The sequence below is a fragment of the Loxodonta africana genome, chromosome 4 (assembly GCF_030014295.1).
Source record: "Loxodonta africana isolate mLoxAfr1 chromosome 4, mLoxAfr1.hap2, whole genome shotgun sequence".
NCBI lineage: Eukaryota > Metazoa > Chordata > Mammalia > Proboscidea > Elephantidae > Loxodonta > Loxodonta africana.
Window position 1 is genome coordinate 85332976 of NC_087345.1, and position 72089 is coordinate 85405064.

At 37.6% G+C, this 72089-nt stretch overlaps 2 protein-coding genes across 2 annotated transcripts; one reads left to right on the forward strand and one right to left on the reverse strand.

Annotated features, from left to right (window-relative positions):
- Positions 1-27256: 27256 nt before the first annotated feature.
- On the reverse strand, positions 27257-28329 carry LOC100658736 (olfactory receptor 6C6-like). Its single transcript, XM_010597541.3, has one exon. The coding sequence runs from the start codon at positions 28205-28207 to the stop codon at positions 27257-27259; it is 951 nt and encodes a 316-aa protein (XP_010595843.3). The 5' UTR covers positions 28208-28329.
- Positions 28330-53496: 25167 nt separating this feature from the next.
- LOC100658456 (olfactory receptor 6C74-like) lies at positions 53497-54501 on the forward strand. The gene has a single exon (XM_010600952.3). The coding sequence runs from the start codon at positions 53506-53508 to the stop codon at positions 54499-54501; it is 996 nt and encodes a 331-aa protein (XP_010599254.2). The 5' UTR covers positions 53497-53505.
- Positions 54502-72089: the final 17588 nt, after the last annotated feature.

Sequence of the window (72089 nt, forward strand, 5' to 3'; positions counted from 1 at the left end):
TCCATATGAAGTTGGTGATTTGTTTCTCCATCACATTAAAAAATGACATTGGAATTTGGATCGAAAGTACTTTGTATATAGAGATGGCTTTTGGTAGAATAGACATTTTTACAATGTTAAGTCTTCCTATCCATGAGCAAGGTATGTTTTTCCACTTATGTAGGCCCCTTTTAGTTTCTTGCATTAGTACCTTGTAGTTTTCTTTGTATAGGTGTTTTACATCTTTGGTAAGATTTATTCTTAAGTATTTTATCTTCTTGGGGCTACTGTGAATGGTATTGATTTGGTGATTTCCTCTTCAGTGTTCTTTTTGTTGATGTAGAGGAATCCAAATGATTTTTGTATGTTTATCGTGTAACCTGAAACTCTGCTGAACTCTTCTATTAAGTTTCCAAAGTTTTCCTGAGGATTCCTTAGGGTTTTCTGTATGTAAGATCAGGTCATCTGCAAATAGATACTTTTACTTTTTCCTTGCCAATCTGGATGCCCTTTATTTCTTTATCTAGCCTAATTGCCTTGGTAGGACTTCCAGCACAATGTTGAATAACAGTGGTGATAAAGGGCATCCTTTTCTGGTTCCTGATCTCAGTGGAAAAGTTTTCAGACTCTCTCCATTTACGGTGATGTTGGCTGTTGGCTTTGTATAAATGCCTTTTATTATGTTGAGGAATTTTCCTTCTATTCCTATTTTGCTGAGAGTTTTTATTGTGAATAAGTGTTGAGCTTTGTCAAATGCCTTTTCTGCAACCATTGATAACATCATGTGATTCTTGTCTTTTGTTTTATTTATGTGGTGGATAACATTAATTGTTTTTCTAATGTTGAGCCATCCCTGCATACCTGGTATGAACCCCACTTGGTCATGGTGAATTATTTTTTGATTTGTTGTTGAATTCTATTGGCTAGAATTTTGTTGAGGTTTTTTGCATCTATGTTCATGAGGGATATAGGTCTATAATTTTCTTTTTTTGTAGTGTCTTTACCTGGTTTTGGTAGCAGATCCCTGCTACCAAAAACAGGTTTTTTTACCTGGTTTTGGTAGCAGGGATATGCTAGCTTCATAGAATGAGTTTGGTAGTATTCCATCCTTTTTTCTATGCTTTGAAATACCTTTAGTAGTAGTTGTATTAACTCTTCTCTGAATGTTTTGGTAGAACTCTGCAGTGAAGCCGTCTGGGCCATGGCTTGTTTTCGATGGGAGTTTTTTGATTACCTTTTCAATCTCTTTTTTTGTTATGGGTCTATTTAGTTGTTCTACTTCTGATTGTGTATGTTTAGGTAGGTAGTGTGTTTCTAGGAATTAATTTCTTCCAGGTTTTCAAATTTGTTAGAGTATAATTTTTCATAATAATCTGATATGATTCTTTTAATTTCAGTTGGGTCTGTTGTGATACGGCCCATCTCATTTCTTATTCAGGTTATTTGTTGCCTTTCCTGTATTTCTTTAGTCAGTGTGGACAATGGTTTATGAATTTTGTTTCTTTTTTCAAAGAACCAGCTTTTGCCTTTGTTAATTCGTTCAATTGTTTTTCTGTTCTCTAATTCATTTAGTTCAGCTCTAATTTTTATTATTTGTTTTCTTCTGGTGCCTGAAGGATTCTTTTGTTGCTTGCTTTCTATTTGTTCAAGTTGTGGGGACAGTTCTCTGATTTTGGCCCTTTCTTCTTTTTGGATGTGTGCATGTATTAATATAAAATGACCTCCAAGTACTGCTTTCACTGTGTCCCAAAGGCTCTGATAGGAAGTGTTTTCAGTCTCATTGCATTCTATGAATTTCTTTATTCCCTCCTTAATGTCTTCTATAACCCAGTCTTTTTTGAGCAGGGTATTGTTCAGTTTCTAGGTATTTGATTTCTTTTCCCTGATTTTTCTGTTATTGATTTCTGCTTGTATTGCCTTATGGTCTGAGAAGATGCTCTGTAATATTTCAACGTTTTGGGTTCTGCAAAGGTTTGTTTTATGACCTAAAATGTAATCTATTCTAGAGAGTCTTCCTTGTGCACTAGAAAAAAAGGTATACTTTCCATCTGTTGGGTGGAGTGTCCTGTATAAGTCTATGAGGTCAAGTTGGTTGATTGTAGCAATTAGATCTTCCATGTCCCTATTGAGCTTCTTATTGGAAGGCCTATCCTTCACAGAAAGGGGCGTGTTGAAGTCTCATACTATAATTGTGGAGGTGTCTATCTCACTTTTCAGTTCTGTTAAAGTTTGTTTTATGTATCTTGCAGCCCTGTCATTGGGTGCATAAATATTTAATATAGTTATATCTTCCTGGTCAATTGTCCCTTCAATCATTATGTAGTGTCCTTCTTTATCCTTTGTGGTGGATTTAACTTTAAAGTCTATTTTGTCAGAAATTAATATTGCCACCCCTCCTCTTTTTTGATTGTTGTTTGCTCGATACATTTTTTTCCATCCTTTGAGTTTTAGTTTATTTGTGTCTCTAAGTCTAAGGTGTGTCTCTTGTAGGCAGCATATAGACAGAACCTGTTTTTTTCATCCAGTCTGAGACCCTGTTTCTTTATTGGTGCATTCAGTCCATTTACATTCAGCATAATTATAGATAAGGATGAGTTTAGTGCTGTCATTTTGACGCCTTTTTTTGTGTGTTGTTCACAGTTTCATTTTTCTACTTACTTTTTGGAGCTGAGAAGTTTTTCTTTGTAAATTGTGTGTTCCTCGTTTTCATAGTAGTTGAATTTATTTTTATTGAATCATTATGTTTATCTTGGTTTTTATTTTGCAGTATGGAATCGTTAGACCTCTTTGTGGTTGCCTTAATATTTACCCCTATTTCTCTAAGTAAAAACTTGACTTCTGTCATCCTATATCTCCTTGTTTTCCTCTCCGTATGGAACATCTATGTATCCTGTATTTAGTCCCTCTTTTTTGATTATCGTAATCTTTTACATAATGACTTCAATGATTCCCTGTTTTGAGCATTTTTTTTCTTTTTTAAATTAATCTTATTTGGTTTTTGTGATTTCCTTATTTGAGTTGATATCAGGATGTTCTGTTCTGTGACCTTGTATTGTGTTCGTATCTGATATTATTGATTTTCTGACCAAAGAATTTCCTTTAGTAATTTTTGTAGCTTTGGTTTGGTTTTTGCAAATTCTCTAAGCTTGTGTTTATCTGTAAATGTTTTAATTTCACCTTCATATTTGAGAGAGAGTTTTGCTGGATAGATGATTCTTGGCTGGCAGTTTTTCTCTTTCAGTGTTCCATATATGTCATCCCATTGCCTTCTTGCCTGCATGGTTTCTGCCAAGTAGTCTGAAGTTCTTATTGATTCTCCTTTGTAGGCAACTTTTCATTTATCCCTGGCTGCTTTTAATATTTTCTCTTTGTCTTTGGTTTTGGAAAATTTGATGATAATATGCCTTGGTGATTTTCTTTTGGGATCTATCTTATATGGGGTTCGATGAGCATTTTGGACATCTATCCTTTCATCTTTCATGATGCCAGGGAAGTTTTCTGCCAACAGATCTTCAACTATTCTCTCTGTATTTTCTGTTAGCCCTCCCTGTTCTGAAAACTGCAAGCACACGGAAGTTATTCTTCTTGATACGGTCCCACATGATTCTTAGGGTTTCTTCATTTTTTTAGATTATTTTATCTGATTTTTCTTCAACTGTATTGGTGTCAATTGCCTTTTCCTCCACCTCCTCCACTGTGCATTCCAATTCCTTGATTCTGCTCCTCTGACTTCCTACTGAGTTGTTTAATTCTGTAATTTTATTGTTAATGTTTTGGATTTCTGAATGTTGTCTATGGATTCTTGCAGCTTATTAATTTTTCACTATGTCCTTGAATAATCTTTTTGATTTCTTCAACTGCTTTATTAGTGTGTTCCTTGGCTTTTTCTGTAGATTGCCTTATTTCATTTCTGAGGTCATCCCCAAATGTCTTGAAGCATTCTTTATATTAGTTTTTTATATCCTACATCTGGCAATTCCAGAAATGTATCTTCATTTGGGAAAGATTTTGATTCTTTAATTTGAGGATTCGTAGAGGAAATCATGGTCTGCTTCTTTATGTGATTTGATATCGACTGCTGTCTCCAAGCCATCTATAAGATATTGTAGTGATTTATTCTATATTTGCTCACTGAGTCTTATCTTCTTGTTTAGTTTTGTTTCAATATACCCAGATGGGCTAGTAGATTTTTGCAGCCTTTGAATCACTTATGACCTATTACCAGCTGATTTGAGCTGTTACCAGATATATGAGCCTATGAGTCCACTCACTATTCTTGAATAGAATCAGCTTAGGTGTCCTTATTGTGGGTCACCTAGTGTGTGGTGTAGGCTGTCACCTAATAACTTGGAGGAGTAGTGGTGATGGTTGTACGAACCAGATTCTAGTAGCGGCAGGGGGTCACACTCTGAGGAGGGCAGGATGCTGACAGCCTTCTCCCACGTGCCAGTGAGGTAGGTGTGCCTCTATTCCTAGAGCACTTTGGTGGGTGGGCTCTGCAGCTGTACCTTAGGCACCCAATGCTTGTATCTTTAAAGATTGGTAGGTGTCACTATCATCAGATCCCTTTAGCAGTTGGCTAGGTGGTTTGGGTGGGGCTTCAGCCCTCAGTTCCCTCCTGTGGATCAGTGAGGGCTCTGTTTAATAGGTAGAGAGGTATCAGACCTCCAAAACTTGTCTTCCCACTGCTTTGCTAAAACAATCACAGTCAGATCTCTATCAGAATTGCCTTTGCATTATAATAGCCATCTAGTTCCCTGTAGGGACGAAAGTAAAGACTGTGGATCTCTTTTGCTTGGCTGGAGCTGGTTCTGTATTATTATTCCAGTTCAGGGAAGTCAGGGAAGTATTTTTTCCCCCAGGATTGTTTATTGCTGCTTCTCTCAGGCCAGGAGAATGGGTTAGAAAAAAAAAAAAAAAACACCCTGCAGAGCACTTCAGTCCCTGGCCCAGGAAATTCCAATGTTAATGAAACAGCCTGGGACAGGGAGGGGAGGAATCAGATATATAGGAAAGAGCAGCTCAGCAATATAGACAACGTTACTGTCTTGTTTGGTGAAGACTGTTTTATGTGAGATTCCAGAGGGACCTGTAGCCTGTGTGTGCTGGCTGGGTCAAGATTGCCCCGAGGGTCAGACCTGCACCCCATGCTTGCACCGTCTCAGGAAGCCGTGGTCAGCTCCTCTGCTCCTAGTCCAAACCCCAGTGCCAAGGTTTTCTGGCTGGGACACTGCTCTCTAGGCTCCAAAACCAGCCTCTGTTTCCCCATGGTTTCTCCTTCTCCTGTCAGCTGCGTCAGTGTGCAGTCTGCATGTGCTGGCTGGGTTTCTACTGAGGTTACTCCAGGCGGTTATGTCTGTGTCCCGTGCTTCCACCATCTCAGGAAGCCTCAATAAGCTCCTCTGCGCTTAGTCCAAAGCCCGGCACCAAGGTTTTCTGACTGGGACGCTGGTTCCAGGTTGCGAAAACAGTCGCTGCTTCCCCATGGTTTCTCATTCTCCTGTCATTCGCGTCGGTGTGCAGCTTGCTTGTGCTGGCTGGGTCTCTGCCGAGGTTACTTCAAGGGATTAGGGGTTAGGGCTGCTTCCTGTGCTTGCCCTGTCTCTGTAAGCCGCGATCAGCCCCACCACTCTGGCACCAGGGAACCGCGAGGGTTCAAGGCTGTGGCACAGGACGTCAGTTCCAGAAGTGGTCACTGCTTCAGCGTGCAGCTTTTCACGCCCCTGTCACTCAGGTTAACTCCTTAGTTCTGTGTTTGATGGACAGCGTTCATAGATTGTCACGTATGTGATTGATTCACTTGTTTTTCCGAGTCTTTGTTGCAAGAGGGATCTGCGGTAGCTTCTACCTAGTCAGCCATCTTGGCCCCGCTTCCCTTTCCATCTACTTTTGATGCTTCCTATGTCTTTTAATATTTGCCCGTACAATTCTTCAATATTGCAAGTCAAAGCTTGAATTTTCTCTTCAGTTCTTCTAGCTTGAGAACTACCAAGCATGCTCTTCCCTTTTGGTTTTCTACCTCCAGGTCTTTGCACATGTCATTATAATACTTTGTCTTCTGGAGCCACTCTTTTCGAAATCTTCTGTTCAGCTCTTTTACTTCATAATTTCTTCCTTTTGCTTTAGCTGCTTATGTTCAGGAGCAACTTTCAGTCTCTTCTGACATCCATTTGATCTTTTCTGTCTTTCCTCTCTTTTTAATGACTTTTTGCTTTCTTCATGCATGGTGTCCTTGATGCCATTCCACAACTTGTCTGGTCTTAGGCCATTAGTGTCCAGCTAGCCAAATCTATTCTTGAAATGGTCTCTAAATTCAGGTGGGACATACTCTTGGTCATGCTTTGGCACTTGTCGACTTTGTTCTAATTTTCTTCAGCTTCAACTTACACCTGCATATGAGATGGTCTGTTCTGCAGTCCACCCTCCGGCCTTGTTCTGACTGATGATATTCAGCTTTTTCCATAATCTCTTTCCACAGATGTAGTTGATTTGATTCCTCTGTATTGCATCTGCTGAGGTCTATGTATATAGTCATCATTCATGTTATTGAAAAAATTATTTGCAATGAAGTCATTGCTCTTACAAAATTCTCTCATGTGACCTCTGAAATCGTTTCTACCACCAAAGCCATATTTTCCAACTACTGATCCTTCTTCTTTGTTTCCATCTTTTGCATTCCAATCACCAGTAATTATCCTGATTGCATGTTCAATCAATTTCAGACTGAAGAAGTTGGTATCAACCTTCAATGTCCTCATCTTCGGCCTTAGTGGTTGGTGTTTAAATGTGAATAACGATCATACTAACTCATCTTCCTTGTAGGCTTATGGACATTATCCTATCACTGACAAAATTGTACTTCAGGATAGATCTTGAAATGTTCTTTTTGACGATGAATGCAATGCCATTCTTCTTCAAGTTGTCATTCCTACCATAGTAGACTATATGATTTTCCCATTCAAAATGACCAATACTAGGCCATTTCCACTTACTAATGCCTAGGATATTGACATTCATGTGTTCCATTTCATTTTTGACTATTTCCAATTTTCCTTGATTCATACTTCGTACCCTCCACATTCTGATTATAAATTGATGTTTTCAGCTGTTTTTTTCTCATTTAGAGTTCTGTCACATCAGCAAATGAAGGTTCTGGAAGATTCACTCTATCCACATCATTAGGGTAGACTGTACTTTGAGGAGCCAGCTCTTCTCAAGTCATATTTTAAGTGCCTTCCAACCTGAGTGGCTCATCTTCCTGTACTATATCAGACAAGGTTCCACTGCTATTCACGAAGTTTTTACTGGATAATCCTTCTTCCTACTCTGTCTTAGTCTGGAAGTGCAGTTGACACCTGTCCAACTTGGGTGACCCTGCAGGTATTTGAATACCAGTGTCATAGCTTCCAGCATCACAGTAACACACAAACCCCTACAGTACGACAAAGAGTCAGGCATGTGGGGGTTTAGTAAAATAGTATTTTTAATATTTTCTACTGAATCACTTGCTTACCAAAACTTGTCCAAAAATAAAGTTATTCTTGATTGTTAAATATTTGAATTAATCTGAGTCAACCATAATATTTAATACAATTTTATTTTGAGAAAAAATAAGTTGACATTCATGATGGTTTATATATTTATGATATGTTCTCATCATAATATGTGAATAATAATGCACACAATTCAGTTTAATCAGTACATTAAAAGAGTTATTCTAGAAGATATCCTAATTTATTTTCTACTGCAGAGAATTTTTGTTATTTTCAGGGAGTAAAATGTTCTTAAAAATATATTCTGCTCAATATGTAAGTGCCTATCACATTGCAAGAATATCTATGGGAAGCAATGTACTGTAATGATAAAAAAATTAAATGTCAGTTTCAAGAGAAATAGACTTTTACTCAAGACTTCATTTATTTGTGTTGTAACCTTGGAAATGTTGGTAAAGCCTTGCTTTCCTCATTTCTAAAATAGGATTAAAAAGCAATTTGAAAAGTGTTGAATTATGTAAAATATAATTATGTGAAGCCTTCTGTTTCTGTATGATGGAGTAGCTTGAGAGATGTTATGTTGTTATATTGATGGAGGTTATGCATGGGCTCAACAACATGGATTTTCATTCACCAAGACCAACTTGGCTACAGCCACTGCTGAGTGCCCAATCTAACAGAAGCAGAGACTAACACTGAGTCCCCAGTATGGCATTAGTCCTCAAGGTGATCAGCTAGCAACCTGGTGGCAGATTGATTATATTGAACCTTTTCCATCATGGAAAGGGTAGCATTTTATTCTTACTGGAATAAACACCCTGAATATGGATTTGTACACAACACTTCTGCCAAAGCTACCATCTGTGGACTTATAGAATGTCTTATCCACTATCATGGTATCCCATGCAGTATCGCATTGGATCAAGGGACTCACTTCACAGGAAACGAAGTGCGACAATGGCCCCATGCTCATGAAATTCACTGGTCTTACCATGTTTCCCATCATCCTGACGCAGCTGGTGTGATAAAACTTTGAAATGACCTTCTAAAGACACAATTACAGTGCCAGCTAGGTGGCAATACCTTGCAGGGGTGGGACGATGTTCTCAAGGAGGGTGTATATGTTCTAAGCCATTCTCCAATATATGGTGCTCTTTCCCCCATAGCCAGGGTTCATGGGTCCAGTAATCAAGGGGAAGAAGTGGGAGTGGTATCACTCACTATTATCCTGAGTGACTCACTCACAAAATTTTTGCTTCCTGTCCCCTCAACCCCATGCTTTTCAGGTCTAGAGGTCTTAGTTCCAAAGGGAGGAACCTGGGAACACATCATGGATTTCATTGAACTAGAAGTTAAGAATGCCACGTGGCCAGTTTGGACTCCTTATGCTTTAGATCAACAGGCAAAGAAGGGACTTACCATACTGGCTGTTATAATTGTTGCTGATTAAAGAGAGGAAATTGAAATGATATTACATAATGAAGGCAAAGAAGAGTATGTCTGGAATACAGGGAATCTCTTAGGGTATCTCTTAGCACTACCACACCCTGTGATTAAAGTCAATGAAAAACTACAACAACCCAATTCGGACATGATTATCAATGGCTCGGACCCTTCAGGAATGACGTTTGGGTCACTCCACCAGGCAAAGATCCATGACCAGCTGAGGTACTTGCTGAGGGCAAAGAGAATACAGAATGGGTGGTAGAGGAAGGTAGTTCTAAATACAAGTTGAGGTCACATGACCAGCTGTAGAAATGAGGACGTAATTGTTAAGAGTATTTCTTTCTTGTATGTGTGCATCAAATATTTTTGTTTTCTTCACTTACAAAGGAGCCCTGGTGACACTGTGGTTAAGGAGCTTGGCTGCTAACCAAAATCTTTGCAGTTCGAATCTGCTGGCCTCTCCTTGGACACCGTATAGGGCAGTTCTACTCTGTCCCACGGGGTCCCTACAAGTTGCAGTTGACTTAATGGCAACAGGTTTGGGTTTTTCATTTCACTTATAAAATATAAGATGTAAACAGAGTTAGCGTGTTTTTGGTTGTACATGTGCTATATCATGTTAGTTGCAAGTATGAATTTATAATTGCCTTTATTCAGAGATTATGTATGGTTTAAGGAGATCTGTACAGGTGCCAAGATGACAAACTACAGACTGTGATTATTATGGTTCTGTGTCAGTTTGGCTGGGCCATGATTCTCAGTGGTTTGGCAGTTTTGATGTAGTTTGGCAGTCATATAATGATGTAGTCACCTCCATGATGAGATCTCAGATAACGTGACCACCTACATTATGGGATCTCCTGTGAGTAATCAATCAGTTGAAAAACAGTTTCCTGGGGAGTGCAGCCTGCATCTAATTTGATGGATTTTCTGGCAAGGTTTGTGGGCTTTTGCTCACTCTGGATCCCTCAGTTGGCTCTTGTTCACCTGATCTTCGGACATGAGCTAGCAACTGACCTGCCGTCATGCCTATTTCTCTTGTATTCATCAGTCTCCACAACCTGTGAGCCAGAGACCTATTGTCTGACCTGCCGATATTGGGTTCACCAGCCCCTGTAGCTATGTGAGTCAGGAGAAACCTCCAGCCTGGCCCACAGATTTGGGATTTTCAACACTCTACTACAGTGTGAGCCATTTCTTTCCCTCTATATGTTTATACACTTTATTGGTTTTGTTTCTCTAGAGAAAACATCACAAGTCATAGGTATTTACCCTTGGAATCTAATGAAAGTGACACAAATAAACATATAGACACCTACGTTCATTGCAGCACTATTGACAGAGCAAAAAGATGGAAACAACGTAAGTGCCAATTAACAGGTGAATGGACAAATAGCAAGCGGAATTAAATATAATGGAATTCTACTCAACCATAAAGAAAAATGAGTTCCTAAATCATTTTGTACCATGAATGAACCTGGAGGACATTATGCTAAGAGAAATAAGTCAATCACAAAAAGATAAATGTATGATTTCACTTTTATGAACTGACAAGAATAGATAAATATCAGAGACCAATGTTCATTGCTGCTTAATGGGGTAGTGTGGGGAAATCATTATCTAGGTAGTATTGTTGCTATGTTAGGTGCCATCAAGTTGGTTCTGACTCATAGCAATACTATATACAACAAAACACTTGATTGGGTCATGATTCTCAGTGGCTTGGCAGTTATGATATAGTTTGGCAGTCATACAATGATGTGATCACTTCCACAATGTCGTTTGATATAATGTAATAACCTTCATGATGGGATGGTGTGAGTAGCTAATCAGTTGAAAGGGAGGTTTCTGGGGGTGTGTGGCCTGCATACAATATAGGTGGACACTCTCACAAGGCTCACTGGCTTTTGCTCACTCTGGATATTGCAGCTGACTCCTGTTCATCTGACTTCTGGTTTTTGGGACTTTAGCTAGCAGCTTACCTGCCATCTTGGCTGCCGATCTTGTGATTCCTTGGTCTTTGCAACCTGTGAGCCAAGGCCCTGCTGTCTGACCTGCTGATCTTGGGCTCACCAGCCTCTATGACTACGTGAAGCATCCAGCCTCATCCAAGGACTTGGGATGTTCCAGCCTCTACAACTGTGTTAGCCATTTATGTAAATCTCTCTGTATAGATATTTACATGGTCTACTGGCTTTCCCTCTCTAGAAAATCTAGCCTAAGACGATAGTTCTTTTTTTTTTTTTTTTCCTTATACCACAGGATTTATTCTAGGCCTCTGAAACCACCCCCCATTCTTTTTTTTTCTATTTTTTTTGTTATTGTATTTTAGATGGAGGTTTATAGAACAAACTGGCTTCTCATTAAACAATTAGTATACATATTGTTTTGTAACATTGGTTATCAACCTCATGATGTGTCAACACTCTCCCACCTCAACCTTGAGTTCCACATTACCTGCTTTTTTGTCCCGTCCTTCCTTCTAGGCCTTGCCCTGGGCTGGTGTGCTCCTTTAGTCTTATTGTGGCTGAAAGGTGAACCTCAGAAAAGACTTCATTACTGCTAAAATTGTGTCTGGGGGCCACACTCTTAGGGTTTCTCCAGTCTCTGGCAGACCAGTAAGTCTGATCTTTCTTTGTGAGTTAGAATTTTGTTCTACATTTTTCTCCAGCTCTGTCCAGGATGCTCTATTGTGATTCCTGTCAGAACAGTCAAGAGTGGTAGCCAGGCACCATCTAGTTGTGCTGGACTCAGTCTGGTGGAGGCTGTGGTAGTTGTGGTCCATTAGTCCTTTGGACCAATTTTTCCCTTGCGTATTTGGTGTTCTTCATTCTCTCTTAATCCCAACAAGGTGAGACCAGTGGAGTACCTTAGATGGCCAGTCATAAGATTTTAAGACTCCACACTCCACTCTCCAAAGCAGAATGTAGAACATTTTCTTTATAAACTATGTTATGCCAATTGAGCTAGATGTTCCCTGAGTCCCCACAGTCCTCAACCAGTATTTCGGTCCCTAGGGAGTTTGGATTTGTTTACTGAGCTTCCATGACCTTGTCTTGTGCAAATTTTGCTGGCTTCCCCAGTATTGTGTAGTCTTATCCTTCACCAATGTTAACACTTACCTTTTGTCTATTTAGTGTTTTTCCATCCCCACCCTTCCCTCCCTCATAACCATCAAAGATTGTTTCTTTTTGTCACACTGGTCTATTACATTGATGACATTTGCTGATTGGACCTAGTAAGGAAGAAGTGTCAATGATCCTGAACTTATTTGTAAAACATTTGTGTGCTAGAGGGTGGAAAATTAATCCCACAAAAATTCAGGCATCTTCCACCTCAGCAAAATTTCGTGAAGGATAAGTTACTGCATCTGGTTGCTCCCACAACTAAAAGGGAGGCACAGGGCCTAGTGGGCTTCTTCGGATTTTGGAGGCAACATATTCCTCATTTTGGTGTGTTACTCCAGTTTATTTATCAAATGACTTGAAAAGCTGCTAGTTTTGAGTGTGGCCCAGAACAATAGAAGGCTCTGCAACAGGTTCAGGCTACCGTGCAAGCGGATATGATGACGCGTTCTGTGGAAACCAGCCATCCTCTTTCCCCCACTACTCCTGTCACTGCTCAATGAGCTCATGAACAAAGTGGCCATGGTGGCAGGGATGGAGGTTATACATGGGCCCAGGAACATGGACTTCCACTCACCAAGGCCAACTTGGCTACAGCCACTGCTGAGTGCCCAATCTGCCAGCAGCAGAGATCAACACTGAGTCCCCAATATAGCACCCTCCTTCAAGGTGATCAGCTAGTAACCTGGTGGCAAGTTGATTACATTGGACCACTTCCATCATGGAAAAGGAAGCATTTTCTCATTACTGGAATAGACACTTACTCTAGATACTATTCACCTTCCTTGTGTGCAGTGCTTCTGCCTAAACTACCATCCTTGGACTTACAGAATGTCTTATCCACCTTCATGGTATCCCACACAGCATAGCCTCCGATGAAGGGACTCACTTCACAGCAAATGAAGTGTGGCAGTGGGCTCATCTGCTTGGAATTCACTGGTCTTACTATGTTCCCCATCATCCAGAAGCAGCTGGCTTGATAGAATGATGGAATGGCCTCCTAAAGACTCAATTGCAGAGCCAGCTAGGCGGCAATACCTTGCAAGGTTGGGGCAATATTTTCCAGGAGGCTGTGTATGCTCTAAACCAGTGTCCAATATATGGTGCTGTTTCTCCCATAGCCAGAATTCATGGATCCAGGAATCAGGGGCAGAAATGGGAGTGGTACCACTCACTATTACCCTTAGTGACCTATGTGCAAGATTTTTGCTTCTTATCCCTGAGACCTTATGCTCTGAAGGTCTGTAGGTCTCAGTTCCAAAAACAGGAATGCTCCCATGCAGAGAAACATCACTGATTCTATTGAACCAGAAGCTAAGAATGCCACCTGGCCACTTTAGGCTCCTTATGCCTCTGGATCAAAAGACACAGAAGGGAGTTGCCATACTGGCTGGTGTGATTGATCTTGATTAACAAGAGCAAATCAGATTGATATTATATAATGCAGGCAAAGAAGGGTATGTCTGAAATGCAGGAGATTCCTTGGGGCATCTCTTAGTACTACCATGCCCTGTGATTAAAGTCAATAGAAAACTACAACAACTCAATTCCAACATGACTACTAATGGTCCAAACCCTTCAGGAATGAGGGTTTGTGTCACCCTACCAGGCAAAGAACTACAACCAGCTGAAGTGCTTGCTGAGGGAAAAGGGAATACAGAATGGGTGATAGAAGAAGGTAGTTCTAAATATCAGTTATGGCCATGTGACCAGTTGCAGAAAGAGAGCTGTAATTGTTATGAGTATTTCTGCTTTGTATGCATGCGTGAAATATTTGTGTTTTATTCACTTATAAAATATAAGATGTAAATGGGCCTAGTGTGTTTTCAGTTGTACTTGTGTTAGTTGTATCATGTTAGGCACAAGAATGAATTTGTAATTTTGTTTATTCAGAGATTATGTATGCTTTGGGGAGGTGTGTACCGGTGCCAAGTTGACAAGGGGTGAACCATAAAGATGGTGTGCCAACTTGACTGGGCCATGATTCTTGTCAGCCAGGTAGTGCGAGTCCTCCTACTTATTTCTTCTTCTTCAGTACTACTTTACTTATGCAGGGCCTCTTTCATTTCTGTGTAAAGTTAATGATTAGTTTTTCCATATCTTTAAAAGAATGCTGTTGGTATTTGGATCAGAATTGCTTTGTGTTTGTAGATTGCCTTGGGTAGAATTGATACTTTCACAATGTTGAGTCTACCTATCCATGAGCATGGTATTTTTTCATTTATATAAATATCTTTTGGTTTTGTAGTTTTCTTAGCATAGGATTTTTACATCCCTGACTAGATTTATTCCTAGGTATTTTATTTTTTTAGGGGGTATTATAAATGGTATTGTTTTCCTGATTTAATTTTCATCATTCTCTTTATTGGTGTATAGAAATGCAACTGATTTTTGTATGTTTATCATCTGTCCAGCTAATCTGCTGGATATTTTCATTAATTCCAGTAGTTTCCTTGTGGAATCATTAGACTTTTCTGTATATATATATATTATGATTTTGTCAACAAATAGGGCAGTTTTACTTCTTCCTTACCAATTTGGATGCCCTTTATTTCTTTTTCTTGCCTTATTGCTCTAGCCAGGACTTCCAGCACAATGTTAAATAAGAGTGGTGATAAAAGGCATCCTTGTCTTGTTCCTCTTCTCAAGGGGAACATTTTCAGCCTCTATCCATTAGGAATGATGTTGGCTATTGGTTTTGTATGGATACCCTTTATTATGTTGAGGAATATCCCTTCAGTATCTATTGCATTGAGAGTTTTTATCAGGGATGGGAGTCGGATTTTGTTGAATGCCTTCTCTGCATTGATTGGGATGATCAAGTGATTCTTTTATTTTATTATGTGGTGAATTACATGGATTGATTTTATGATGTTGAATCATACTTGCATACCTGGTATGAATCCTACTTGGTTGGGGTATATTAGTTTTTCATGTGATGCTAAAGTATATTTGCTAGAATTTTGCTAAGAATTTTTGCATCTATATTCATGAGAGATATTGGTCTGTAATTTTCTTTTTTTTGAGATGTCTTTATCTGGTTTTGGTATCAGGGTTATGCTGGCTTCATAGAATGAATTCAGAAGTATCCCATCCTTTCCAATACTCTGAAACAGTTTGAGTGGCACAAACTCTTCTCTGAATGTTTGGTAGAATTCTCCAGTGAAGTAATCTGGGCCAGGGTTTTTTTTTGTTGGAAGTTCTTTTTATTACCTTTTCCATCTCTTCTCTTGTTATGGGTCTGTGTTCAGATTTTCGACCTCAGTTAGTGTTAGGTAGGTAGTGTGTTTCCGGAAATTTGTCCATTTCCGGTAGGTTTTCAAATTTGTTGGAGTATAGATTTCATAGTACTCTGTTATAATCCTTTTTATTTCACTTGGATCAGTTGTATTGTCCCCCATTTCACTTCTTATTTGAGTTATTTTCATCCTCTCCTTTTGTCAGTTTGACCAGTGGTTTGCAGATTTTGTTGACCTTTTCAAAGAACTTATACTTGGTTTTGTTGAATTCTTTCTACTGTGTTTCTATTTTCTATTTCATATATTTCTGCTCTGATCTTTACTGTTTCATTTCTTCTTGTAGCTGTGGGCATCTTTTGCTGTTCTCTTTCTATTTGCTCAAGTTATATAGCTAATGTTTTCATTTTGTCTCTCCCTCTTTTTTTTTTTTTAATATGTGCATCTATTGCTATAAATTGACCTCTGAGCACTGCCTTGCTGTGTCCCAAAAGTTTTGGTATGGTGTGTTTCTGTTCTCATTTGAGTCTAGGAATTTTTTGGTTCCATCTTTGATTTCTTCTACTACCCAGTGGTTTTTAAGCAAGGTGCTATTTAGATTCCATGTATTTAATTTTTTTTTTTCTTCCTGCTCTTCCATTTATCAATTTTTTACCTTTATGGTGTTGTGATCAGAGAAGATGTTTTGTATTATATCAAAGTTTTGAACTTTGTTGAGTGTTGCTTTGTGGCCTAAAATGTGGTCTGTAGAGGGGAATGTTCCATGTGCATTGGAAAAGATATGTACTTTGCTGCTGTTGAGTGATATATATATGTCTATGTCTATATGATATATATATGTCTATGAGGCCAAGTTGGTTGATTATGGCCTTTAGATCTTCTATATCTTTGCTGAGTTTCTTTCTAAATGTTCTATCCTTTTACTATCATTATTGTAGAACTTTCAATATCTCTTACTATTATTGTAGAACTGTCAATTTCTCTTTTCAGTGCTGTTAGAATTTGTTTTATGTATTTTGTAGCCCTGTCATTGGGTGCATAGATATTTATTATGGTTATGTCCTCATGGTGGATTATCCCTTTAGTCATTATACAATGTCCTTCTCTGTCTTTTATGGTGCACTGGTGGCACAGTGGTTAAGAACTCAGCTGATAACCAAAAGGTCAGCAGTTTGAATCCACCAGCCCTCCTTAGAAACCCTATGGGGCAGTTCTACACCATCCTATAGGGTCGCTATGAATAAGAATCAACTAGACAGCAATGGGTATTTTGTCTTTTATGGTGAATTTTGTTTTAAAATCTGCTTTACCTGAGATTAATTTTGCCACTCCTCTTTTTTTTTTTTTCCTCTTTTATGGTTGCTGTTTACTCGACATCTTCTTTTCATCCTTTGATTTTTAATATATTTGTGTCTTTGTTTTTAACGTGTGTCTTTCGTAAACATCACATAGATGGGTCCTGTTTATTCTGTCACTGTCTGTCTCTTTATGTGTATATTCAAGCCATTTATGTTCAGTGTGATTATTGAAAGGTGTGAGTTTATTGCTGTCATTTTGTAGTGCTTTTTGTCTTTTTTTTTGTGGTGCTGGCTTTTTTTTTGTTCTACTTACTCTCCTGTGCTGAATTTCTTTTGTTTGTGGATTTGTTTTTATTTCTTTTATTTTTGAGATTTTGTGTTTACTGAGACTTTATGTATTTCTTCTTTATTTTGATGAGTAGTTTTGCTAACTTTATTTGTGGTTTCCTTGAAATTTACTCCTATCTCAGTAAGTTTAAACCAGTCTTTTATTACTCGATATTGCCTTGAGTTCCTCTCTATTTGAAAGTTCTATACCTACACCATTTATTCCCTCTTTTACCATTCTGACATTATCATCTACAGATTTTCCTCTCTGGTTTCCTGCTGTAAATCTTTTAATTTTGTTTTTTCTTTGAGAATTCATTACCTAAGTTGGTATTTGGCTGATGCTATATTATTCTGTGCTTGATTGAGTTCTTTATCCCTTCATTTGACACTTAGGCTACAAGGATTGCCATTTGTATCTGTTTTACTTAGTTTTTTGGACCTTTGCTGTGAAGGGATAGCATGGTGCTTCTGTCTATAGAACCATGTTCCCTCCACCTCCCATTCGTGTGTGTGTTTTTAATTGAAATTTACAATTATTATACAGATTTTTTTTTTTTTTTTACTATATTTACATTTTGGTCTTAAACTTGCCTGAGGACAAAAAGTAACTCATAAATGAGCATTTTAATGCCAAATCATCTCATTGTCTCCTTCTTAAATGACATAATGATTACAGGAAATAAAATTTTCTTTAGAATTTACTGTAGAGAAAGCAAAAATTGCTAAAAGTTAAGCTCAATGACTTTTATCTGTTTTGGTCTCTGTTCTGTCCTTATTGATTGCCCAACAGAACTGTATCTGTATACAAGTTTTCAGCAACACCTATTGTATTATTCTCTTTTTTTTTTTTAAAGCATAAAGTGGTGATATCGCATGGATGAAGGGAACATGAAGAAAATTGTCCACATTTGGCTGTCCTCAGCAATGATTCTTACTGATAATGATTAATATAAAAGATGATAACACTTTTTTTACTGTTTTCAATTTTTTTTTCCTGTCAATCATTCTCTTTCTTGTGGAGTATAAACATTTTATCATATCAGCAAAATTGGCAGAACGAAGGGGACTATATTTCTGTTTTGAACAATGACTGAAACATATTACAACATATAGTTAATAATACTGAATATGTTAAAGTGACAATTTGGGTTTCTCTGGAATTTATTGCAAGTAAATTTTTTTAAATCAAATGATGGACATGAAAAAGACAAAAATAATTTTATTAACTACAGGGAACATACTTTCACAGATGTTTGATGTCTCCAGTCAGAAATATAACCCTGGATTTTTGTTAATTTATTTAAAATATGAGATGTAATTCATTCATAATATATTTCGGGACACTGTCGTTTAGCCCACCTTCGCCTTTATCAGAGGACTACTCTTGCATCAAGAAAAAGGGGGCTGAATTGTGTATAAGTTTCTTAGAATCCTCTCTTATAAATAAAAATAAATTTCTTTTATCTTTCCACGTAGGAGCCCTGGTGATGCAGTGGTTAAGAACTATGGCCACTAACCAAAAAGTTGGCTATTTGAATCCTCTGTCTCCTCCTTGGAAACCCTTTGGGGCAATTCTACCCTGTTCTATAGGGTTGTTATGAGCCCATATGGACTCGATGGCAATGTGTATCTTTTCACATAAACACATTGTTCCAATAAGAAGTTACTTATTGTATTTCTAAGAGTTCTTTAAGTAAATTTTAAGGAAATACTGCTTTAAGAGACAGGAAAAGAAAACATTCAAAAGCTCCCTGGATAAAATGAAGATTTAATAGTACTCGATAATAAAATACTTTTACCTTCTTTGGTTATCAAATAAATCCCTCAGAGAATAGCATGAAAAAAGGGAAGGTACAAGGAGAAATAAATTCAAAAGATATAAATGATGTCATGACATATACTTTTCTGAAAGCTGAGCAATACAAGGAAATAAAAGTAAAAGCATACCAATCAGCTTATACCTTCAAACTAAAAAAAGAAAAAAATCTAAACTCCCTTTTATTTATTTTTTGTTATGGTTTAAGTGAAAATTTACAAATCAAGTCAGTCTCTCCTACAAAAATTTATGTACAACTTTCTATGTACTTCTAGTTGCTCTCCCCTAATGAGACAACACACTCCTTCTCTTTACCCTGTATTCCTGTGTCCATTCAGCCAGATTTTGTCCCCCTCTGCCTTCTTATCCCCCCCCCACCCCAGACAGGAGCTGCCTATACAATCTTATGTGTCTACTTGAGCCAAGCAGCTCACTCCTCACCAGTGTCATTTTCTATCTTATACTCCAGTCCAATCCTTGCCTGAAGAGTTGACTTTGGGAATGGTTACAGTCTTAGGCTAACAGAAGGTCTGGGGACCATGACCCCCAGTGTTCTTCTAGTCTCAGTCAGACCATTAAGTCTGGTCTCTTTACAAGAAAGTGAGTTCTGCATCCCACTGTTCACCTGCTCTATCAGGGATTCTCTGTTGTGTTACCTGTCAGGGCAGTTATCAGTTGTAAATGGGCAGCATCTAGTTCTTCTGGTCTCAGACTGATGTAGTCTCTGATTTATGTGGCCCTTTCTGTCTATTGGACTCATAATTACCTTGTGTCTTTGGTGTTCTTCATTCTCCTTTGATCCAGGTGGGTTGAGACCAAGTGATACATCTTAGATGGCTGCTTGCTAGCATTTAAGACCCAAGATACCACCCACCAAAGTGGATGCAGAATGTGTTCTTAGTAGATTTTATTATGCTAATTGACCTAGATGTCCCCTGAAACCATGGTCCCCAGACCCCTGCCCCAGCTACTCTGGCTGTCAAAACATTTGGTTTATTCAGGAAACTTCTTTGTTTCTGGCTAAACTCCCTTTTACTATGCAAAATTTTCCTAATATGCACATGGCACTCAGGCTACATTTAAGAAATAATTTATTCTTACCTCATTTGGGACAGGTTAAATCCAGAGCCAAACTACACCATATACCTGTTGCCATCAAGTCAATTCTGACCCATAGCAACCCTATAGGACAGAGTAGAACTGCCCCATAGGGTTTCCAAGGAGTCACTGGTAAATTTAAGTTTCTGACCTTTTGGTTAGCAGCCAATCTCTTAACCACAGCACCACAAGGGCTTCAAACTACAGCATAGTGGACTTAATTTTGAGAGTGATATCTATGTTTTATTCATTTGTATATCTCCATCAGCATGATACAGAATGAACACATATAAAAGAAGGCATTTTAATAGCTTTGAGTGTCAGAAGAGTACTTGAGTTTAATTTTTTTTTTTAATTTTAAATGTAATACATGCTTAATGTTATAAGGATGAAGTGTCACAGCAGTATAGAGTGGTGTGAGGAATGGCCCACATTTCCTAACAAATCCTCCACTTCTACTCCAGTCTTCTAATTAGGCAGTATTGAGCATTTATAGTTTGTTTTCCAGATTTATTTCTATATTTTCTCATTGAAACACACTCACATTCACACACTTGAAAGTATTTTTTTCTTTAGACGCGAATGCAATTATACTACGCAAAATATTCTTCTATTTTCTTTTCATTTCAGTTAACAGTATATAACGGATATCATTCCTTGTCAAGTTATTTAGATAGAAATATTCTTTTATAACCATTGCATAGAATACAACAGATGAAGTGTATATAATTTAATAATTACTTTTTTGATTATGATTGAGAGATTAGGTTACTACCAATTTCCCACCCTTATTTACCATAGGACAATACATCCTTATGCATCATTTGCATATGCAAAAAAACTTACTTAGGTGTGAGTTTTAAATTTTAGTACTCACATCAAATTTTGCTCCTACAAATAAGAATGAGCCCTTGTCTTCACATCTAAGTCAACACTGGGTATTATCAGTCATTTAAAAATTTTACAATCAGAGAGAAAAAATAATATCCCAATTTATTTAATGGTATAGCTTCGCGATCACAGTGCCTGGATTTTGAAGTTAAAGAGATCCAATTTCTTTGCAAATTCGCAAAATTTACTGAACCTTTATGAGCGTTAGTCTCTTCACCCGTAAAATGAGAAGATTAACAGTCCTACCTTAATGTTTATTGTAACTATTAAAGGAGATTGTGTATAAAACAGATTGGTGTATTAGTTTGAATATAACAAGTGATTAATGTATAAATATTACCTTTTTTAAATTTTCATATTCTCTGATATAGAGGTAAAGCATATTTTTAATATTTTCATTTCTCATCCCTGAATTGCTTATTCAGAAATTTTATTCACTTTCCATTGAGTTTATTTTCTTATTTATTACTAGGGTATATTTATATATTATATTGTGAATGTAAACCCGTGGTGTGTCTTGTCTGTTGCATATCCTCATTTTTTAACTTTTCTGTTATGTGATTCTACAAAAAAGGATTGTACAGACTAACATGAATTCTTAGTGACATATTCTATTTAGAAAGGTCTTCCCCACATACTTCAAAATTATATAAATATTCCTCTATATTTAATACTTCCATGATTTTGCTTTTTACATTGACTTCTTTAATCCATCTAGAATTCATTCTTGTTTATGTAAAATATGGCTCTAAGTTTGTTATTTTCTCAACAGGTAACCAACTGCCATAACACCATTAGGCTAGAGACAATATGAGTACCTTTGTCATGTTATCTTCTATTAGACATGGTTCTAGTCCAGAGTTCAATAAAGCCCACACGCAATATTTCAGCTGGAGATAGAGACAAGTTTATTGAAACACAACATTGGTCTAAGAAGTTATCTAATAGCTCAGGGATTATCTTTATTTCCATGAGAAAACAAAAGTATATCACCCTTAAAAATCACCTTTCCTAATCTTAGCTTTATAACTCACACTGAAAACCAGAATGAAGCATATAACTTGTAAATATCATCTCACTTTTCAGGTAAAAACACACAAACTGGGTTCTTAGTGCCCTTTTTCAATAGCTATCATTCAAAACACAAAACAAAATTCTTATTATGACACCTTCAAGGCCTTATAAGATTTGAATCTTTAAGACTCATTGCATTCCATGTCCCTCACTTTTGCCATTCTGAGGTACTCATGTGATGTTTGTTTTTTCATTTTTTTTTTAACAACCTGACACTTTCTTTTCTCCTTCAGGACTTTCACATGTGTTCTTCTGCCTGCTAGAGGTGGTTTCTCTGGCACTTCAGTTCTTTTGTACTTTAACTGTACTCTCTTGGAGAAGTCTTCTCTGATTCTCTCAAACTCTTATGTGTTTTCAGAATGCCCTGTGCTTCATCTTTAAAGCGGTAATAATATTTGAATTTGAATTACTAACCAAGTATCAGCCTTGTTCAGGACTAAGTTACTTTTGTGGTTATTTAAATTTAAGTATGAACGAAATAAAATAGAAGTTCAGCTCCTCAGTCACACTAGCTGTATTTCAAAAGCTAAGTAGCCACATGTGGCTAGTGGCTAATGTATCAGGCAGCACAGATTATAGGATATTTGCATTATTGTAGAAAATTATTTTGGACAAGTGCTGGGGGATCAGTTATTTCTCCTTTTTATTGTTCTTAAACCAGTCCTGTGCAACCCAGAACCTAGGCCCTGTGCAACATTTGCTCTATCATCATCAAGTCTTTCATTAATTCCTGTAAATACTAGGCATTTTCAGACGCGTACACATACACACAAATACACACACACATACTTTCCTTTAAGGTTTGGTCTAAATTTAATTAAATTCTTGAAAGCTTCCTTTTCTGTAAAGCCAAGATTAGGTACTATCTCCTCTCAGCTCTTCTAAAACTTTACCCTTTTATCTTCGTCTACTGAAATTATTTGTTCATAAATCTGTTTCTATTAAATAACTACCTAACCAGGAGAGGTGACCTAATTTATACTCAATAAATATTTTTTAATCAAAGATTTGAAACTCTTATACTGTCCTCTCATTAGTGAACCCTTTGGTTTTACCAAAAAAAAAAAAAATATATATATATATAGTTATTAAATCAAATATTTATATCTATATCAATATGAACACCTACATCTATAATTTTACAGGCAACAATGAATCTACAATTAGTTTCATTTACTAGAATTTTATATAAACAAAATCATATAATATATACTCTTTTTTTTGTTTTTTTGTTTTGTTTTGTGTCATTTTACTCTTCTTATTTCCAAAGGTGAAACATCTATTGATTTGAAATCTGTCTTCCTTTTTAACACAGGCACTTGCAGCTATGAATTTCTCCATAAACAATTCCAAAGCTGCAATCTGTATGGTTTAGTACGCTGTTTTTCACTTCCTTTTATCTAAAAACATTATTTTTAAATCCCCCTTGTGATTTATTCTCTTTCTTATTGATTATTCAGGAGTGTATTGTTTAATTTCCATGTATTTGTGATTTTCTTACACTTTTTTCTATTGTTGGTTTCTAATTTAATTATATTTTGGTCAAAGAACATGTTTTGTATTTCAATTATTTTGTATTTATTTAGGCTTGTTTTATAGTCTGGTAAATAGTCACTCTGAAGAATCTCCCATGTATACTGCCTAGTTTTATATCCATTATCGAACATGAGTTAAACATGAGTGAACACATGTTTATAATTGTTTATTCTGTCCAGTAGATTGACACTTTTATAATTATAAAATATTATTTGTATGTTGTAACCTTTTTGTCTTAAGTCTAATATGCCAAATATTATTATAGACAACCCAGCTCTTTTTTTGGTTACTGGTTGCATGGTGTGTTAGTTTCCTAGTGCTGCCATAACAAAATACCACAAAGTAAATGGCTTTGAAGAACAGAATTTATTGTCTCAGTTCTGAAGACTAGAGGTCCAAACTCACTGATGGGTCTATGAGCACTCTCTCTGTTGGTTCTAGGGAAAGGTTCTCCCTGTCTCTTTCAGCTTCTTGCAGCAACAACTACAACAAAACCTGTTGCCATTGAGTCAATTCCAACTAGTAGCAACCCTATAGGCTAGAGTAGAACTTCTTCATAGGGTTTGCAAAGATTGGCTGATGATGTTTTGGTTAGCAGCTGAGCTCTTAACTACTGTGATATCAGGGCTCCCTGTAGCTTCCTGTAGTCCCTTGCAATTCTTGGCATACTTATGGATGCTTACAGATGTGTCTGCCTCCATTATCACCTGACATTTGTCTTACTCTGTGTTTTTTCCATCTCCCTGTCTGTTATGTCCTTTTAAGATACCACTCAGAATGGAATAAGACTTATCCTACTCTGGTATGACTTCAGTGATAATATCACCAGCTGCTCTTTGGAAACTCTATGGGGTGGTTCTACTCTGTCCTATATGGTCACTATGAGTTATAATCAAAACGATGGCAGTGATTTTTCTTTTATCTTCAAAGAATAGCACTGTTTTCCTAAACAAGGTCACATTTCCCAGGTACAATTTTTAGCACTTCAACATATATTTTTCAGAGACACTTTCAATCCAGAATACATGGCATATCTTTTACCAACCTTTGTTTTCAATCTATTAGTGTCTTTTAATCTAAAGAGTGTCTATAATAGACAGACGTATATTTGGGTCATGTTCTCTTTTTAAACTATGTTTCCAATATCTGCCTTTCAATTCGGTTGTTTCACTGTTTAAATTTAATTACTGATAAAGTAAGACTTATGTCTTACTTTTTTAAAAATAATTTTTATGTCTTTTTTGTTAGTCTTTTCCTTGATTGCTGGCTTCTTTTTTTGGCACTGTACCTTTACATTTATTTGTTGTATATTTTACAACGTATGTTTCAAGTTGTTTTCTTAATGGTTTCTTGTGGATTACAGTTAGCATCTTAATGTAAAACCAACTAATTCAGATGAGTAATGTCTTAATTTCAATAATATTCAGTGTATCTTGATCCTGCTCATTTTTTGTAAAAATATTTTCATGCAAATTACATGTTTGTATGTTAAAAGCAAGTATTTTCTTTCCTCCATTTCATGAAAGATTTGTGTGCATTAAAGGACACTACCAAGAAAATGAAAATTGATAGTATGGAGAAAATATTTGACCACCATTTACCTGATTAGGTTCAAGTAATTTTTAAAAAGTATTTTGAAAAAATAAACTGTGTAGATGAAATTTCTCAGCGCTTAAATATAATCACATGAACTAACACCCTTCTTTCTGTCAAGGAAAAGTAGATGACTAAAAATTGTTGCTTTGAAAGATTGTAAAACAAATTTGAACAGAAATCAAAGCTAAATGATTTCTATTCAAAACCACATAGATAATAGATATGCCATTGTCTTATTATCTAGTACTACTGTAACAGAAATACCTCATGTGGATGGGTTTAACAAAGAGAAATTTATTCTCTCACAGACTAGTGGTCTAGAAGTTCTAATTCAGGGTGCTAGATCCAGAGGAAGGCTTTCTTTCTCTGTTGGGTCTGCAGGAAGTTCCTTGTCATCAGCCTTCCCCTGGTCAAGGAGCTTCTCAGCTTAGGGTCCCCAGGCCCAAAGGGTATGCTATGCTCCTGGTGTTTTTTCTTGGTGGTATGAGGTCCCCCGTCTCTCTACATGTTTCTCTCTTTTGTATCTCAAAAGAGACTGACTCAACATAAAATCTAATCCTGTAGATTGAGCCCACCTCATTTGTGTAATAGTTTCTAATCCAGCCTCATTACCATTATAGAGGTAGGATTTACAACGCATAGGAAAATCACATCAGATGACAAAAAGGTGGACAATCACACAATACTGGTAGTCATGGCCTAGCTAAATTGACCCACATTGTAGGGGGGCACAATTTAATCCATAACGGCCAACGATCACCCCAGAGAATCCTTCACTTATATGTCTCTGATGAAAAATTTTATCTAATGTAGAACCCTATGTCTTGTAGGTTTTTTTTTTTTTTTTTTTTTAACCTGACAGATATTAAGAAACCTTTTTTTTTAAAGGCATTAAATATTTGGGTGCTTGTGCTCAGAGTGGACAGCAGGGAGAGCCCAAGAAGAATCTTTTTTTTTTTTTTTAATAACTTTCCTTCACTTACCCTAGACATGCAAATGTTGAACAGTTTAACCTCAGTTCTTTCTCCTAAACCTCTCTGAAGTACACTCCCTGAGCTTGCAATCCAGCACCACTATTGTGTTTTTAACCTTTAAAATATCTAATTTAACTTGAAGTGTTGATCCTCTACCTTGTCTTCCTAACTCCAAACATCTAAAAGACCATTCTCAGCGCATTTAACAGACCAATCTTTATAAAATAAAAATCTGATCATGTTAATGCTTCAATTATAAAAGAAAACCCTCATATGAAAAATCAGACTCAGAATCATCTACAGTTTATGTTTCTAGACTATTCCATGTAATTTAAAAAGTTATTTTAGGCATAAGACAAATAGAATTTTTATCTCAGAAGCCTATTCACACTAAATTTTCAGGTCTATACACATTTCAGGTAATAAAAGCTTTTAATGATTTGAAGCTGCCACTTTTTCTTCCGTTGTTACATACTATCCCAAGTAAGGCAAAGTTTCATCCAAGGGAAGCTAACACTTGTTGACAACTCACTGTGGGTCAGGTGCTGATCTAGAATTGCTTTATACATACTGCTTCATTTCATTCTCAAAATAATCTTATCACATAAGAACTATTATTGTATCTATTTCATAAATGGAGAAACTTAGCAACAGAGTTTTAGAATTTGACCAGGCTTACATGTTATCCTGGATTTATACCTGGCTGACTGGCTCAAAAGCCTACATTCCCATTATCGAGCTAGTGACACTTGAACTCTGTCCTAGTGGTTCAAACATTGTGCATGTTGCTGTACACATGCCTATAACATCATTTTATTCTTTTTTCCTATATATCACAACTGTAATAAGAATTACCTGTTTTTTGAACTGCATTTCTGATACACTGAAATAATTAAACCTTCATTACTATGAGAACACAGGTTTATGTAGAGTTTACCATAAAAGAAATCACACTCTTTGATAACTATTTCTTTGTCTCTCCCATACTAAGCTGCATCATCCTATTGAAGACAAAAATTATAACTAGCATAGCATATAAGATGAAATATACCTATAATAAATGCATATAAACTAATTACATTTATCCAGGCAAATTCGTACAGGATAAGATAACATATAATTTTTTTTTTTTCAGGACATGGAAGTTCCATGTCTTTGGAATTAAAAGAAAGTTAAAATTTGTTAAAATGTGAAGACAGAACTCTTACTATAACACTGCAAGAAGTATTAACAATAAAGAATACTGGGAAAGTGTATCGTACTGACAGATTTGTTTAAATGTTATAAGAAATTTAACTCAGTGGAAGGATAAATTAAGCAAACATGAAAATAGGAACAAAAAATATATTGCTTCTGTCAAGATTTTAATTTTTTTCCTTATTTTTCAAGAAAATGAAAACTTTTTTAAGTGTATCCTTGAAAGCTTGTTTCACTTGCTGGTTCCTAAGACTGTAAATGAAGGGATTGAGTAAAGGGGCAACTGAGGTATAGATAACAGCTACACCTTTGGATAAAGTCACCCTTTCTTTTGCTGATGGCTTCATGTAAATGAAGATACAGCTACCATAAGTAAGGGAGACTACAGCCATGTGGGAAGAACAAGTGGAAAAAGCTTTTGTTCTTTTCTGAGCAGAGGGGATTTTTAGAATGGTCTTGACTATATATGTATAGGAAAGAATTACTAAGAGTAGTGTGACCACAAGGGTTACAACTACTGAAACAAATGAAATCATTTCTAAGAAGTGAGTGTCTGTGCAAGAAATCTGCAAGATAGGAGAAGTGTCACACATGAAATGATCAATTACTTTGGAAGCACAGAATTCCAGTTTTAGTCCCATGACCAATGGTGGAAAAGTAATCAGAAAGCCAGCTGTCCATGAACTGAGTACAAGTTCGTAGCTCACTTTGCTTCTCATAATGAAGGGGTAATGAAGGGGTTTGCAGATGGCTACATAACGGTCATACGACATGGCAGCCAGAAGGTAAAACTCTGTAACTCCTAAGAAAAGAAAAAAGAATAATTGAGATACACAATCATTGTAGGAAATGATTTTGTTTTTAGTCACAATGGTTGTTAGGAATCTAGGAATACAGATTGTTATCAATAAGATTTCCAAGAAGGAGAAATTTCGTAGGAAGAAATACATGGGAGTCTTCAGGCGAGGATCAAGTAGGGTAAGGAGAATGATGGATAAGTTCCCCATCACACTCAAAATGTAGTTGAGAAAGAGAAAAATAAACATCACAATTTGCAACTGTGGGTCATCTGTGAGTCCCAGGGGAATGAACTGTATCTCTCTTGACTGGTTCTTCATTTCAGTTTTGAGTCCTATTAACTTGATGTTGAGAAACTACTCCAAAATCATAAATAACAAGACTTCTTTAAAGTTGCCATGAGGAAAAACCTGATATCCAGAAATGCAAACAAGTGTGAATATTTTTTGCACTTTAACAAGGCAGATGATACCTAAAATTATAGCACAGGTCAACCAAAGCATCCTCTTTGTACCTTCTGTGTATGTTTAATAAACTACTGCAAAAAATTCTTATAAAATCTATACAATTTTTCCAGTGTCAATTTACAATGTATGTTCAACTATTTGTATTTTATAATTCTTTTTAAATTTATGAAAAATATAGAAATATTGGCAGTTACATGTTTTCCTTAACTGTGATTGAAATTCTCCAACATATGCCATTAATTGTTTAGCGCCAATGCAGTACTGCTCCATTGTTCTTTTGACTTATTTTCTTTAATTACTATTTTTTTCAGGTTCCAAATCACCAGTCTTCTCATAATCATTTAAACTTATCATTCTGAAGTATCTTCAAGACAGCTATTAAGTTCAAAATTCTAAACAAATTCGGAGAAAAATTGTAGCTTCAGGAAAAACAAAACAAAATCAATTATTTTCTGACTTGATCTTTGCCTTGGATTCAGATAATTTATAAATTCTTCAGTGATATTTTTTCCCTGTTTGAACAGACCACTATAAATAATTTTGTCTTCTTGGTATAAATATGAGGATGATTTAATAACTAGGTGATTTAGTAACTAGAAGTAATTTAATAAAATCATTTTGTTATTCAAAGACTCATATAGAAGTGTTAGTCAATAGTCACTTATATCCTAACTATATTGTTCTGGGCACTCAATGTCATTGTTCTTAAATCCATAAGTAAGACTTTTCTCTAAAGATGAATACCCCAATGTTTGCTAAATTGCTGGTTGAATACATTATGTTCAGTAGATGATGGCCTTCTATAGATGTCTAGGATGGAAAAGAGCACCTTTCCCTTTATTTGAAGGAAGATATTGAAATGCTGTCCAAGTGTTCATCTATGTTTAATGTGTAAGTTAATTTACAGGTCTCGCATGATATTTAAATAAGTATGTTTGCAAAATACTTTCCATTAAAAATCATTCCATGTGTTATTAATGTATGCCTTTCACATGAGTAAAAATATCTTCTATTCCTGCATATAAGAATTTTATTAGTTTTTCCTGCATTTCATCTTTTCTCACTGTACTCAGTGTAACAAACATTTTTTTTAATAAGAATTTTGTTTTGTGTTTTGAACGATAGCTATTGAAAAAAAGTTACATGCTCCTGTTTTCAAGTGGCTTCTTTTCCCCAATATTTTATAGGTAATGGTCCCTTCTATTTCCATTTGGCTCTGGAAAAGAGAGAGAGATATTGATGATAGATTCAAAGTATCGATTTGGGTAAGTCTCAAAATCAGAACCCAGGGATAGTAGCAATTTTTCTTCTATTCCTTGACTGCAGAAAGGATGAAAAGCTGAGTGATCATAAGTGTTTATTATCAAATATGTATATCTGTATTGCTCTAACTCAGTGGGAAAGGAAACTTTCTGAGTCAAACAATTTTTGCCAACATCATGTGGCTAGATGACAAGTCTATATGCTGCTTTCTTAAAAACCTGCAAAACAGATGCTTTTTTACTCTTCATAATTTCCTGAATGATAAAAGTCACATATAGTACAAAATGTATAATAAGGCTACAATTTATATCAATGCCTGTATAATCAGGCAGCTTTGAGTACTGTATCTACATAAAGAATGAACATGTATGACGATTCAGATGCCAATGGTAATTACCATTGTACTTGAAGAATTACCTTCACTTTTTTTATGATCTAGGTGACTTACCGTATGCAGGGTATATTGATTTCCCGTCTCCTTTAAGGACACATGCTATAAACAAAAGTCAAATAATAAATGTTGAATATTATTGCTTTTATAGTATTAGAAAGCATTCTATTATTTGAATAAGAAATTTAATTCCAATGCTTTTTTGGGGAAGGATTTAAAGCAGAGGGGCAATTTGGAAGTCCGTTAATATCTCCCAATTTCACATACACTACAAAAATCACAGAACCTAGATATTACAGGAAATTCAATTAGAATTCCCTTTCTAATTGCCAGATAGAACTTTTCTGATTTTTTTCCTTAAATATTTAAACTCAGATAAAAATGATGCTCTAAGAGAAGGGCATTTTAAAAAAGGTCTCAGGTTAAGGGAAGTCACTCTTTGTAACAAAGAATGACTATGTTCACAGTTGTGCACTGACAAAAGCTACAGTTTATAGATTTGCTCATAAGAGACTCAAGGGGATTAATTGAAATAAAGGGAAGAAAGAAAAAGAAATCTCCTGCGGAAACTGGTGTTCAGGACCTATCAATTACATTAAAAAAAAAAAGCCATAAAGCTGTAAAGTGATTTAAATACAAAGCTGAGGGAACACTCTCCCAAAAGATAAGTAGAAATGATTTAAACTCTATATGAGATGCTAACAAGATTTTGATATTCCACCCCCCTGGGGCTGTATGCGAGACCTGCTGACCCAGTGGTTAAGTGCTTGGCTGCTAACCGAAAGGTCGGTGGTTCAAATCTGCCAGCTGGTCCCTGGAAACAGTACAGAGCAGTTCTATTTTGCCCTATAGGGCCACTATAAGTCGGAATCTACTCGACAGCAACCAGCGTGGTTTTTTGGGTTTGGGGGCCATATAAGTAGTTTTACTTGTCAGAGGCTTTATCTCAAATACGAACTTTTTCTTGCCTTCATTAGGCAATATATTAAGATTCCATTAACTTGATTGCTGCCCACCCTAACGCTTGAGAAGAAGTATTTAAATGGCTCCTATTAATTTTTATTTCTATTCTGAAACAATCTCAGACTTAAAGAAACTTAAAAACTACAAATACAGAGCAAGAAATGTTTTCATTTTTTTTCCAGAACCATTTGATGCCCTATCTCCTGCTCAATACTACAGAGAGCATGCCATACCAAAAACAGAAAGCATCTACTATATAATAACATGAAACCATTTTTAATAAATATTAGGACAGTAATACACTAACATTGATATATTAATAACAGCCGATACCCTAGTCCCATTCAACTTTTACCAGTTCATAGAAAAAAGCTATGAATAGCTCAGAATTATGTTTTCATTTGATTACCATGACTCTTTAATTTCCTTTAACAAGGAATGGTTTTTCAGTCCTTCCTTAACTTCCTTGACTCTTGGAGAGTACTTTCTGGTGAGTCTATATAATGTCCCTTGATTTGTGTTTTTCTGAGGTATTTACCTGATTAAATTCCATTAATTTATTTTTGGCACCAGTATCACAGAAGTAATTCTGTTTTTTCATTGAGTCCCATCTCTTGAATAATGTGGTGATTGACAGACTTCTCCACCATAAAACTAATATGTTATATTTGTAATTAATAAGTATTTTGTGGGAAGGTACTTTGAATACTCTGGATATCGCAATCTTCATAACACTTTCAACTTACTCATAATTACTTAATATCATTATGTACTCATGGTTTCCAGTTTTATTTATTATTAACAAATAAATATGCCAATCATCTTTGTAGCTTATATATTTAATTTTTACCTCAATTTTTACTTTAATTTCAGTAGGTCCTATTTTTTTCAAATCCTCATGCTCAATAGTCTCATGTCTGTACTTAAGTAGACTGGGAGAAGTTTATTTCATTAAAATATTAAACATTCTTCAGTATAGTTTGTGTGAATTACTTCAAATTCTGTGTGTGTCATACCTAAAATAACTTTTCAAATCAGATGGAACAGTCTAGAAACATGAACTATAGGTGATACTGAGGCCAAAGTTTCATATAGGATTTCCTTTTTTAATCTTGGCATTTATGTCATCAGATATTTATTTTATACAGATTTCTTTGCCGAATGTGCTGAGTATAGATTTTTAGATGTTTGTGTTTAGAAAGACAAGTTGGAAGGCCGATGCTTTAAGCTAAATGAGATATTTCAAATGTTTAAAGTACAATAGTGACAGTGGGTTGAAATCTCAGGGAGTGACTCCAGAGATGTTTAGGAGAATAAACTGAGGGAGAAAATTGAACTTATGCATATCTGGGATAAGTGAAAGAAAGTTATAAAATGATTCTTCTTAGGCCTTACCTGCTTTCTACTTCTGCACATAAGCACTCAAATATTTAATGTTTTTTTAAAGAGAAAACTTTATTAATATACTGTCAAATTAAAAAAAAAAAATCACCTGTAAAACATGTGAGGCCAAATTGGATATAATTTGCCATAACAGACATATGAGTGAAGAATTCATTAGATGTTTGATGGTGTAACTATTAAATATCTGGGCCTGAATAGATATCATTTAAGTTCAGATTTGTGTTTAAATTTGTTGTACAAATTTTCAAATCAACCACGGTGAGTATCTATTTTTGCTTGACAGAGAGAAGAGCGTGAGGTTATGTGATTATATTCAAGGCGCTGAGAACCTCCATTCACATTGAAGTGGTTTCCTCAATTAGTTTTTTTAAAAAATACTAGACCTTTTAAATTCTTGCACAAAAATCTTTCCAAAAAGCAGAGAAAAGAAAATCCTTGCTTTTAACACATAAAGAAGTAATTTGTGTGACAATACTTTACAAAGAATAAGTGGGACAGAGATTTATTAAATATTATTGAAAGTAAGGTATTATTAATTTGAATTTGTTTTAAGTTAAGATGCTAAGTATAATCTTCACAAGCTTTTTAAGAAAATAATATAAAATGTATACTGGAAAAGATACAACAGAAAATTTAAAAATTACACTTGAAATTATTGATTTAACACAACAGATGCCTGGAATCAAGGAATAAACTAAAAAAGACATAAGACATATAGAAAATAAATTGCAAGAAGGAAAACAGAAGTCATCTATTTAAATTTAAATAGCAAAATAAGTCAATTGAAAGGCAGAATTGGAAAAATGCATGAAAAAGAAAACATGATCCAAATATATACCAGTCTATAGACACACTTAAGATATGAAGACACAAATAGGTTGAAAATAAAGGAAGGTGAAAGATAAGCCATGTGTTATTAATTGAAAGTGTCACTGCAAGGGATATATTAAAGTCTTATCACTTATACCTGTCAATGTAACCTTGTTTGGGGAACTAGGCTCATTCTTTCAAGATACTATAAGAGTAAGGTAGGTCCTGATCCTAATATCTTCTGATGGGAGTATTATAAAAGGAGAGAACAGACAGGGAGATGGAGAGAGTCACATAGGCAAGAAAGATGCCATGTGAAGATAGAGGCCAATGCATCTATGTGCATCCAAGGAATGCCAAAAAAAGCCAGGGGCTACAAGAAACTGGAAGAGATGGAGGGTATTCCCCTAGAACCAAAAGAGAAAGATCATAGCTCTGCCAATACCCTAAATTTGGACCTCTAACCTCCAAAATTGTCAGAGAATATATTAATTTGTTATGGAAGCCCTAGGAAACTAAGACACCATGCTAAGCAGTAGCAAAAGAGAGCTGAATTAGCTATACTGACATCTGACATGTTAGACTTTAAGTAAAAAAGTGTTACCAGACAAAAAGTACATTTAAAAATTATAAAAGTGTTAATCTATTGGGAATATCAAACAATTAGAAATATATACATGGGGGTTGGAGCCAAGATGGAAGACTAGTCAGATGCACTAAGCCATCCCACTGCAACAAAGACATGAAAAACCAAGTAAAACATACACAGACATCAATCCTGGATCCCTGAACGTTAAATGAAGGGATAAAGTATTAGATTGGAAGTCACTGAAGAAAAGAAAAAATAGAAAATGGGGCAAAAATCGAGATACAGAGTGAAGGTTCCCTGCCAGACAGCATAACTCAGCATGGCCATCTTGGAATAAAACCAACAACCTCACATGCAGAAAGGTACCTCCATAGAATTCCCAATAAGAGGTAGAGGTACGACACAAACATACCCAGGGCTAAGCAAGATCACATTTGCTGCCTGTAGCTTAAGGAGGAGACCAAAATCTTTCCTGTGGTAACCACAGGAGAACAATCCTACAGCCCCTACCCCTCTGAAGAACAGCCGCTATAACCACCCCATCCTGCCAACTGCAAATGCCAGGAACCACAGTACCAACCCACCCTATTGCCCTCCTCCATTTAGCACCCTCTGCCCCTGCCTTTGCCCCCCTTCTACCTCTTTCTTCCACTCTTCTGGCTGCAGCCCCAAGGGGACCTGGCCCAGACCTCTGGCCCTTTCCCACAGGCTCCAGGTGCCTCCTGCCACCCATTGTGGCCCCAAGGGGACCTTACCTGAACTGCAGGCCCTTCCCTGACAGCTCCAGACCCCTATTGCCACCAGCCTCAGCCCAGAGGGTACACAGGCAGGACTCTAGACACTTCTTCACTGGCTCTTGACCCCTCATGCTGTCCACCATGGCCCCATGGCCCCAAGGAGACCTGGTTAGGAGCCAAGTCCCCTCCCTACTGGCAATGGAAACACCACCACCCCCATTGTGGTCCCAAGGGGAGCTGGGCCAGATGCCAGGTCAATAATCACTGGCTGAAGACACTCCCTTCCACTGACCACCATGGCCCTACTCCAGGCCTGGCCAGGTTCATACTTCAGACAAAAGACCCATCTCCATACTTTCCCCCACTGGTGGATCTGCCCTGAGGCACTATAGCTCAGTGACCGGCCCTGTACACCTGGACAAGGTAGTGAGAACTATCATGCCCACAGATGAGCAAACAAAGTATGCCCAGCCCACCCAACAAGTATAATAATCAAGAAAAAAAAAAAAAAAAGACAAAACAAGCAAACCTACAATCAGTAAATAAAGAAAATAATTCCTGAATGTCATGAAGACAACAGACAATACCAAAACACGTAAAACAACAAGACAAGCAAGTGACCAGAATAAGCAACTGTTGGCCTTCCAACAGAAGAATAGGCACCGAAACCACCTGATAGAGGATTCCAAAATCTAATATTCAGGTTTTCCAAGACATTAGGAAAGAGATCAAGGAAAATGCAGACAAAATCATGAAAAAGACAGCCAAAACCAACCAAAACATAGCCAAAGTAAAAAGAAAACACAGACAAATCAATAGAGGAATTCAGAAAAATAATACAGAATAAAATTTCAAAATAAATAAACAGATATTACACAAAAACAGAAATTACAAATCCAAATGATAATCAACAAGGTTTCAGAAATGACTGTCATAGAAGGTTTGAGAAGCAGATTTGAAGCAATGGAAGACAGGATAAGAGAAACTGAAAAACAAATCTTCAGATACCAATTTGTTTGAGGAAAAATCAGAGAAAAAATTGAAGAATACCTGAGAACAATGTGGAATACAATCAAGACCAAATTTTGCGAGTGATTGGAGTTCCAGAATAGGGGGAGAAAATGGAAAACACAAAGATCACTGAAGATTGCTGACAGAAAACTTCCCTAATATGAAAAATGAAATCTGACTATCCAAGAAGCTCAACAAACCCCATATAGGATTTTTTTTTGTTGGTGGTGCCATCAAGTAGGTTCTGACTCATAGTGACCCTATGTACCACAGGACAAAACACTGCCCAGTCCTGTGCCATTCTTACAATCTTTATGCTTGAGCCCATTATTGCAGCCACTGTGTCAGTCCATCTCATTGAGTCTTCCTCTTTTCCGCTGACCCTGTACTTTACAAAGCATGATGTTCTTCTTCAGGGACTGATGCCTCCTGACGACATTCAAAAGTATATAAAACGCAGTCTTGCTATCCTCGCTTCTAGGGAGCATTCTGGTTGTACTTCTTCCAAGACAGATTTGTTCATTCTTTTGGGACTCCATGGTATATTCAATATACTTCGCCAACACCACAATTCAAACACCACAATTCAAATTTTCTTCAGTTTTCCTTGTTCATTGTCCAGCTTTCACATGCATATGATGCTACTGAAAATACTATGGCTTGGGTTAGGCACACCTTAGTCTTCAAGGTGACATCTTTGCTTTTCAACACTTTAAAGAAGTCATTTGCAGGAGATTTACCCAATGCAATGTGTGTTTTGATTTATCGACTGCTGCTTCCATGGGTGTTGATTGTGGATCGAAGTAAAATGACATCCTGGACAACTTCAACCTTTTCTCCATTTTTCAGGATGTGGCTTATTGGTCTAGTTGTGAGGATTTTGTTTTCTTTATGTTGAGCTATAATCCGTCCTGAAGGTCTTTGATTTTCATTCGTAAGTGCTTCAATTCCTCTTCACTTTCAGCAAGCAAGGTTGTGTCATCTGCATAATGAAGGTTGTTAATAAGTCTTCCTCCAATCTTGATGCCCCATTCATCTTCATATAGTCCACCTTCTCAGATAATTTGCTCAGCATACAGATTGAATAGTTATGGTGAAAGGATACCTTGCTGCACACATTTCCTGAATTTAAACCACTCAGTATCCCCGTGTTCTGGCATTGTTTCTGTCACCAAGGCCATATTTTCCAACTACCAATCCTTCTTTGTTTCCAACTTTTGCATTTCAATCACCAGTAATTATCAACGCATCCTGATTGCATATTTGATCAATTTCAGACTGCAGAAACTGATAAAAATCTTCAATTTCTTCATCTTTGGCCTTAGTGGTTGGTGCGTAAATTTGAATAATATACGTATTAAATGGCCTTCCGGAATATGGATATTATCCTATCACTGACAGCATTGTACTTCAGGATAGATCTTAAAATGTTCTTTTTGACAATGAATGCAACACCATTCCTCTTCAAATTGTCAGTCCCGGCGTAACACACTATATGATTGTCTGATTCAATATGGCCAATACCAGTCCATTTCAGCTCACAAATGCCTAGGATGTTGATGTTTATGCATTCCATTTCATTTTTAACGATTTTGAATTTTCCTAGACTCATACTTAGTGCATTCAAGGTTCCAATTATTAATGGATGTTTGCAGCTGTGTCTCCTCAATTTGAGTAATGCCACATCAGCAAATGAAGATCTCGAAAGCTTAACTCCATCTGCATCATTAAGAACAACTCTACTTTGAGAAGGCAGCTCTTCCCTAGTTGTCTTTTTTTTTTTTTAATTAACTTTTATTAAGCTTCAAGTGAACATTTACAATTCCAATCAGTCTGTCACATATAAGTTTACATGTATCTTACTCCCTTCTCCCGCTTGCTCTCCCCCTATTGAGTCAGCCCTTTCAGTCTCTCCTTTCGTGACAATTTTGCCTTCTTCCCTCTCTATCTTCCCATCCCCCCTCCAGTCAAGAGTTGCCAACACACTCTCCAGTGTCCACCTGATTTAATTAGCTCTCTCTTCGTCAGCATCTCTCTCCCCCCGCTGACCAGTCCCTTTCATGTCTGATGAGTTGTCTTTGGTGAAGGTTCCTGTCCTGTGCCAACAGAAGGTCTGGGGAGCATTGCCACCGGGATTCCTCTAGTCGCAGTCAGACCATTAGCTATGGTCTTTTTATGAGAATATGGGGTCTGTATCCCACTGATCTCCTGCTCTCTCAGGAGTTCTCTGTTGTGCTCCCTGACAGGGCAGTCATCGATTGTGGCCAGGCACCAACTAGTTCTTCTGGTCTCCGGATGATGTAGGTCTCTGGTTCATGTGGCCCTTTCTGTCTCTTGGGTTCTTAGTTGTTGTGTGACCTTGGTGTTCTACATTTTCCTTTGCTCTAGGTGGGTTGAGACCAATTGATGTATCTTAGATGGCCGCTTGTTAGCATTTGGGACCCCAGACGCCACATTTCAAAGTGGGATGCAGAATGTTTTCATAATAGAATTATTTTGCCAATTGACTTAGAAGTCCCCTCAAACCATGTTCCCCACACCCCCGCCCCTGCTCCGCTGACCTTTGAAGCATTCATTTTATCCCAGAAACCTCTTTGCTGATCTTCCTTGTATTGAGTGTTGTCTTTCCCCTCACCCAAAGCAGTTCTTATCTACTGATGATCAATAAAAAAACCCTCTCCCTCCCTCCCTCCCCCCTTCGTAACCACAAAAGTATGTGTTCTTCTCAGTTTTTTCTATTTCTCCAGATCTTATAATAGTGGTCTTATACAATATTTGTCCTTTTGCCTCTGACTCATTTCGCTCAGCATAATGCCTTCCAGATTCCTCCATGTTATGAAATGTTTCAGAGATTCGTCACTGTTCTTTATCGATGCGTAGTATTCCATTGTGTGAATATACCACAATTTATTTACCCATTCGTCCGTTGACGGATATCTTGGTTGCTTCCAGCTTTTTGCTATTGTAAACAGAGCTGCAATAAACATGGGTGTGCATATATCTGTTTGTGTGAAGGCTCTTGTATCTCTAGGGTATATTCTGAGGAGTGGGATTTCTGGGTTGTATGGTAGTTCTATTTCTAACTGTTTAAGATAACGCCAGATGGATTTCCAAAGTGGTTGTACCATTTGACATTCCCACCAGCAGTGTATGAGAGTTCCAATCTCTCCGCAGCCTCTCCAACATTTATTATTTTGTGTTTTTTGGATTAATGCCAGCCTAGTTGGTGTGAGATGGAATCTCATCGTAGTTTTAATTTGCATTTCTCTAATGGCTAATGATGGAGAGCACTTTCTCATGTATCTGTTGGCTGCCTGAATATCTTCTTTAGTGAAATGTGTGTTCATATCCTTTGCCCACTTCTTGAGTGGGTTGTTTGTCTTTTTGTGGTTGAGTTTTGACAGAATCATGTAGATTTTAGAGATCAGGCGCTGGTCTGAGATGTCATAGCTGAATATTCTTTCCCAGTCTGTAGGTGGTCTTTTTACTCTTTTGGTGAAGTCTTTAGATGAGCATAGGTGTTTGATTTTTAGGAGCTCTCAGTTATCTGGTTTCTCTTCATCATTTTTGGTAATGTTTTGTATTCTGTTTATGCCCTGTGTTAGTGCTCCTAGGGTTGTCCCTATTTTTTCTTCCATGATCTTTATCGTTTTAGTCTTTGATCCACTTGGAGTTAGATTTTGTGCATGGTGTGAGGTATGGGTCCTGTTTCATTCTTTTGCAAATGGATATCCAGTTATGCCAGCACCATTTGTTAAAAAGACTATCTTTTCCCCAATTAACTGACTCTGGTCCTTTGTCAAATATCAGCTGCTCATACATGGATGGATTTATATCTGGGTTCTCAATTCTGTTCCATTGGCCTATGTGCCTATTGTTGTACCAGTACCAGGCTGTTTTGACTACTGTAGCTGTATAATAGGTTCTGAAATCAGGTAGAGTGAGGCCTCCCACTTTCTTCCTCTTTTTCAGTAATGCTTTGCTTATCCGGGGGTTCTTTCCCTTCCATATGAAATTGGGGATTTGTTTCTCTATCCCCGTAAAATATAATATTGGAATTTGGATCGGGAGTGCGTTATATGTATAGATGGCTTTTGGTAGAGTAGACATTTTTACTATGTTAAGTCTTCCTATCCATGAGCAAGGTATGTTTTTCCACTTAAGTATGTCCTTTTGAATTTCTTGTAATAGAGCTTTGTAGTTTTCTTTGTATAGGTCTTTTACATCCTTGGTAAGATTTATTCCTAAGTATCTTATCTTCTTGGGGGCTACTGTGAATGGTATTGATTTGGTTATTTCCTCTTCGGTGTTCTTTTTGTTGATGTAGAGGAATCCAAGTGATTTTTGTATGTTTATTTTATAACCTGAGACTCTTCCAAACTTTTCTACTAGTTTCAGTAGTTTTCTGGAGGATTCCTTAGGGTTTTCCGTGTATACGATCATGTCATCCGCAAATAGTGATAACTTTACTTCCTCCTTGCCAATCCGGATACCCTTTATTTCTTTGTCTAGCCTAATTGCCCTGGCTAGGACTTCAAGTACGATGTGGAATAAGAGCGGTGATAAAGGGCATCCTTGTCTGGTTCCCGTTCTCAAGGGAAATGCTTTCAGGCTCTCTCCATTTAGAGTGATATTGGCTGTTAGCTTTGCATAGATGCCCTTTATTATGTTGAGGAATTTTCCTTCAATTCTTATTTTGGTAAGAGTTTTTATCATGAATGGGTGTTGGACTTTGTCAAATGCCTTTTCTGCATCTATTGATAAGATCATGTGGTTTTTGTCTTTTGTTTTATTTATGTGATGGATTACATTAATAGTTTTTCTGATATTAAACCAGCCTTGCATACCTGGTATAAATCCAACTTGATCATGGTGAATTATTTTTTTGATATGTTGTTGGATTCTATTGGCTAGAATTTTGTTGAGGATTTTTGCATCAATGTTCATGAGGGATATAGGTCTATAATTTTCTTTTTTTGTAATGTCTTTACCTGGTTTTGGTATCAGGGAGATGGTAGCTTCATAGAATGAGTTGGGTAGTATTCCGTCTTTTTCTATGCTTTGAAATACCTTCAGTAGTAGTGGTGTTAAGTCTTCTCTGAAGGTTTGGTAGAACTCTGCAGTGAAGCCGTCCGGGCCAGGGCTTTTTTTTTGTTGGAAGTTGTTTGATTACCGTTTCAATCTCTTTTTTTGTTATGGGTCTATTTAGTTGTTCTACTTCTGAATGTGTTAGTTTAGGTAGGTAGTGTTTTTCCAAGAATTCATCCATTTCTTCTAGGTTTTCAAATTTGTTAGAGTACAATTTTTCGTAGTAATCTGAAATGATTCTTTTAATTTCATTTGGCTCTGTTGTGATGTGGTCCTTCTCATTTCTTATTCGGGTTTAATTGTTTCCTTTCCTGTTTTTCTTTAGTCAGTCTAGCTAATGGTTTATCAATTTTGTTAATTTTTTCCAAGAACCAGCTTTTGACTTTGTTAATTCTTTCAATTGTTTTTCTGTTCTCTAATTCATTTAGTTTAGCTCTAATTTTTATTATTTGTTTTCTTCTGGTGCCTGATGGGTTCTTTTGTTGCTCACTTTCTATTTGTTCCAGTTGTCGGGACAGTTCTCTGATTTTGGCTCTTTCTTCTTTTTGTATGTGTGCATTTATCGATATAAATTGGCCTCTGAGCACTGCTTTTGCTCTGTCCCAGAGGTTTTGATAGGAAGTATTTTCATTCTCGTTGCTTTCTAAGAATTTCCTTATTCCCTCCTTGATGTCTTCTATAACCCAGTCTTTTTTCAGCAGGGTATTGTTCTTTTTCCAAGTATTTGATTTCTTTTCCCTAGTTTTTCTGTTATTGATTTCTAGTTTCATTGCCTTGTGGTCTGAGAAGATGCTTTGTAATATTTCGATGTTTTGGACTCTGCAAAGATTTGTTTTATGACCTAGTATGTGGTCTATTCTAGAGAATGTTCCATGTGCACTAGAAAAAAAAGTATATTTTGTAGCAGTTGGGTGGAGAGTTCTGTATAAGTCAATGAGGTCAAGTTGGTTGATTGTTGTAAGTAGGTCTTCCGTGTCTCTATTGAGCTTCTTACTGGATGTCCTGTCCTTCTCCGAAAGTGGTGTGTTGAAGTCTCCTACTATAAATGTGGAGGTGTCTCTCTCACTTTTCAATTCTGTTCAAACTTGATTTCTGTATCTTGCAGCCCTGTCATTGGGTGCATAAATATTTAATATGGTTATGTCTTCCTGATCAATTGTCCCTTTTATCATTATATAGTGTCCTTCTTTATCCTTTGTGGTGGATTTAAGTCTAAAGTCTATTTTGTCAGAAATTAATATTGCTACTCCTCTTCTTTTTTGCTCATTGTTTGCTTGATATATTTTTTTCCATCCTTTGAGTTTTAGTTTGTGTCTCTAAGTCTAAGGTGTGTCTCTTTTAGGCAGCATATAGATGGTTCGTGTTTCTCTATCCTGTCCGTGACTCTCTGTCTCTTTATGTGTGTTGTTGGCCATTTCATTTTTCCACATAGTTTTTTGTGCTGAGACATTTTTCTTAGTAGATTGTGAGATCCTCATTTTCATAATGTTTAACCTTATGTTAGTTGAGTCGTTACGTTTTTCTTGGCTTTTTTCTTCAGTTATGGAGTTGATATTCCTTTTTGTGGTTACCTTATTATTTACCCCTATTTTTCTAAGTAAAAACCTAACTTGTGTCGTTCTATATCGCCTTGTATCACTCTCTATCTGGCAGTTCTATGCCTCCTATATTTAGTCCCTCTTTTTGATTATTGTGATCTTTTATCTATTGATTTCCATGATTCCCTGTTATGTGTATTATTTTGTTTATTTATTTATTTTTTAGAATTAATCTTCTTTTGTTTGTTTTTGTGCTTTCCCTATTTGAGTTGATATCAGGACGTTCTGTTTTGTGAGCTTGTATTGTGCTGGTACCTGATATTATTGGTTTTCTAACCAAACAATCTCCTTTAGCATTTCTTGTAGCCTTGGTTTGGTTTTTGCAAATTCTCTAAACTTGTGTTTATCTGTAAATATCTTAATTTCGCCTTCATATTTCAGAGAGAGTTTTGCTGGATATATGATCCTTGGTTGGCAGTTTTTCTCCTTCAGTGTTCTGTATATGTCGTCCCATTCCCTTCTTGCCTGCATGGTTTCTGCTGAGTAGTCAGAACATATTCTTATTGATTCTCCCTTGAAGCAAACCTTTCTTTTCTCCCTGGCTGCTTTTAAAATTTTCTGTTTATCTTTGGTTTTGGTGAGTTTGATGATAATATGTCTTGGTGTTTTTCTTTTTGGATCAATCTTAAATGGGGTTCGATGAGCATCTTGGATAGATATCCTTTCGTCTTTCATGATGTCAGGGAAGTTTTGTGTCAGGAGTTCTTCAACTATTTTCTCTGTGTTTTCTGTCCCCCCTCCCTGTTCTGGGACTCCAATCACTCGCAAGTTATCTTTCTTGATACAGTCCCACATGATTCTTAGGGTTTCTTCATTTTTTTTAATTCTTTTATCTGATTTTTTTTCGGCTATGTTGGTGTTGATTCCCTGGTCCTCCGGATGTCCCAGTCTACATCTAATTGCTCTAGTCTGCTCCTCTGACTTCCTATTGCGTTGTCTAATTCTGTAATTTTATTGTTAATCTTTTGGATTTCTACATGCTGTCTCTCTATGGATTCTTGCAACTTATTAATTTTTCCAGTATGTTCTTGAATAATCTTTTTGAGTTCTTCAACAGTTTTATCAGTGTGTTCCTTGGCTTTTTCTGCAGTTAGCCTAATTTCATTTGTGATGTCTTGAAGCATTCTGTAAATTAGTTTTTTATATTCTGTATCTGATAATTCCAGGATTGTATCTTCATTTGGGAAAGATTTTGACTCTTTTGTTTGGGGGGTTGGAGAAGCCGTCATGGTCTGCTTCTTTATGTGGTTTGATATGGACTGCTGTCTCCGAGCCATCACTGGGAAACTAGTTTTTCCAGAAAATCCACTAAAAAAAATGCAGTCAGATCCCTATCAGAGTTCTCCCTCTGGCTCAGGCTTTTCGGATGTTAATGGAGGCGCCTGGGGAGAGTGGGGGAGGGATCAGAGAGCTCGGAGTGTAGCACCTCAGAATATAGCCAGAGTTGTTTGTCTTACTTGGAATGACTCTTATATCTGAGATTTCCGTGGGGCACGTAGCCTATATGTACTGGGTGTGTGGAGATTGCCCCCCGGGGGGTCTGGCCCGCTGACCTCACGGTCAGATCCTCCGCTGTCAGCCCCACCCCCAAGGTTAAGGCTCCCATACTGGGACAGTGCACTCCCGTCTCTAAAATCCATCGCTGCCTCCCGGGGGCTCCCCGTCCCTCCAGCCGCATCCCTCGCCGCTCCCGCGAACCGGGTGGGACTGCGCGTCCCGGCTGGGACGCCGCTCTCCCCGCTCCAACACCAGCCACTGCCTCCCGGGGACTTCTCCCTCCTGCGCGCCACGCCGCTCGTGCGAACTGGGTGGGTGCCTCCCGCACGAACGACTGGACCCCCCCCCGGGTCAATTCAGGGAAATGTAGGTGGTCCCCATGCTCGCGCCCTGCCCGCTTCCGGCCAAACTCCTGGCGGGACGGCTCCCGGGCTGGTACGCTGCTCTCCCCGCGCCAAGACCAGTCACTGCCTCCTGGGGACTTCTCCCACTGGCTGCACCACCACGCCGCCCGCTCCAACCGGCTGCTGGGCTCGCTCCCGGGATGAGTTCGGGGGCTAGGGCTGGGCCCCTTGTCTGTGCCGTCTGCCCCCCTGGATTCTGCCCCAACTCGGGCTCCGAAGGTCACCTGCCTGGTGTGCTGGCTCCTGGCTCTGAAAACAATCGCTGTCTCCCCGTATTTGTTCGTTCTCCGTCTCTAAATCTGTGTTTGTTGTTCAGAGTTCGTAGATTGTTATGTATGTGATCGATTCACTTGTTTTTCCGAGTCTTTGTTGCAAGAGGGATCCGTGTTAGCGTCTACCTAGTCCGCCATCTTGGCCCCGCCTTCCCCTAGTCGTCTTTTGAATGTATCCCAACCTCTAGGGCTCATCTCCTGGCACTATGTCAGACAACGTTCCACCACTATTCATAAGGTTTTCACTGGTTGATTCTTTTCAGAAGTAGACTGCCTGGTCCTTCTGCATCTGTCTTTGTCTAGAAGATCAACTGAAACCTGTCCTCCATAGGTGACCCTGCTGGTATCTGAATACAAGTGGCATAGCTTCCAGCATCACAGCAGCATGCAAGCCCGACAGTACAACAAACTGACAGACGCATGGGGGAATGAGATAGATTAGTGATAGTTATATTGATGAGATCTACAAGATTAGATAGTGTCTCAAGCCAATCTCTTTTGAGGTATAAAAGAAACAAATGAGCAAAGAGACATGGGGACCTCATACCACAAAGAAAGCAGCACAGGGAGCAGAGCGCATCCTGTGGACCTGAAGTTTCTGTGCTGAGAAGCTCCTAGACCAAGTGAAGATTGATGACAAAGACCTGACAGAGAGAGAAAGCCTGCCGCTGGAGCTGACCCTCTGTGATTTTGACTTCTAGCCTACTAGACAGTGAGAGAATAAGTTTCTCTTTGTTAAAGTCGTGCACTTGTAATATTTCTGTTATAGCAGAATTAGATGCCTAGGACACTTCCCAAATAGAATATCTTTATGTGTGTGTGTGTATATATATATATATATATATCATCAATTTGGTGCTTGTCTCTGTAGAAAATCTTTCATATTGTACTCTCACAAACGAGAGATGCTGGCTTTTTTTCCAATCATTTTCACACATTTAAAGTATAGTTTTCTTAATAAAGAATAAATACGAAGGATTTAATTTTCTTATTTTGCTGTATTTTCTTAATAATGTATGCAAGAAGAAATCATTTCCATGGTTTAGAGGACATATGCACAGATTTCTAAATACTTTATTATCTAGAGGTATTTTATTTAATTTCAATTATGTATTTAGGTACTTTCCAAAATATCAGTTATGCCATTTCCCCTGGTAACCATATTAGCATATAATAAGTATTTGAATGAAATATTAAAAAATATATTTAAAATTTATTTATTAGTCTATAATAAATATTTAATTGTGAGAAGCTTAAGAAATAGTAGATTGGGCCTCAAAAGCATATATTATGAGCCAAGTTAGTGAAGATTCAGAAAACTAAAGGTCATAGACAATGTTGTCATTAAACAGAGGCCAACATCACTATCTCGATCCTCGTTTTCAAATGGAGAATGAGAGAGCTCTAGTTTTCTTCTCTTTGGACCAGTCTCAGCTCAGATACATTGAAGAACTTCAAATTATAAATCGTTGTTGTTAGTTGCCCTCCAGTCAGCTCCAACACTCAGCAGCCCCATGTGGGCAGAATAGAACTGCTATGTAGGGTTTCCCTTTTCTCTTTTTTGGTGTCAAATAGCTTTTTTTTTTTTTTTTAATTTTTATTATGCTTTAAGTGAAAGTTTACAAATCAAGTCATTCTTCCATACAAAAACTTAAATACACCTTGCTACATACTCCCAGTTGCTCTCCCGTAATGAGACAGCCCATTCCCTCCCTCCACTCTCTCTTTTCATGTCCATTTCTCCAGCTTCTAACCCCCTGTACCCTCTCCTTTCCCCTCCAGGCAGGAAATGCCAACATAGTCTCATGTGTCCACCTGATCCAAGAAGCTCACTCCTCACCAGCATCCCTCTCCATCCCATTGTCCAGTACAATCCATGTTTGAAGAGTTGGCTTTGGGAATGGTGCCTGTCCTGGGCCAACAGAAGGTCTGGGGACCATGACCACTGGGGTCCTTCCAGTCTCAGTCAGACCATTAAGTCTGGTCTTTTTATGAGAATTTGGGGTCTGCATCCCACTGTCCTCCTGCTCCCTCAGGGGTTCTCTGTTGCGTTCCCTGTTAGGGCAGTCATCGGTTCTAGCCAGGCACCATCTAGTTCTTCTGGTATCAGGCTGATGTAGTCTCTGGCTTATGTGGCCCTTTCAGTCTCTTGAGTTCATAATTACCTTGTGTCCTTGGCATTCTTCATTCTCCTTTGGTCCAGGTGGGATGAGACCCATTGATGCATCTTAGATGGCCTCTTGCTAGCATTTAAGACCCCAGATGCCACTATCCAAAGTGGGTTGCAGAATGTTTTCTTAATAGATTTCATTATGCCAATTGACTTAGATGTTCCCAGAAACCATGGTCCCCAAATCCCTGCCCCTGCTACTCTGGCCTTCGAACCATTCAGTTTATTCAGGAAACTTCTTTGCTTTTGGTTTAGTCTAGCTGTGCTGACCTTGCCTATATTGTGTGTTGTTTTTCCCTTCAACTAAAGTACTTCTTATCTAGTAATTAGTGAATACTGCTCTCTCACCCTCCCTCTCTTCCCCCTCTCATAACTGTCAAAGAATATAGTTTTCTTTGTTTAAACTATTTCTTGTTTTTTTTTTTTTAATTTTTATTATGCTTTAAGTGAAAGTTTACAAATCAAGTCAGCCTCTCACACAAAAATCTATATACATCTTGTTACATACTCCCAATTGCTCTCCCCCTAATGAGACAACCGGCTCCCTCCCCCCACTCTCTATTTTCCTGTCCATTTCACCAGCTTCTAACCCCCCTACCCTCTCATCTCCCCCCAAGGAGGAGGTGCCAACATAGTCTCAACTGTCCACCTAATCTAAGAAGCTCACTCCTCACCAGCGTCCCTCTCCAAACCATTGTCCAGTCCAATCCAGGTCTGAAGAGTTCGCTTTGGGGATGGTTCCTGTCCTACGCCAACAGAAGGTCTGAGGGCCATGGCCACCGGGGTCCTTCTAGTTTCATTCAGACCATTACCCTGGTCTTTTTGATGTGAATTTGGGGCCTGCATCCTACTGCTCTCCTGGTCCCTCAGAGGTTCTCTGTTGCGTTTCCTGTCAGGGCAGTCATCTGTTGTAGCCAGGCACCATCTAGCTCTCCTGGTCTCAGGCTGATGTAGTCTCTGGTTTATGTTGCCCTTTCTGTCTCTTGGGCTTGTAATTACCTTGTGTCCTTGGTGTTCTTCATTCTTCTTTGATCCAGGTGGGATGAGAGCAATTGATGCATCTTAGATGGCTGCTTGCTAGCATTTAAGACCACAGACGCCTCTCTCCAAGGTGGGATGCAGAATGTTTTCTTAATAGACTTTATTATGCCAATTGACTTAGAAGTCCCCTGAAACCGAGGTCCCCAAACCAACGCCCATGCTATGCTGGCCTTAGAAGCATTCAGTTTATTCCAGAAACTGCTTTTGGTTTAGTCCAGTTGTGCTGACCTCGTCTGTATTGTGTATTATCTTTCCCTTCACTTAAAGTAGTTCCTATCTACAATCTAACCAGTAAATCCCCCTCTCCCACAATTCCTCCCTCCCCCCTCTCGTAACCATCAAAGAGTATTTTCTTCTCTGTTTAAACTATTTCAAGAGTTCTTATAATAGTGGTCTTATACAATATTTGTCCTTTTTCAACAGACTAATTTCACTCGGCATAATGTCTTCCATATTCCTCACATGTTATGAGATGTTTCACAGACTCATCACTGTTCTTTATCAATCTTTAGTATTCCATTGTGTGAATATATCATAATTTATTTATCCATTCATCCGTTGATGTGCACCTTGGTTGCTTCCATCATTTTGCTATTGTAAACAGTGTTGCAATGAACATGGGTATACATACATCTGCTGATGTAAAGGCTCTTATTTCTCTAGGATATATTCCAAGGAGTAGGATTGCTGGATTGTATGGTAATTCTATTTCTAGCTTTTTAAGGAAGCGCCATATCGATTTCCAAAGTGGTTGTACCATTTTACAGTCCCACCAGCAGTGTATAAGTGTTCCAATCTCTCCACAGCCTCTCCAACGTTTATTGTTTTGTGTTTTTTGGATTAATGCCAGCCTTCTTGGAGTGAGATGAAATCTCATTGTAGTTTTGATTTGCATTTCTCTAATGGCTAATGATCGTGAGCATTTCCTCATGTATCTGTTAGCTACCTGAATGTCTTTTTTAGTGAATTGTATGTTCATCTTTTGATCATTTTTTTGATTGGGTTATTTGTCTTTTTGTAGTTGAGTTTTTGCAGTATTATGTAGATTTTAGAGATCAGGCATTGATCAGAAATGTCATTGCTAAAAACTTTTTCCCAGCCTGTAGGCAATCTTTTTACTCTTTCTGTGAAGCCTTTGGTTGAGCATAGGTGTCTGATTTTTAGGAGCTCTCTGTTATTTACTTTTTTTTCTGCATTGTTAGTTATATTTTCTATCCCGTTTATGCCATGTACTAGGACTCCTAACTTTGTCCCTATTTTTACTTCTATGATCTTTATCATTTTATATTTTATATTTAGGTCTTTGGTCCATTTTGAGTTAGTTTTTGTGTACGGTGTGAGGTATGAGTCTTGTTTCATTTTGGCAGATGGATATCCAGTTACGCCAGCACCATGTATTAAAAAGACTGTCTTTTCCCTCATTTAACTGTTTTTGGCCTTTGTCAGATATGAACACATCTGTGGATGGATTTCTGTCTGGATTCTCAATTTGGTTCCATTGGTCTATGTATCTGTTGTTGTGCCAGTACCAGACTGTTTTGACTGCTGTGGTAGAATTATAGGTTCTAAAATCATGTAGAGTATGGCCTCCCACTTTGTTCTTCTTTTTCAGTAATGTTTTACTTATCTGGGGCCTCTTTCCCTTCCATATGAAGTTGATGACTGTTTCTCCATCTCATTAAAGAATATTGTTGGGATTTGGGTAGGAATTGCATTAAATGTAGATAGCTTTTGGTAGAATAGACATTTTTATAATGTTAAGTCTTCTTATCCATGAGCAAGGAATGTTTTTCCACTTATGTAAGTCTCTTTGGTTTCTTGCAGAAGTGTAGTTTTCTTTGTATAAGTCTTTTACATCTCTGGTAAGATTTATCTTCTTGGGTGCTACTGTAAAAGGTATTGATATAGAGATTTCCTCTTTGGTATTCTTTTCGTTGATATAAAAGAATCCAACTGATTTGTGTATGTTTTTCTCGTATCCCGATATCCTGCTGAACTCTTCTATTAGTTTCAGTAGTTTTCTGGAGGATTCCTTAGGGTTTTCTCTGTATAAGATCATGGCATCCGCAAACAGAGATAATTTTACTTCTTCCTTGCCAATGTGGATGCCCTTTATTTCTTTGTCTATCCTAATTGCTCTGGCTAGGACCTCCAGCACAATGTTGAATAAGAGCGGTGATAAAGGGCATCCTTGTCTGGTTCCTGATCTCAAGGGGAATGCTTTCAGGCTGTCTCCATTTAGGATGAAGTTGGTTATTGGCTTTGTAGAAATGCCCTTTATTTTGTTGAGGACTTTTCCTTCTATTCCTATTTTGCTGAGAGTTTTTATCATGAATGGGTGTCGAACTTTGTCAAATGCCTTTTCTGCATCAATTGATAAAATCATGTAATTCTTGTCTTTTGTTTTATTTATGTGATGGATTACATTAATTGTTTTTCTAATGTTGAACCATTCTTGCATACCTGGTATGAATCCCACTTGGTCATGGTGAATTATTTTTTTGATATGTTGTTGAATTCTATTGGCTAGAATTTTGTTGAGGGTTTTTGCATCTAAGTTCATGGGGGATATAGGTCTGTAATTTTTTTTGTGGTGTCATTACCTGGGTTTTCTATCAGGGATATGTTGGCTTCATAGAATGAGTTTCGGAATATTCCATCCTTTTCTATGCCCTGAAATACCTTTAGTAGTAGTGGTGCTAACTCTTCTCTGAAAGTTTGGTAGAACCCTGCAGTGAAGCCATCCAGGCCAGGGCTTTTTTTGTTTTTGTTTTTGGGAGTTTTTTTGATTACCTTTTCAATCTCTTCTTTTGTTATTGGTCTATTTAGTTGTCCTACCTCTGTTTGTGTTAGTTTAGGTAGGTAGTGTGTGTTTCTAGGAATTCATCCATTTCTTCTAGGTTTTCAAATTTGTTAAAGTACAATTTTTCATAGTAATCTGGTATGATTCTTTTTAATTTCAGTTGGGTCTGTTGTAATATCACCCATCTCGTTTCTTGTTTGGGTTATTTGCTTCCTCTCCTGTTTTTCTTTTCTCGGTTTGGGGACTGATTTATCAATTTTGTTGATTTTTTCAAACAACCAGATTTTGTTGTTGTTAATTTTTTCAATTGTTTTTCTGTTTTCTATATCATTTAGTTCTGCTGTAATTTTTACGATTTGTTTTCTTCTGGTGCCTGAGGGTTTCTTTGGTTGCTCTCTTTCTATTTGTTCAAGTTGTAGGGATAATTCTTGGATTTTGGCCCTTTCTTCTTTTTGCATGTGTGTATTTATTGATATAAATTGGCCCCTGAGCACCACTTTTGCTGTGTCCCAAAGGTTCTGATAGGAAGTGTTTTCATTCTCATTGGATTTTATGTATTTCTTTATTCCATCCTTAACGTCTTCTAAAACCCAGGCTGTTTTGCACAGGGTATTGTTCAGTTTCCAAGTGTTTGATTTCTTTTCCTGCTTTTTCTTCTATTCATTTCCACTTTTATGGCCTTATGATCAGAGAAGATGCTTTGTAATATTTCATTGTTTTGGATTCTGCTAAGGTTTGTGTTATGACCTAATATGTGGTCTATTCTAGAGAATGTTCCATGTGCACTAGAAAAGAAAGTATACTTGGTTGCTGTTGGGTGGAGTGTTCTGTATATGCCTATGAGGTCAAGTTGGTTGATCGTGGCATTTAGATCTTCCATGTCTTTTTTGAGCTTCTTTCTGGATACCCTGTCCTTCACTGAAAGTGGTGTTTATATAGAGTTTTCAAGGCTATCACTGTTCTAAACTAAATCACCTGGCCTATCTACCGAGGTGCCCCTGGATGGGTTCACACCACCAAACTGTTGGTTAGTAGTCCAGCACTTAACAGTGTGTGCCACCTGGGGTATCCTCAAGTTGTTAATACAACCTTTTAATTCCCACTGTGGGAATAGACTCAATTTTAACCTTAACATTTTGGATTTCCCAGTAGATCCCATAAAGACACTTAATTAACTGTTATTTATTTATTTTTTTTTTAAGTTCATGATAAGGTTGGTCAATTAGTGTCTTCACCAGAAGAATCCCCAGGGTCTTATGCTTGAGTAAATATCCTCTTTGTTAGGCAGAGATAAATCTATGGTACTGTCTTCAAGAGAGAATCAGAAAATCTACTGAAAAAAAAATACTATTATTTACTCTGTGTAAATAGCTTAATTACTAGGTTGTTAGGATGAACCTAGACATTTGAAGGGACATCAGAAAAATATCTCTGTAAAAGCTCCCTGTGTGCTGATTGAAAAGAGAAAGAGATCCACTGAGGTTTATATATGTTCTTAAATGTTCCTGGATTTTAACGTGAACATGGTCTCCAATGACACTGAGGAAGCAAAGAAAAAGTACAGGTTTGAAAGATCAAAATATTGTATTCCAAAATTCATTCCTATTACCTTTAAGGTTAATGATACAGAAAAAAATAATTCACAATGTGTCTATAAACAAAACTCTTGTGGAATTCATAGAAAGTAAGTGTTTTCACTATTCTGTTGTTTTATGTACAAAGCAGTTACCACAGAATCCATTATAGTGTGAGTGCTAGACCGTAGGATTAAACCAATTAAATTCAGAATTACAAGAAAAGAAAATGTTTGTGTGAGTCATGATAAAGTTTCAGTGTACATATCTGAAAGGGCATTTGCATTTGTCTTTTTGGATAGGTCCATGAACAAAAATTCACAATAATTTTCATTAAAAATTCCACTGGTACATATTTCTTTGCATTTAATAAAGGCTTGGGTACATTATTGGTGCCCTGATGGCACAGTGGTTAAGAGCTCAGCTGCTAACCAAAAGGTCAGTGGTTCACATCCACCAACTGGTCCTAGACTACCCTGTGGGGCAGTTCTACTCTGTAGTATAGGGTCACCATGACTGATAGCAATAGGTTTTTTTTGGGGGGGGGGTCCTTTATTATTACTGAATGGAAATTAGTATTTCTTTTGTTGCTAAAGTTATCCATGAAGTCAAAACTGACTGAACAATTGAGTAAAGTAATTCCACATTTCATGTAAAATTTCAACTTGAAATTTATGCAGTAATTTCAACATTCACATTGTACTAAATTTCAAAAGTTCTTTCTAATGAAAGACATTTTAACTGGTAATATCAAGGAACCAAAAGATTAACTAGAAATGTATCATCCTAAATAACCATTTTTAAAAGTTCACCTATAAAAAATTCGGGTGTGATTCACTGTTTTAGATGTAAAAGAATACAGAGTAGACATAGTATACTGAAAGAGAGTGAGCAAAAGATTGTTTAAACAATAGATAGAACTGAGTTAACTTACGAAAAATATTTTCTTGTGGATACTGTAATATTGCAGAAGCTATATCTCAGTATCTTGGACAAAACTTTAAATCCAAGAAATTTGCAGATGCTTTTAATTTTTTAATAGGTAATAACAAAGTCACAGTATTAAAGTAAATAGGAAATGAAAATGGAGTTTAGAAAATAAGTGTCTAGACAGGAGGAAAAGGAGCCCTAGTGGTGCAGTGCTTAAAGCACTCAGTTGCTAAACTAAAGGTCGGTCATTAGAACCCATCACCTGTTCTACAGGAGGAGGATACGGAAATCTGCTTCCTTAAAGATCACAGCTTTGGAAAACCTATGGGGAACTTCTACTCTGTTGTATAGGGCCCCTGTGAATCATATTCAATTCAATGGCAGGTGGTTTGGTTTTTGTTATAGTTGTTGTTTTAGAGAAAAAGACAAAATAAACAGAATCAATCTTGGGTGCTGACTGCTAGGAAAAATGGTTAAAATTATGGGAGCAAGAGAACATATAAATTTCACTTGAGTTACTTTGTTTTTCATATCACCTTTATATTTGTATTTATTAATGCTCTCTTAACTCAGAAGTAATTCTTTTTTTTTTTTTTTCCAGCTCTGATGGAATTTAGAAGAAATTTAACCATGCGAAACCATACAATGGTGGCAACTTTTATTCTTGTAGGATTAACAGATGATCAAAACTGGCAAACTGTGATTTTTGTTTTTTTATTTCTAACATATTTATTGAGTGTCACTGTAAATCTGACTATTACTGTGCTCACTCTATTGGATGCCCAACTCAAAACACCCATGTATTTCTTCCTTCGGAATTTTTCATTTTTAGAAATGTCTTTTACATCCGTCTGCATCCCTAGGTACCTAGTCAGTATTGTGACTATGGATAAAACAATTTCCTATGATGCTTGTATGACACAATTGTTTTTTGCCATTTTTCTGGGTGCATCAGAGTTCTTCCTGTTGACTGCCATGTCTTATGATCGCTATGTGGCCATCTGCCAACCCCTTCACTATGTGACGATCATGAACAACAGAGTCTGTACCCAGCTGGTTGTTACCTCTTGGTTGGGTGGGTTGTTCGCAATCTCTCCTGGGCTTATCTTGTGCTTGAGGTTGGAATTCTGTGATGCCAACATTATTGACCACTTTGGCTGTGACTATTCTCCTGTCCTGAAACTCTCCTGCACAGACACACGGTCCATAGAATTGTTAGGTTTTATTTCAGCCATTGTCATACTGCTGATTACGCTGGCACTGGTGATACTCTCCTATGCATATATTCTGAGAACAATTCTGAAGATCCCTTCTGCCCAGCAGAGGAAGAAGGCTTTTTCCACCTGTTCCTCCCACATGATTGTTGTCTCTATCTCTTATGGCAGCTGCATTTTTATGTATATGAAACCTTCTGCAGAGGAAAGGGTAGCTTTAAATAAGGGGATAGCAGTGCTCAACACCTCAATTGCACCTCTCTTAAATCCTTTCATATATACCTTAAGAAATAAGCAAGTAAAAGAAGCCCTGAAGGACATAGTTCAAAAATGTATTATTACCTTAAAAAATAGCTTTTTTTTTTTAAAGGAAACCAAGGGTCATTGAAAATGTAGTTTATATGACTGCCTTCATATCACATCCATTTTACTTTACATTACGGTTTCGATTAAATCATCTACAAATACCCATTGTGCAGTCAATCTACTCCTGGATTTTTTTCCTTTAATGGCGTAAGCTGTATCCATGATGTTATGTTATTTGTTGCTGAAATTACATCACTCTTTCAACTTCTCTTATTTTTTATCTTCAAAATATTCCATTATGAATCAATCTTTGAAGCACAGTACTTCCAAATTTTTATAGCATACATGTGTTGAGATGTAGATCATTTGTGAATTCTATAAGCATTCATTTTATTTTATAAACCTCTAGTAAATCTTCATTATACTACATAATGTTAATATTTTACTAAGACATTTGCTCTTCCTAATGGCATAATAATGAGCCTGTATAAAAGTATTCATGTTTGAATTTAATGAAGATACTTAAAAAATATCTACAAATCTTTATGTTACTGCAAATCAAAGGGAAATTTTTTGTTTAACAAAGAATGCTTTATATCAGAATCTAACTTAAATAAACAGCCTATGTAGATTATACCTACCTAAGACTGAGGTATACCTCCTTCTCTCCATGCTAACATGCTTTCAGTAAGCATACCAACAGAATACAGTCAGAAAGTAGAGCTGCAAAAGACAGGTGCTGTCTGGTAACACTGCAAAGAGAAGGACTACAGTCACACACAAACACCCAACATTAAATTTTATGCTAGGTCTAGGTTTTTATAGATAATCTTTATCGAGTTGAGGATATTTCCCCTATTCCTAGTTTTCTGAGACATTTTATGATAAATTGGTGTTGAAATTTTTAAAGTGTTCATTCTAGATCACTTGATAAAATAATACAGCTATCTCCTGCTTTTTGAAAGTTTGGTTTCCGCCACTTAGCTTTTACAAAAGACCTATATTAGTACTGAAAGAAATCTGAAGAGCATTTTGACCTTTACGAAAAAAGGCCAGAAGTTAAGCTAGGGTTCAGTGTTTGCTTTGCAGCAAGCTGTTAAAGCAGCTACATGCCCCAACCAGCTAGAGTGGCATTGCCAAGCCCCTTCCCCAGGAACTACATACAGCGTCTCAGCATCGAGCTGCCACAGCTTAGAACTATGTCTATGAACACTATGTTAGTGTTATTTTAGGTTTTAGGTGTTATTTGCTACGATTTTGTAGGTTAGTTTTTGATTCTGGGAAAGCTAAAAAATTATTCCCATATAAATTAATGGTAATTGCTTTTGAGCTTTACACCATTTTATCTTACAAAATGTTTATAGGAACGCTCTACTTTTTGAATAGTAGGGGAAACCTGTACACTTTTTGTCCTTTTGATATGATGAAATACATTTATTGGTTTTGAAATAATGAACCAGACTTACATATGGTACATTGTTTTTAGCCCTTGGACTGTTTGACTCACTTTTTGTCTCCCTATTACCGTACACATACTTCTCACTTATTGACTATTTCTTTATCCTACATTTTGCATTTTCGACAACTTTGAAAATATTCTCAGGTGGCAAATATGATGATCCAGGCCCCTTTCGGATCCATGACTGGACCTGGATGGCCCTCTTTGGGACACCGAGAAGGATACACTTGAGGTCCTGGCAACAAATGGGCCACAGGAGGGATGGCGGCAGGCCAGCAATGGTTTTACCTACTCCCGTTCCTCTACGATGTGTCAGTCCTGGCAGAGAGGGTGTGGGTTGACAGCAGGATGACACAAGGTTGTACATGGGCAGGATAGACCGAGGGAGGGCCTGAAGGTGACCGGAACCTCAGTAGGAGGAGGTAGAAATAGTAGGAGGGGTAGGGGGATGCGTGTGGCTGCCAGGCCTAGGTAGAAGGGTGATGAGTAGGGACCCCACACAGGATAGATAGTGGGAGAAGTCGGCTGAGGACCAGTGGGGTTCTCACCCAGGGTGGGCAGCAAGAGGCAGTGGAAGGTGGGTAACACCCAACCACCACCACTTTTGCCTCCAACCTCTGCAGGTTTCACCGTGGTGGGTAAGGTGGTGGGGAAGGTGTAGTGGGCAAGAGGGCCTGCCATACCACGTGCAGAGATGTGCCAGGGGTGCCCAATAGGTGGTGAGTAGCTGGGAGGGGGGACAAAGGTGCGGAGAATGGAGTGCACCCAAATCTCACAAGATGCTCGTATCCCATAAAGACCTGGTCTTTAGAAACTAACCATGCGGTAAGTGAGGAGTGGGTGCATTCTTAGGGTTACCAAATAGATTTTTTTTTTTTTTCTGATATACCTATTGTTTTATTTTCTTGATCCAGGATCCAATCTAGGTTTATACATTATGTGCTACGGCTGCTAACCAAAACGTCAGCAGTTCGAATCCACGAGGCGCTCCTTGGAAACTCTATGGGGCAGTTCTACTCTGTCGTATAGGATCGCTATGAGTCGGAATCGACTTGATGGCAATGGGTTTGGTTTTTGGTTTATACATATGTGCATTATTTTATTGTATTTTAGATGAGGATGTATAGCAAAACTAGTTTCTCTTTAAACAATTAATACACATATTGTTTTGTGACATTGGTTGCTAATCCCAAGATGTGTCAACACTCTCCCTTTCTCAACCTTGGATTCCCTATCGCCAGCTTTCCTGTTTCCTCCTGCCTTCCAGTCCTTACCTCTGGGCTGGTGTGCCCCTTTAGTCTCGTTTTGTTTTATGGGCCTGTCTAATCTTTGGCTGAAGGGTGAACCTCAGGAATTACTTCATTACTGAGCTATAAGTGTGTCCTTGGACCATACTCTCGGGGTTTCTCCAGTCTCTGTCAGACCAGTAAGTCTGGTCTTTTTTTCTGTGAGTTAGAATTTTGTTCTACATTTTTCTCCAGCTCTGACTGGGACTGTCTATTGTGATCTCTGTCAGAGCAGTCGGTGGTGGTAGCCAGGGCACCATCTAGTTTTGCTGGACTCAGTCTGGTGGAGGCTATGGTACTTGTGGTCCATTAGTCCTTTGGACTAAACTTTCCCCTGTATCTTCAGTTTTCTTCATTCTCCATTGCTCCAGACAGGGTGAGATGAGTGAAATATCTTAAAGGTCACTCATAAGATTTTAAGACCTGAGATGCTACTTATCACAGTAGAATGTAGAATACTTTCTTTATAAACTATGTCATCCCTATTGAGCTAGATGGTTCCCTAGACCATGATCCCTAGCCCTCAGTCCAGTAACTCCATCCCTCAGGGAGCTTGGATGTATCTATGAAGCTTCTATGACTTTGCTTGGTTGAGTAGTGCTGACTTCCCCAGTATTGTGTACTGTCTTGCCCTTCACCATGGTTACCACTTATTTAATGTTTAATTAGTGTTTTTCCCTCCCCACCGCTTCCCTCTCTTGTAACCATCAAAGATTGTTTCTTTTTGTGTGTAAACCCTTTCATGAGTTTTTATAGTAGTGGTCTCATACAATATTTGTCCTTTTGTGATTGACTTATTTCACTCAGCATAATGCCCTCCAGATTCATTCATGTTGTGAGATGCTTCACAGATTCATCGGTGTCCTTTATCATTGTATAGTATTCCATCGTGTGTATGTATCATAATTTGCTTATTCTTTTATCTGTTGATGGGCATCTAGGTTGCTTCCATCTTTTTGTTATTGTGAACAATGCTGCAGTGAACATGGGTGTGTGTATGTCTATTTGTGTGATGGCTCTGATTTCTCTAGGATATATTCCTAGGACGGGGATTGCTAGATCATATGTAATTTCTATTTCTAGCTTTTTAAGGAAGTACCATATTGTTTTCCAAAATGGTTGTACCACTTTGCATTCTCACCTGCAGTGTGCAAGAGTTTCTTTCTCCCTGCAGCCTCTCCAAAATTTGTTATTTCCAGTTTTTTTTTTTTTTGTGCCAGTAATGTGGGTTGAGATGGTTTTTCATTGTACTTTTGGTTTGCATTTCTCTAAAGGCTAGTGATGTCGAGAATTTGCTCATGTATCTGTTAGTTGGAAACCTTGGTGGAGTAGTGGTTAAGTCCTACAGCTGCTAACCAAAAGGTCGGCAGTTCGAATCTGCCAGGTGCTCCTTGAAAACTCTACGGGGCAATTCTACTCTGTCCTAAAGGGTCTCTATGAGTCGGAACTGAGTCGATGGCAGTGAGTTTAAGTTTTTTTTATCTGTTAGCTGCTTGAATGTCTTCTTTGGTGAAGTGTCTGTTTGTATATTTTGCCCATTTTTTAAATTGGATTGTCTTTTTTTGTAGTAGAGGTGTTGGATTTTCCTGTAGATTTTAGAGATTAAGTATTGTCAGGTATGTCATAGCCAAAAATTTTTCCCCAGTCTGTACCTTCTCTTTTTACTCTTGTGGTGAAGTCTTTCAATGAGCATAAGCATTTAATTTTTAGAAGATCTCAGTTATCTAGCTCATCTTATGCTGTTTGTGTATTGTTACTAATGGTTTGTATCCTGTTAATGCTGTTTATTAGGGCCTCTAGCATTGATCCTATTTTTTCTTCTGTGATTTTTATACTATTTGGTTTTATATTTAGGTCTTTGGTGCATTTTGAATTAGCTTTTGTGTATGGTGTGAGGTATGGGTCCTGTTTCATTTTTTTGCACATGAACATCCAGTTTTGCCAGCACCATTTGTTAAAACACTGTCTTTTCCCTATTTGATGGACTTTGGGCCTTTGTCAAAGATCAGGAGACCATAGGTGGACGGCTTTACATCTGGGTTCTCAATTCTATTCCATTGTTCAATGTGTCTGTCGCTGTACCCGTACCACGCCGTTTTGACTACAGTAGGTGGTATAGTAGGTTCTGAGGTCAGGTAGTGCAAGTCCTCCTACTTTATTCTCCTTCTTCAACAGTGCTTTACTTATCCAGAGCCTCTTCCTTTTCCAAATAAAGTTAATACTCTTCTTTTTTCTTTCATGGTGAATTTTGTTTTAAAGTCTATTTTATCTGAGATTAGTGTTGCCACTCCTGTTCTTTTTTGGTAGGTGTTTGCTTGATGTATATTTTTCCCATCCTTTGAGTTTCAATAAACTTATATCTTTGTTTCTGTGGTATGTCTCTTGTAGACAGCGTATTGATCAGTCTTTTTTTTAATCCATTCTTTCATTCCCTGTCTCTTTATGGACACATTTAAGCCATTTACATTCAGTGTGATTATTGATGGGTATGAGTTTATTGCTGTCATTTTGTAGTGATTTTTTTGTGATTCTGACATTTTCATTGTTCTTCTTTTTCTTTTTTGCTGATTTCCTTTTGTGGATTTTGTTTTGTTTTGTTTTTTTTCTTTTTGTAGATTTTGTGTTAATGGAAAATGTATGTTTTTCTTCTTTATTTTGATAAGTTAATTTGTTAACACTCTCTGTGATTACCTTGAAATTTACCCCTATCTTTCTGAATTTATACCAGTCTTTTATTACTTGATATCACCTTGACTTCCTCTCCATTTGAAAGTTTTATACCTACACCATTTATTTCCCTTTTATTGTTCTGACGTTTTTGTCATTTACAGATGACATCTCTGTTTCCTTGTAAATTTTTTAGTTTTGTTTTATCCTTGAGAGTTCATCATGTAGGTTGGTATCTGGCTGATGTTGTCTTATGTGCTAGATTCTGATTGTTGTCTGTTGTTGTTGGTTTTCTAACCAAAGGACTCCTTTAATAATTCTGGTAAATTTGGTTTGGTTTTTATGTATTCCATTAATCTGTTTATTTAAAAATGTCCTAATTTTGACATCATATTTTTTTTTATTTGAGTGAGAATATTACAGGATATATTATTCTTGATTGGCACTTTTTTTCTTTCAAGATGTTATATATGTCATCCCATTGCTTTCTTGCCTGCATGGTTTCTGCCAAGTAATCAGAGTTGAGTCCTATTGTTTCCCCTTTTACGTGACTGTTCATTTCTCTCAGGATTCTTTATGTGTCTTTTGTTTTAGTGAGTATGATATGATATGTCTTGGTGTTTTTCTTTTGGGTTCTATCCTATACTGTGTTTGTTGAGTGTCTTGAATGGTCAGTTTTTTGTCTTTCATGATATTAAGGAATTTTTCTGTCAGCAAATCTATGATGATCCTCTCTGTGTTTTCCATTTTCTCCTCCAGTTCTGGAACTCTGATCACAAGCAAATTTTTCCTTTTGATTGTATCCCACACCGTTCTCAAGATTTCTTTATTCTTTCCTCTGATTTTCCCTCAAAAAAAAAGTGATATCTAAGGATTTGTCTTCAATTTCTCTGGTCCTGTCTTCTGTTGTTTCAAATTTGCTCCTAACACCTTTTATTGCACTTTCCTTTTCTGGAATCTTGCTTATCTTTTGGATTTCTAATTGCTGTTTTTGTATGATTTTTAGTTGATTACTTATTATTGACATTTTCTTCCTGTATTATTTTCCTGAATTCTTCCATTGTTTTGTCTGTCTTTTCCATGATGTTGTTTATTTTTCCTTATTTTTATCTAAATTTTCCTTTGTATGTTGGAGAATGCTGAATATTAAAGTTTTGAATTCCCTATCAGGTAGGTTCAGTGCCTTTTCTTCTGGCAGAAGGTCATCTGGTGTTTTATTTTGGTTGCTTTCTGGAACCATCCCATCCCCCCCCCTTTTTTTTTTAATATGTTTTGATATTGTCTCTGGGACATTGAGGAATTATTTTTTTCATTTATTCAATGTAGATTTGTTCCTGTTTTTTTTTGTTTTACTTGGTTATGTCTGGGCAGGTGGGGTAGGTGTGCTTTGTTTCTTGCTCACCTGTGGGTATGATGCTTCTCACCACCTTGTTTAGTTGGGCAGGAACAGTCACTCAGCCATGGAACAGCAGGTCAGATCCAGTTGGGGTGGAGGGGGAGGGATGGGAAGTTTGCAGCACAAACTGGGTGCAACAGAACAGGGTCAGAGGCACTATGTCGGTTCCACTCGGGGGCATGGCATTCAACACGTGGTGCAGATAGGCAGGAGGGGAAGGAGAGGATGTGATGGCAGAGCTAAATAGGTGGGTTAAAGACAAGAAAGGAGACAGGGAAACAAACACAAAAAAAGTAAGAAATAAAAAGCAAAAAATAAATTAAAAGAAAAAAGTAAATTAAATGTCTTTGGAGTGGGATTTGGCAGGTGGCTATGGGGCAGACCAGGCACGGTCATAACTGGTGTCTCTGAAGCCCAGCTGTGTGGCTCAGCCTGTTGAGATATGACTTGTGTGGTTCATGGGGCTAGTTGGGTAGGAGTAAGGAAAGGAAAGACAAGAAAGTTAATAAACCAACAACCAAACAAATAAAAAAGTGAAAATAAACACAACAACAAAATATGGTAGTGGGGAGCCAGCTTTTGGAGGCAGGGCAGAATTACGGTGTGTGTGAGCTGATGTCTCTGTCAAGATGTGGCAAAGCATGACCAATCAGGTAGGGGCAGAGGCAGTGCAGGGCCTAGGTGTGAGGGAAAAGGAAACGTAAAAAGGGAAAAGTAAATGAGAAAAAAAAGTGGCACTAAGGGGTCCAGCCTATGGAGGCAGCACAGACCTGGGGAGGCCATGTGCCAGAGGCTCTCCAGCCCAGCAGTACAGCACAGCCTGCAAAGAAGATGTGGACAGTGGACAGGTTGTGTGAATGGGAGAAAGGAAAGGAAGGAATAGAGAGAGAGAAGAAGAAGAAAAAATAACAACAATAAAAACTAACAATAAATAAATAAAATAGCACTGAGGGAGCCAGTCATTGACAGTGGCACAGACCTGTGGAGACCGTGCATAGTGACTCTCCAACAAAGCTATGCACGCAGCAACTCTAAGGGGCAGAAGCATTACATAGAGCTGGGTGGGTGGGAGAAAGGAAAGGAGAGAGAAAAAACAGAAAAAAAAAAAGGGCAAAGCAGACAAAACAAAAAAAATCACAGCCTATCAAGAAGGAGAGGGGATAGCGCACAGTGCTAGGTGGTGGAAGGAAGGAAAGAAAAGGGAAGCAACAACAACAACAACAAAAAGCCAAAAAACAAATCAACAAAGAAACAAAAATACAAACCAAAAAATATATAAATAAGCAATGGTGATGAAGGGGCTGGCTGGTGGGACCAGGGTAGACCCCTGCAACAGTGAGCTAGTTTTTGTCTGACCAAGCAACCATGGCCCACTGGAAAGTGGTGGAGGATACGTAGAGGAAGAAGGATGGGGGGTAGGAAAGCGTGTATCCCTGGTTACTTGGTGCTGTCTCCTACTGGAGGCTCCGTGGAATTGCCTCCCATATTCCATTTCTCTAGTCCTTGATGGCTGAGGTCCAAGATGGAGACTTGAGCAGTAATGAGCTGATAACTCTCTGGCCTAGCACCTGTGGCCTCTTGACAATTGGCAGAGGCTTCTTACAAGGAACAAGGGTAGGGGGTGGGAAAGTGTGTATCCCTGGGTACTAGGTGCTCTGTCTCCTATTGAGAGCTTGGCAAAGTTGCCTTCCTGCACTCCTAGTCTGTGTTCTTTTTTGGCTGCAGTCCAAGATGGCGAATCCAGACGTATTTTCTGGTAGGGAACCTCCACTCCATAGCTTTCCTCCTTTTCTCTCTGTCAGATTCTTATTCTATCCAGTGCTTGATAGAGTTTTTTATTCCTTCATTTGGTACTTAGGTTTCCAGGATTGACATTTGTATCTGTTTTACTTAGTTTTTCCGGCCGTTGCTGCAGAGGGATGGCATGCTGCTTCTGTCTATAGCGCGATGTTGGCTTGGCTTCCTACCAAATTCTTTTCTTCTAAGAGTATATGTTTCTTATTCCCCTGTACTTGTCAGAGCAGGCAATTCTACGAAGATTGAGAAGAAATATAGTTGTTAGGCTGATTGTCTTATTTCAAAATAACTTTCTTGTGCTGTGTTCATGAAAGTATTTTTTAGCTTAAAAAATGGTACATTTTATGTCTTCTAATATTTCATAAATGTTATGTTTTAGTGTTTCATTCAATTCCCATTTCCTTTTGTTACCAACCTTCCAAGGAAATATTTCTTTTAAAAGATGTGGTAAATAGACTTTCAGGTAGTATCCATGGACCCCAACTCTTGGTGTTAGTGCCCTTGTATAATCTCCTCCTCATAAGTGTGAGTGAGACCTTTGTCTTGTTTGTACTTAACACAATATGGTTATTGCAATTGTTAGATGTTGTGAGGATGAAGTGACATCACTCTTGTGATTGTGCTACCTTATATATGACTTTAGTTAGCTGACTTCCTCTACAATCTCTCTCTCCATTGCTGGTTTTGAAGAAGAAAGGTGCCATGAATTCTATAGCCATAAGAAAATTGATTCTGCCAACAACCTGAGAAAGACTGGAGAGGACCCATCCACCATCGAGGATCCTGATGAAGATGCAGCCCTCCTGAAATCTTGACCAGAACTTTGTAGAACACCCAGTTAAGCAGTGGCCATGCTCCTGCCTTACAGAAACTCTGATGTAATGAATGTGTATGATTTAAATGTTCTAGATTTTTAATACTTTGTTATGCAGCATTGAAAACTAATACACATGGTATCTCCTTTTGTCTCAAAAGTAATGCAGTTTTAAGAAAGCCATGTCAGACTTTCATTTCTGCAATAAATCCCTTTCTTTGTAATTTTTATTTATTTATTTATTTTTGGATCTTCCTGAAATTTGTCAGCAGACAGGTAGAAAATATCAATTTGTAAACTAAACCATGTATGCAGGCACAACTCATCTATGTATACATCTATCTGTATATAAAAGTAAGCATAAGTTCCTAATGATACTTCTGAATCCAGTTTTGTAGCCCACAGTTTGTTACAGCATTCTTGCTTCTCTTCTTTGTAATTTTTTTCCATGATAGGCAGGAAACTACCTTTCATTATTAAAACATATTCCCTTATTAGTTCAAGCCCAGTAAACAAATTTTAAAACTGCTAGACCGTATTCTATAAGAATCAGTTTTACCACCCATGATACAGTGTTTATGATCTTTCACTCTTCACTCTTAGAGTATTAAAAAAAAATGGTGTTTATCAAAATTACTCATGTCAGTGACTTTCTTAACCTTCCTCTTCATTGTTGGATATGTCATTACTTTGTAAAACTGTCAATTTATCTGTCACAGTCTGCATTACATTTTGAGGTCCTCCAACATCCTGGTGATTATTTTTAACTCATGTTTACTAAAAGTTATTATGGTGGCTTACTGTTCTTCAGGTGTTGAAAAATACTTAGAGTCATACATCCAGCCCCAAGTTCCAAATCCCCCAAGTGTCTGTCAGCTTGTACTGTGGGAGCTTGCCTGTTGCTGTGATGCTGAAAGTTATGCCACATATTGAAATACCAGCAGACTAAGACAGACTAGGAGGAAGAACCCTGTAGACTACTTCTGGAAAAAATTAGCTAGTGAAAACCTTCTGAATAGTAGCAGAATATTGTGTGAATTGTGCCAGAAGAGTTGGAAGGCACACAAAATACAACTGGGGAAGAGCTGCCTCGTCAAAGTAGAATCAACCTTAATGATGTGGATGGAGTCAAGCTTTCAGGACCTTCATTTGCTGATGAGACATGACTCAAAATGACAAGAGCTGCAAATACCCATTAATAATGGGAATGTGGAATGTACAAAATATGAATTTAGGAAAATTGGAAATTGTCAAAAATGAAATGGAACAGACAAACATCAATAACGGGCATTAGTGACTTGAAATAGACTTGTACTGGCCATTTTGAATTGGACAATCATATTGTCTACTACACTGGGAATGACAACTTAAAAGAGGAATGACATTGCATTCATTGTCAAAAAGAACATTTCAAGATCTATCCTGAAGTACAATGCTGTCAGTGATAGGATAACATCCATAAGCCTGAAAGGAAAACCAGTTAATATGACTATTATTCAAATTTATGCACCAACCTCTAAGGCCAAAGATGAAGAAACTGAAGATTTTTACCAACTTCTGCCGTCTGAAATTGATGGAACATGCAGTCATGATTCATTGATAAATACTGGCGATTGGAATGCAGAAGTTGGAAATAAAGAAGAGGAATCTGTAGTTAGAAAATATGGGATTGGTTGTAGAAAGGTTGCCTGAGATTGCATGATAGAATTTTGCAAGGCCAATGACTTCTTCATTGCAAATACCTTTTTTTTGACAACATAAACAGCGACTATACACTTGGACTTTGCCAGATAGAATATATAGGAATAAAATCGACTACTTCTGTGGAAACAGGCAATGGAAATGCTCAATGTCATCAGTCAGAACAAGGCTAGGGGCCAACAGTGAAACAGGCCATCAATAGCTAATATGCTAGTTCAAGTTGAAACTGACGAAAATTAGAACAAGTCTACGAAAGCCAAAGTACAACCTTGAGTACACCCCACAGGAATTTAGAGACCATCTTGAGAGTAGATATGACACGCTGAAAGCTATGACCAAAGGCTAGGTGAGTTGTGGAATGACAGCATACGTGAAGCAAGCAAGAGGTCGTTAAAAAGACAGGAAAGAAAGAAAAGACCAAAATGAGTGTTAGAAGAGACTCTGAAACTTGCTCTTGAACATCAGGTAGTTAAAGCTAAAGGAAGAAATGATGAAGTAAAAGGGTTGAACAGAAGATTTTCAAAGGGCAGTTCCAGAGGATAAAGTAAGGTATTATAATGGCATGGGCAAGGACCTGGGGATAGAAAACCAAAAGGCTAGAATACGCTCAGAATTTCTCAAGCTGAGAAAACTGAAGAAAAACTTCAAGCCTCAAGTTGCAACATTGAAGGACTCTACGGAGAAAATACTAAACACTGCAAGAAGCATGAAAAGAAGATGGAAGAAATACATAGAGTCACTATGCCAAAAAGAAATGGTCGATGTTTAACCATTTCAGGAGGTAGCATATGATCAAGAATCGACAGTACTGAAGGAAGAAGTCCAAGCTTCAGTGAAGGCAATGGTGAAACACAAGTCTCCAGGAATTGACAGAATACCAATTGAGATTTTTCAACAAATGGGTGCAGTGCTGGAAGTGCTCGCTTGTCTGTGCCAACAAATCTGGAAGAGCGCTACCTGTCTATCTGACTTGGATAAATCCATATTTATGCCTATTCCCAATAAAAGTGATCCAACCAAGGAGGGCGGAGCCAAGATGGCGGACTAGGCAGACGCTACCTCGGATCCCTCTTACAACAAAGACACGAAAAAACAAGTGAATCGATCACATACATAACAATCTACAAACCTTGAACAACAAACACAGATTTAGAGACGGAGAACGACCTAATACGGGGAAGCAGCGATTGTTTCCAGAGCCTGGAGCCAGCGTACCGGTCAGGTACGGCACAAGCACAGAGACCTGCTCCACCCTCCTGAACTAACCCCGGGAGGGGGACCAGCCGGTTCCATGGGCGGCGTGGGACGCAGCCGGTAGGAGAAGTCCCCGGGAGACAGTGACTGGTCTTGGAGCAGAAAGAGCAGCATCCGAGCTGGGGAACCGTCCCGCAGGGATTTGGACTGGACGCAGCGGATTTTCTGGAAAAACTAGTTTCCCAGTGATGGCTCAGAGACAACAATCCATATCAAACCACTTAAAGAAGCAGACCGTGACAGCTTCTCCAACCCCCCAAACAAAAGAATCAAAACCTTTCCCAAATGAAGATACAATCTTGGAATTATCAGATACAGAATATAAAAAACTAATTTACAGAATGCTTAATGATATCACAAATGAAATTAGGATAACTGCAGAAAAAGCCAAGGAACACACTGATAAAACTGTTGAAGAACTCAAAAAGATTATTCAAGAACATACTGGAAAAATTAATAAGTTGCAGGAATCCATAGAGAGACAACATGTAGAAAACCAAAAGATTAACAATAAAATAACAGAATTAGACAACACACTAGGAAGTCAGAGGATCAGACTCGAGCAATTAGAATGCAGACTGGGACATCTGGAGGACCAGGGAATCAACACCAACATAGCCGAAAAAAAATCGGATAAAAGAATTAAAAAAAAAATGAAGAAACCCGAAGAATTATGTGGGACTCTATCAAGAAGGATAACCTGCGGGTGATTGGAGTCCCAGAACAGGGAGGGGGGACAGAAAACACAGAGAAAATAGTTGAAGAACTCCTGACAGAAAACTTCCCTGACATCATGAAAGACGAAAGGATAGCTATCCAAGATGCTCATCGAACCCCATTTAAGATTGATACAAAAAGAAAAACACCGAGACATATTATCATCAAACTCACCAAAACCAAAGATAAACAGAAAATTTTAAAAGCAACCAGGGAGAAAAGAAAGGTTTCCTTCAAGGGAGAATCCATAAGAATAAGTTCAGACTACTCAGCAGAAACCATGCAGGCAAGAAGGGAATGGGACGACATATACAGAGCACTGAACGACAAAAACTGCCAGCCAAGGATCATATATCCAGCAAAACTCTCTCTGAATTATGAAGGCGAAATTAAGATATTTACAGACAAACACAAGTTTAGAGAATTTGCAAAAACCAAACCAAAGCTACAAGAAATACTAAGGGATATTGTTTGGTCAGAGAACCAATAATATCAGATATCAGCACAACACAAGGTCACAAAACAGAACGTCCTGATATCAACTCAAATAGGTAAATCACAAAAACAAACAAATTAAGATTAATTAAAAAAAAAAATACACATAACAGGGAATCATGGAAGTCAATAGGTAAAAGATCACAATAATCAAAAAGAGGGACTAAATACAGGAGGCATTGAACTGCCAGATGGAGAGTGATACAAGGCGATATAGAACAATACAAGTTAGGTTTTTACTTAGAAAAATAGGGGTAAATAATAAGGTAACCACAAAAAGGTATAACAACTCTATAACTCAAGATAAAAACCAAGAAAAACGTAACGACTCAACTAACATAAAGTCAAACACTATGAAAATGAGGATCTCACAATTTACTAAGAAAAACGCCTCAGCACAAAAAAGTATGTGGAAAAATGAAATTGTCAACAACACACATAAAAAGGCATCAAAATGACAGCACTAAAAACTTATTTATCTATAATTACGCTGAATGTAAATGGACTAAATGCACCAATAAAGAGACAGAGAGTCACAGACTGGATAAAGAAACACGATCCATCTATAGGCTGCCTACAAGAGACACACCTTAGACTTAGAGACACAAACAAACTAAAACTCAAAGGATGGAAAAAAGTATATCAAGCAAACAATAAGCAAAAAAGAAGAGGAGTAGCAATATTAATTTCTGACAAAATAGACTTTAGACTTAAATCCACCACAAAGGATAAAGAAGGACACTATATTATGATAAAAGGGACAATTGATCAGGAAGACATAACCATATTAAATATTTATGCACCCAATGACAGGGCTGCAAGATACATAAAGCAAATTTTAACAGAATTGAAAAGCGAGATAGATACCTCCACAATTATAGTAGGAGACTTCAACACACCACTTTCGGAGAAGGACAGGACATCCAGTAAGAAGCTCAACAGAGACACGGAAGATCTAATTACAACAATCAACCAACTTGACCTCATTGACTTATACAGAACTCTCCATCCAACTGCTGCAAAGTATACTTTTTTTTCTAGCGCACATGGAACATTCTCTAGAATAGACCACATATTAGGTCATAAAACAAACCTTTGCAGAGTCCAAAACATCGAAATATTACAAAGCATCTTCTCAGACCACAAGGCAATAAAACTAGAGATCAATAACAGAAAAACTAGGGAAAAGAAATCAAATACTTGGAAAAAGAACAATACCCTGCTGAAAAAAGACTGGGTTATAGAAGACATCAAGGAGGGAATAAGGAAATTCATAGAAAGCAACGAGAATGAAAATACTTCCTATCAAAACCTCTGGGACACAGCAAAAGCAGTGCTCACAGGCCAATTTATATCAATAAATGCACACATACAAAAAGAAGAAAGAGCCAAAATCAGAGAACTGTCCCGACAACTGGAACAAATAGAAAGTGAGCAACAAAAGAACCCATCAGGCACCAGAAGAAAACAAATAATAAAAATTAGAGCTGAACTAAATGAATTAGAGAACAGAAAAACAATCGAAAGAATTAACAAAGCCAAAAGCTGGTTCTTTGAAAAAATTAACAAAATTGATAAACCATTGGCTAGACTGACTAAAGAAATACAGGAAAGGAAACAAATAACCCGAATAAGAAATGAGAAGGACCACATCACAACAGAACCAAATGAAATTAAAAGAATCATTTCAGATTATTATGAAAAATTGTACTCTAACAAATTTGAAAACCTAGAAGAAATGGATGAATTCCTGGAAAAACACTACCTACCTAAACTAACACATTCAGAAGTAGAACAACTAAATAAACCCATAACAAAAAAAGAGATTGAAACGATAATCAAAAAACTCCCAACAAAAAAAAGCCCTGGCCCGGACGGCTTCACTGCAGAGTTCTACCAAACTTTCAGAGAAGAGTTAACACCACTACTACTAAAGGTATTCCAAAGCATAGAAAATGACGGAATACTACCCAACTCATTCTATGAAGCCACCATCTCCCTGATACCAAAAACAGGTAAAGACATTACAAAAAAAGAAAATTATAGACCTATATCCCTCATGAACATTGATGCAAAAATCCTCAACAAAATTCTAGCCAATAGAATCCAACAACACATCAAAAAAATAATTCACCCTGATGAAGTGGGATTTATACCAGGTATGCAAGGCTGGTTTAATATCAGAAAAACCATTAATGTAATCCATCACATAAATAAAACAAAAGACAAAAACCGCATGATCTTATCAATAGATGCAGAAAAGGCATTTGACAAAGTCCAACACCCATTCATGATAAAAACTCTTACCAAAATAGGAATTGAAGGAAAATTCCTCAACATAATAAAGGGCATCTATGCAAAGCCAACAGCCAATATCACTCTAGATGGAGAGAACCTGAAAGCATTTCCCTTGAGAACGGGAACCAGACAAGGATGCCCTTTATCACCGCTCTTATTCAACGTCGTGTTGGAAGTCTTAGCCAGGGCAATTAGGCTAGACAAAGAAATAAAAGGTATCCGGATTGGCAAGGAAGAGGTAAAGTTATCACTATTTGCAGATGACATGATTATATACACAGAAAACCCTAAGGAATCCTCCAGAAAACTACTGAAACTAATAGAAGAGTTTGGCAGAGTCTCAGGTTATAAAATAAACATACAAAAATCACTTGGATTCCTCTACATCAACAAAAAGAACACCGAAGAGGAAATAACCAAATCAATACCATTCACAGTAGCCCCCAAGAAGATAAGATACTTAGGAATAAATCTTACCAAAGATGTAAAAGACCTATACAAAGAAAACTACAAAGCTCTACTACAAGAAATTCAAAGGGACATACTTAAGTGGAAAAACATACCTTGCTCATGGATAGGAAGACTTAACATAGTAAAAATGTCTATTCTACCAAAAGCCATCTATACATTTAACGCACTTCCGATCCAAATTCCAATGTCGTATTTTAAGGGGATAGAGAAACAAATCACCAATTTCATATGGAAGTGAAAGAAGCCCCGGATAGGCAAAGCACTACTTAAAAAGAAGAAGAAAGTGGGAGGCCGCACCTTACCTGACTTCAGAACCTATTATACAGCCACAGTAGTCAAAACAGCCTGGTATTGGTACAACAACAGACACATAGACCAATGGAACAGAATTGAGAACCCAGACATAGATCCATCCACGTATGAGCAGCTGATATTTGACAAAGGACCAGTGTCAATTAACTGGGGAAAAGATAGCCTTTTTAACAAATGGTGCTGGCATAACTGGATATCCATTTGCAAAAAAATGAAACAGGACCCATACCTCACACCATGCACAAAAACTAACTCCAAGTGGATCAAAGACCTAAAGACTAAAACGATAAAGATCATGGAAGAAAAAATTGGGACAACCCTAGGAGCCCTAATACAAGGTATAAACAGAATACAAAACATTACCAAAAATGATGAAGAGAAACCCGATAACTGGGAGCTCCTAAAAATCAAACACCTATGCTCATCTAAAGACTTCACCAAAAGAGTAAAAAGACCACCTAGAGACTGGGAAAGAATTTTCAGCTATGACATCTCCGACCAGTGCCTGATCTCTAAAATCTACATGATTCTGTCAAAACTCAACCACAAAAAGACAAACAACCCAATCAAGAAGTGGGCAAAGGATATGAACACACATTTCACTAAAGAAGATATTCAGGCAGCCAACAGATACATGAGAAAATGCTCTCGATCATTAGCCATTAGAGAAATGCAAATTAAAACTATGATGAGATTCCATCTCACACCAGCAAGGCTGGCATTAATCCAAAAAACACAAAATAATAAATGTTGGAGAGGCTGCGGAGAGATTGGAACTCTCATACACTGCTGGTGGGAATGTAAAATGGTACAACCACTTTGGAAATCTCTCTGGCGTTATCTTAAACAGTTAGAAAGAGAACTACCATACAACCCAGAAATCCCACTCCTAGGAATATACCCTAGAGATACAAGAGCCTTCATACAAACAGATATATGCACACCATGTTTATTGCAGCTCTGTTTACAATAGCAAAAAGTTGGAAGCAACCAAGGTGTCCAT

What these genes read in the sequence shown, in the direction of transcription:
- LOC100658736 (XM_010597541.3), bottom strand. Translation starts at nt 28,207, where the DNA reads ATGAAGAACCAGTCAAGAGAGATACAGTTCATTCCCCTGGGACTCACA.
- LOC100658456 (XM_010600952.3), top strand. Translation starts at nt 53,506, where the DNA reads ATGGAATTTAGAAGAAATTTAACCATGCGAAACCATACAATGGTGGCA.